The 72,089-nt window shown below is 34.1% G+C and overlaps 3 protein-coding genes across 4 annotated transcripts; all 3 read left to right on the plus strand.

Moving 5' to 3' along the window:
* Nucleotides 1-4,323: 4,323 nt before the first annotated feature.
* Nucleotides 4,324-15,264, plus strand: LOC117317262. Of its 2 annotated transcripts, XM_033871998.1 has the most exons (4): nt 4,324-5,154; nt 8,984-9,056; nt 9,363-9,578; nt 15,040-15,264. In XM_033871998.1, exons 2-4 carry the CDS (start codon nt 9,002-9,004, stop codon nt 15,189-15,191), a joined length of 423 nt encoding a protein of 140 aa, XP_033727889.1. In that variant the 5' UTR covers nt 4,324-5,154; nt 8,984-9,001; the 3' UTR covers nt 15,192-15,264. The 2 variants fall into 2 exon arrangements, with proteins under 2 accessions (XP_033727889.1, XP_033727888.1); XM_033871997.1 differs by lacking the exon at nt 4,324-5,154 and having other exon boundaries at nt 7,665-9,056.
* Nucleotides 15,265-24,952: 9,688 nt separating this feature from the next.
* Nucleotides 24,953-35,024, plus strand: LOC117318015. The gene is made up of 4 exons (XM_033872993.1): nt 24,953-25,084; nt 26,832-26,904; nt 33,739-33,945; nt 34,802-35,024. The coding sequence occupies exons 2-4, from the start codon at nt 26,850-26,852 to the stop codon at nt 34,948-34,950; spliced, it is 411 nt and encodes a 136-aa protein (XP_033728884.1). The 5' UTR covers nt 24,953-25,084; nt 26,832-26,849; the 3' UTR covers nt 34,951-35,024.
* Nucleotides 35,025-59,762: 24,738 nt separating this feature from the next.
* On the plus strand, nt 59,763-66,833 carry LOC117317275. The gene is made up of 4 exons (XM_033872022.1): nt 59,763-59,876; nt 64,904-64,975; nt 65,720-65,929; nt 66,594-66,833. Exons 2-4 carry the CDS (start codon nt 64,921-64,923, stop codon nt 66,740-66,742), a joined length of 414 nt encoding a protein of 137 aa, XP_033727913.1. The 5' UTR covers nt 59,763-59,876; nt 64,904-64,920; the 3' UTR covers nt 66,743-66,833.
* Nucleotides 66,834-72,089: the final 5,256 nt, after the last annotated feature.

The following is a 72,089-nucleotide window of genomic DNA, read 5'->3' on the forward strand; positions in this document are numbered from 1 at the left end:
CACATTCACATACTGCTATTGAGAAATCCGTTTGAATAATGTATTTGACTATCACCAGGCTGTGTTTGTATAATAAAGATACTTAATACAATATAACCTGTATCATAGTGTTGTATTTGTTAATGGTATATTTACAAAGCTAATGTGATTATATGTAGACCGCAGCAAGTAACATACTTTCAATCATGATATCTGTTAATTAGAATAATACAAACTATATAAATTACAATAAGTGCTTTAAATTCCACAAGGAGTTTAATGAGTATCTATTACACAATTAACGTAAAGGGGGTTATTGTCCTCGGCATTTCAATATTCATACTTAGCATAGGCAAACTGACAAGCCATGAGGACTGCTGAGGGAAAGGAAGGGAAGTAACTCTGATAGATCAGAGCGTACATGATGGAACGTTTGTAACAACTTTATAAACATGCTACTATATGGGTCACATAAATATGTAAGTATACCGCGCGTTCTTATCCATTGTGTTTGTACCAGTCCTCGTGGTTTAGTGCTTCACCGTGTAATAAGTCATACTCCCTCTGCTTATATACAGTACCTCATAAATATAGTGATTGATTACGTATTGCCAAGTTTCAAAAATGGTGTCTTTTTATCCTAAATAGTCCTATTAAGATGCAGGAATTTTGAATAATTAGCAACATATGCCTGTTAGGATTAATCATCGAACTAATAGGTATATAAATTTGCTTTTGATACATCGTTTTCTGGTTAATTGTATGTGGACCTGACACTGGAACAAATACAAAAATGAAACTTAATTATTTCCTGTTCAACTCATTTCCTGATATAACTTTGATATTTTTACAAGGGAAACTATCATAAAATACTTACTCGAGTGAAGTATTTAATATTCAACAGTCAATCATTAAAAAAATTATTTATTACATTATTAAGATGTAAAATCGAACATAAGATAATGTTATCTTTAGTGACATAGTGTAACGACGTTGAATTTAACGTCAAGTCAGCGGCTTTTTTGTTGTGTTATTCAGAGCGATGTTAGGATCAGGTAAGAAACGCTTTACAAACTGTTCACAATGGTTTTCCTTCAAATTACAATCGTAGTTTATACCGCAAATATGCACAAATGGCCACTTATAATACCATTGTCATTTCTATTTTACCAGAAGAGTCTATGGAGTTCGGCCCATAGGTAACACTTCTTGATAAGTAAGTACGGAAACAATAATTCATTGTTTATGGGAGTGTCAAGAGGTGCAACATTTATTTCAGAGATTTGAAACTCTGCTTGAACTATTACTTATTCCATTTGCTTATAACAAGGAATCATCTCTTTTTGGAGTAGTAACACAAAACTGTCATCATGAAATTTTGATTCCCATCAAACATTGCATCTATAAAACGAGATGCTTCAGCAAGTCCTTAAACCTTAATGCACTCATCAATGTTATCAAAGATCACTTCCTGGTTCAAAAATTTGCAAACAATAGTAACAGTGAGCGTGTTAAGAAGGATTTTGAAAACGGTTGGAGAAAATGGAAACCTCTTTTGGAATTATAGTGATATATTTGTATTTGTATCAATATTAAAAATATATAGCTCTAATTTATCATTTTGGTACCAGTTGGCAACGTTCTGCATTTATTAATGTCCATTTCAACCCTTGGTTCGCTGAATTAGCTCAGTTTCCCCTCAACTTTAGATTTATATATATGTATATTGTGAAACCTTGCCTCTCTGTCTTTTTTCTCTGTACCCTTCTCTCTCTCTTCCTTTTACTTTACCTGCCTTTTTTCTCTCCTTCTTCAATGTGTGTACATGCATTTATGATATTCGTGTGTGCGTGTGTGTGTGAATGTTTTCTTGTTTTATTATGAGTGACAAATATTGATATTATGAATGGGCTAAATCTTGTATACATATGATTACATATCAGTGCGACAGTGGTTTTTTTTCTTTTTCTTTTTGTGTGTGTGTGTTGCTTGTGACGATGATGATGATGATGAAATCAATTGTTTCATTGGGATTTTTAATTATGAATGCATTGGTAATCATATTTTCATAATAATAATTATAATGATGTGGAATATACTGATGACAGATTGTGTGAAAGGTACTAATGATGGTGATGTGAAATATACTGATGATGATGGTGGTGGTGGTGGTGGTGGTGTATGGTGGTGTATGGTACCCCTCACTGACGAGTCCGAAAGGAAGACACAGCTGTATGATGTCCCTAACGTCACTGACGAGTCCTAGAAGGACGAAACAGCCGTATTAAGATGTCTCTAACATCACTGATAAGTCCTAGAAGGACGAAACAGCCGTATGATGTCTCTAACACCATTTACGAGTCCTAGAAGAACGAAACAGCCGTATTATATCACTAACATCACTGACAAGTCCTGAAAGGTTGAAACAGCTGCTTGATGTCTCAAACATTACTGATGACTCCTAAAAGGACAAAGCATCTGTTTGATGTTCCTTACATCACTGACGAGTTCTAGAAGGACGAAACAGCTGTATGATGTCCCTTACATTACTGACCAGTCCTAAAAGGACAAAGCATCTGTATGATGTCCCTAACATTACTAACGAGTCCTAGAAGGAGAAAACAGCTGTATGATGTCCCTATCATCACTGACGAGTCCTAGAACGGGAAAACAGCTGTATGATGTCCCTAACATTACTGACAGTCCTAGAAGGAGAAAACTGTTCTTACAGTTCAATCTCTGATGCACCTTATTACATTATTAACAATTGGTTATTCTACTTTGTGTTTTGTTTATAAGGCAAGCTTCCGTCACGTGCACGCCATGGTAAACTAGTTGTCAGAACGGCTGCTAAGTCTCTTTTAAAGCCGAAAATGCTACTCTCTGAATGGATACTTTAATGTCGATCAGCCAGTCTTGACATGAAGCTAGGCTTTGGTAGTTAATTGCATATACTCATCATACCAGGAAAAAGAGGCCCTAACTGAATTGCTGGGATGAATCAACTATAACTTTGAGTTTTTCACTCAGAATATTGAGGAGAATAGTGTCAAATGGCTTCGTCATATATGATCATTTTGATTTTGGAAGAACCGTAACTTTCACCGTTTCATATCTTCTGCTAACACGCCTCCGGACAGGCATGCTATTGTTATCATGACCAGTGTTTTTTTTTTTAAATGTTCAGGTTGAGCAGTTTGAAAACAAATTCTTCAGACACATTTCTGATATGAAGCCTTTGGTGTGGATTTTCCCTTGGAATAAAGTTCATACAGATAAATACGTTTGCAATGGAGGCGATCTTCGACCATTTTTGATGAAATGGTTGCTTTTTGTTTCCTTTTTTGCTTTTCTTTTGAAATTAAATTGGTTGGCAATGGTATGCCTTTCATGCCAGAGATTTCCGTCGATTTTCAGATAAAAGTTTACATTAAATTTCTTTTCGTTTTGAATTTTTTTATTTCATTTAAATTTATTCTTCAAACTTTTGAATTATTCTTTTGAAGTACTGCTTAGTTTTTTAAGTTATTTTGTTCACACTGTTTGTTACAGTTATGTGATCGCACAACGTTCCACGATGTGCGATATGTGCGATACGGATCGTGCAGGAAAATGTGCGCACGATGGGCGATTGGAACGGTACATGTGCGATAGGTATCGTGGTAGATATGAAATGAGGAATGCAATATCTATTTTATTTTAAACGTGTGGAACGATTGTAAAAGATATACTACGATTTACATTTTACGAGGCAGCTAATTACCATATTTTTGTTGAAATATATGCAATAATTATTAGGAATGAAACTAAATACCGATGTATAATTAAATAAGTTATCTAAATTATTTTTAAAGAACTTTATATAATTTGCTCGGACGTTGTCGAGGACACCTCTAGGCATAGGAAAGTCGAAGAAATGTGTATTCGGCGAGATTATATACAGGCTATTTAATACATGTAGAACTAAACAACAGATAAAACGACTTATTTTGAACAGAAACATTTCTTTTTTGTTTGAAAATACATATTATATGTAATTTATGTATTAAGTAAGATAAATATCACCAGGCCGTCGAAAACATCACGAATACTTGCGAGACAAAATGAAGGTACTTAAATGGCAAGATTAACATTGTTGGTCATACATGTTCCATGAATGAAAACAATTGTTATGCAGCACGTATATATAATAGCGACCATCTTATATCATAATTTTAATTTTTTTCGTATATATTTCCCTATAACTAGTTATTTCGTAATATTTATAAACCTATCGTTAGTTGTGCGGTTTGTATCGCACATCGCACATTTGTGCGCACGATGTTTTTGGAACGTTGTGCGATCACACAACTGTAGTTTGCAAAACTTTTTCTTTTCGGGGAATATTTGTAAACATTTTTATCCAGGTCTCCAGGTGTTCCCCGCTTATCTCGAATGATCTTTACTGGTGCCACACTGTCTAAAACAATTCTGAAGTAGTCTTCCACAATTCCTTCCACGATTCGTAGACATCTTAAGCATATGCACATTGTTTCAATGACGCCTCAGCTGGGTTAAAATACAAATATCCTTGTTTAAGGTTTTGTTCACTTTAGTTGTCATCGTGTTAATTGATTCCTTGGGACTTTCTGAAAAAAAATTAAAAAAAACGGTCTCAAAGACAAGGTATAACTCCTAATCGACTGATGTTTAAATTGTCATGAGTTGGCGATTTATGACTTTAGTAAATTGTAAGTTCGACCCAGTCAAGGATAAAGAAAATTTTCCTTCGTAATTTGTTTATTTTTGTTCTATGTTATATTTCTGATTAAAAAACAGTGTTACGTGTAAGTTTTTTTTTATCAAAAGGTTTTAAACATTTATATGTCGAATTAAATCTTTTCGTAAAGTATTTCTCCCGGTAAAATTATAATATTTTATTGATAGCTTCGATTAACAGGACTCAGACATATAGATTAGGTAATCTGTGGTGATTTACGGATAGATAATACATTAGATAAAATATAGTGCTGACCTGACATGACATGTGATACATAATAAGTATTATGATTTATATCTTAGTAACTAAATGGTATCTACAGCCAGGTATAAGTACCGATGGGATACTCCGTGTTCAAATCAAGGAGCAACAGCGAGGCGTGGAAATTGTCTGGGAAAGGTACAACAACTGAACAGGTAGGTCTTTGGCAGAACAGTATGATGTGTTTGAATATTGAATATAAGCTGTTGGGGTTATGCAGGTGAGGTGTGGTACTACCCATGTTAGGATGTAAGAAATACAAATAAGGGAATATAGGTAGGATGTAATAATTATACAATTCAATTTCAATTCAAATTTATTTCTTAAGTTTTACAACTTATTGGATAACATAATATAATTTGTACATACATTTAAGGACAAAGGCACCGACTTAATTCATCATTCATTCTACAAAATTCTTCTTACTCTCTTCACATACATCTACAGTCAACAACAATAAATCTTACAACAATTTTAAAGAACAAAACAAAAATATATCATTAATCAAATAAGTTGAAAATGAACATATTTTAATTAAGATTTGATAACAAATCTTTCCTGCGTTTATTTGCTAGTGATAGGTATTTTCCTAAATTGTTTAGTTCTTTTGTATTTTCTACTTTGAGTAATTGAATAAGTTTAAACATACTAGGGTTTTTGAAATAATATGGTTTAAACAAATTAAGACGAATGTCTGCGTAACACTTGCATTTAAAAATGAAATGGTATTCGTCTTCTATATCATTTTCATCACATAAAATGCATTTTCTTTCATGCCTTGGAATATTAATATATCTTCCACGTTCAATAGCTAGATCATGTGCAGACAAACGAATCTTTGAAATAAGTTTTTGGTAATTAGAATTAACTGGTTTATAAAGATACGACTGAAGTTAATATCAACAACTAGATTTTGGTATAAAATTCCTTTTGACGACAAATTTACTTTCATCAAACATTCTTGCCGGAAATTATCGAAGAGACGCTGTTTAAATACATTACTATAAAATTGATCTGAACCGTTACTGGTTTCTTCAAACATATACCCAAGACCGACAGAGAAAAGTTCCTGTTTTAAATTAAGAATCCATGGGTCATTATTTTCCAACATCTCATCATAACATGCTTTGAGTACACAATTATCTGAACGCTTTAATTTCAACCAATATTTAAAAATTCTTATTTTTCTTAATATATACAAGGGAAATCTTCCAAGTTCAATGTACAAAAAAACATTATTTGTTGATTTTCTGAGTCCAAGTAATGACTTGAGAAATGAAATATGAAGTTTCTCAATAGCAGGGGCTTTATGATGTCCCCAGATTTCAGAACCATACATCAAAATACTATTTACATAAGTGTCAAAAACAGAAAGGCGAGATTCAACATTAAAAAAGTTTTTTTTCTGCAAATATTATTAAAGGCATATAAAGCTTTTCGTCCTTGTTCTGCAAGTTTATTTTGAGCTTTTGTAAATTTACCGTTGAAATTTAATGTAAGACCAAGGTAATTAAATTCATCAACAATTTCAATTTCCTCATTCGCATAGACCCATTTCTCGTTATTACGTATTAATCCACCATTCCTGAAGATGATAATTTTCGTTTTACTAACATTAACAGTTAAGTTCCATTTTCTACTATACTCTTCTAATGAATTTAACGATTTCTGTAAATCTTCCGGTGTTTCAGATAGAATCACCATGTCATCTGCATACATAAGTAGGAAAAGATTAATAGTTTGAAGTTCTATCGACGAACAGTTACTTTTTATAAATTCAATTTCTAAATCATTAACGAAAAAGGTAAACAGAAGAGGTGACAAAATTTCACCTTGAAACAATCCACAATCACATTTGAAAAAATCACTGGTACCTTTGAATTTAACATAGCTTCTTACATTGTCATACAGACTTCTTATAATTTTTAAAAATTTCCCCTCAATCCATTCCTTAATCATTTTATACCACAAGTTTTGGCGATGAACAAAGTCAAAGGCTTTCTTGTAGTCGATAAAACAACAATATAGTCTGCGACGGTTTCTTAAAGTTCTATTAATCAAAGATTGCAAAACAAGAATAGCATCCACTGTCGAAAGGTCTTTTCTAAAACCAAACTGAGCATCTGTAATCATGGAGTAAGCTTTATCAATTTTAATTAATCTCTCATTAAGAATAGATGTGAAAATTTTCCCAAGACAACTTACCAGTGTAATTCCCCTATAATTATCCGTTATATTTACATCTCCCTTTTTAAATAATGGTAAAATGGTTCCAATATTCCAATTATCCGGAAAGAAACCAGAGCTAAAAACCCCGTTAGATAGCTCTTTTAAACAAGGAGCCAAAGTATCTTTGCATGCTACAAATAATTCATTTAATAAACCATCGATACCACACGCCTTATTGCGTTTTATATTACTTATTACATGTAAAACCTCTCTCTCGCTGATATCTTCATCTAATTCTTCGTAAGGGTTTATATTATCACCTGAATTATCGTATTGTTCCATGAATCTATTAACATTTTCGTTTGAATAAGAGTAAATAGACGTCAACTTTTTGAAATGTTCAAAAAAATCTTCATTTTCCAAATTATTATCCTTGACTTTTGTCTTATTAAAAGAATCTTTTAGGATTATGCTTTCTCATGCAGTTCATTAAGTTTCCTTCATGGGTCTTATATTCCCTTTTCAGCTTGAATTCAAGCTTTTTATACATCTTTTTCTTATCAATCAAGCATCTATGATTTGCCCTAGACTTATCTTTATTAAAAACTGAGAGAACGGCTTTATATTATAGATAAGGTGTTGGTGTTATACAGGTAGACTGTAATAATTATACAGGTAAGGTGTTGTTGTTATACAGGTAAGTCGTAATGATTATACAGGTAAGGTGTTACATGAACCCAGGTATCATATCGGGATTATATAGGTAATATAGTGTCATTCCACAGGTAACATGTAGGTAATATACTGATTAGGTATTAGTTTTAAAAGGTAAAACGTCTAAAATAAACAAAATTCAAATTAGTCTAGAAGACAAAACGCTACCAATAGCATTGAAAATTGAATTTTCTTTTACTTGGGTATTTCTCAATTTAGATAAGAAGGGAATAGCTGTGTAATATAGAATGAGAACTTACAAAGGGAAAATATCACATTTTTCTTTGAGAAATGAAGCTATCTGACTTATACATATATAATTACATTCAGTATGCTTGAGATCATTGGTATTCGTTCTTCATAACAACTTTAGCCTAATCACAGTGTGTAATAATATCTGGGACCGCGTTACCCCGGGTAGTACTCCGCCGTCAAGTCGTCGGACTTTTTCTTGTTGTATTCTTTTAGTAAGCATCATGTGATTGATAAGCGGTATAAAAATGTACATGATTTCAGCGGGACGCGGACTAACAAGGAGGACAATGTCAGGATATTCCAGAGAGAAATATTATTGTGTGACGATATAATTATGATATATGACGGTTTATTGTACATGGTCACTAACCGTGTTATTACTGCTGTAAAACTCAAGGCGGTGCAAAATTGTCTCCTTTGACGTAATCGAAAACATTGTATCTAAAATATTTCAGTGGCGTTATTTAATAATAAAGATGTCATTGCAAAAGCAAACAAAGTATAAATCAAATGCGATGTAATTCATAAATCATTTAAATCATGTTGACACATTCTCATTTTTCACTTACGGTCCGCTAACATGGCAATTTTCTTTTGTTTGTTATTATGCATAAGTATACATATTTTGTATAGCTAAAATTGTTTCTTATTTTACAAATGTCGCCTTTAGTAAACACATTAATGTCAAAACAGACATCTTCCGGTGTTACAAGAGACAATAAAATAAAATAATATTCAATATTTATTTAGTTATCCAGACTGCATCCATCAGACAGTGTCATGCACAACAATCCCGATTCAAAATGGCATTTTAAAATCTTTGAATATCATTGTGTCTTTTGACAGGAGAAGTAAGCTAGCATTATGCCGACAGCACGTTACAACCTGTTATTGTGGATCAGTTTCCTGGGCATTTCTGGTGAGTAATTATATAAAACAAATATATGAATTATAATAAAAAAGATAACTTTTACAGCATACCATTGTATTAACTGACTGCTGATTTACTGCTCCTGACCAGCTTTAGCTCAAACGACACTCTTCTTATAATATTCACTGGGCTGTTTAAGTCATACAAATTCAGTATAAACAATATTTTGATAAATTAATTAAAAACTAAATCTAATTGTTTAATAAAAAGTTTTGTTTGCTTTTAGACTTTGAATGAAAATCATGACATTGTTAACATGTTGATACGGATATCTATTGTTTTCCGTTATTTTAGTCGCTTTTGCTTTTCCGGAACAATATGGAGATTGTATAAAGTTCTGTAATGCGGATCAGGTTCTGAAATCGTCCGATTTAGAGACGATCTGTATAGAGGACAAGGCTTGGAACTGTACGTACTGTATGTACTATCCCAAAACCTGCCCGGAACCTGTCGCGTGTGACTACGCTCCTCCCGTCCGAACACCTGACGGCCGATGTATCGTCTGTCCAGGTAAGTGTATCGATATGGATTTTAAACCACTTTAATTAAATGTTATTTAATTTTTCCAAATAGAATATAACATAATTCAGTATCTACCTCATCTATATACATATATGTATGGCAAATGTGTTCGTATACTATTCATATCATAATCTTCTCAGACAAAATGCTAATTATTCTGCGACTCTTTGAAGGCTTGGTACTTTTTGTTATCGATACCTACCAAAATACCCGCGTTCAAACCTCGATGTTATCACAAATGTACATTCCAACACAGTAATCAGAGTTGGCGTCATTTGAAAAAGAGGGATAAACACGTCACACGATGTTTATTTGTATGCTTCCAACAATGGCTAGACTAAAAAAAAAAAAAAAAAATATCTTTAAGCCATTGACAAAAGTATTTAAAAAGATTTTCTTGCGCCAACTTAGCTCTTACTTTGACCTAAATTGGTATGACCTGTGTTGTCAATCAACCAGAAGAAGGCTACCCTTGAGGGTATTCATGGGGTAATATATTCATACATTTTCGTCTGTATCTTACATCATCAGTCAATCAGTCAACGTGTATAATATGTATCTACATCCAACCTTGTCGTTGTTATATAACACTGTTAGTCCGCGTGTATATCTACATCCGACCTTGTCGTTGTTATATAACACTGTTAGTCCGTGTGTATATATCTAAATCCGACCTTGTCGTTGTTATATAACACTGTTAGTCCGCGTGTGTATATATCTACATCCGACCTTGTCGTTATATAACACTGTTAGTCCGTGTGTGTATATCTACATCCGACCTTGTCGTTGTTATATAACACTGTTAGTCCGTGTGTGTATATCTACATCCGACCTTGTGGTTGTTATATAACACTGTTAGTCCGTGTGTATATCTACATCTGACCTTGTCGTTGTTATATAACACTGTTAGTCCGTGTGTGTATATCTACATCCGACCTTGTCGTTGTTATATAACACTGTTAGTCCGTGTGTATATCTACATCCGACCTTGTCGTTGTTATATAACACTGTTAGTCCGTGTGTATATCTACATCCGACCTTGTCGTTGTTATATAACACTGTTAGTCCGTGTGTATATATCTACATCCGACCTTGTCGTTGTTATATAACACTGTTAGTCCGTGTGTGTATATCTATATCCGACCTTGTCGTTGTTATATAACACTGTTAGTCCGTGTGTATATATCTACATCCGACCTTGTCGTTGTTATATAACACTGTTATTCCGTGTGTATATATCTACACCCGACCTTGTCGTTGTTATATAACACTGTTAGTCCGTGTGTATATATCTACACCCGACCTTGTCGTTGTTATATAACACTGTTAGTCCGTGTGTATATCTACATCCGACCTTGTCGTTGTTATATAACACTGTTAGTCCGTGTGTGTATATCTACATCCGACCTTGTCGTTGTTATATAACACTGTTAGTCCGTGTGTATATCTACATCCGACCTTGTCGTTGTTATATAACACTGTTATTCCGTGTGTATATATCTACACCCGACCTTGTCGTTGTTATATAACACTGTTAGTCCGTGTGTATATATCTACACCCGACCTTGTCGTTGTTATATAACACTGTTAGCCCGTGTGTATATATCTACATCCGACCTTGTCGTTGTTATATAGCACTGTTAGTCCGTGTGTATATATCTACATCCGACCTTGTCGTTGTTATATAACACTGTTAGTCCGTGTGTATATATCTACACCCGACCTTGTCGTTGTTATATAACACTGTTAGTCCGTGTGTGTATATCTACATCCGACCTTGTCGTTGTTATATAACACTGTTAGTCCGTGTGTATATATCTACATCCGACCTTGTCGTTGTTATATAACACTGTTAGTCCGTGTGTATATATCTACATCCGACCTTGTCGTTGTTATATAACACTGTTAGTCCGTGTGTGTATATCTACATCCGACCTTGTCGTTGTTATATAACACTGTTAGTCCGTGTGTATATATCTACATCCGACCTTGTCGTTGTTATATAACACTGTTAGTCCGTGTGTATATATCTACACCCGACCTTGTCGTTGTTATATAACACTGTTAGTCCGTGTGTGTATATCTACATCCGACCTTGTCGTTGTTATATAACACTGTTAGTCCATGTGTATATCTACATCCGACCTTGTCGTTGTTATATAACACTGTTAGTCCATGTGTATATCTACATCCGACCTTGTCGTTGTTATATAACACTGTTAGTCCATGTGTATATCTACATCCGACCTTGTCGTTGTTATATAACACTGTTAGTCCATGTGTATATCTGCATCCGACCTTGTCGTTGTTATATAACACTGTTAGTCCATGTGTATATCTACATCCGACCTTGTCGTTGTTATATAACACTGTTAGTCCGTGTGTATATCTACATCCGACCTTGTCGTTGTTATATAACACTGTTAGTCCGTGTGTGTATATCTACATCCGACCTTGTCGTTGTTATATAACACTGTTAGTCCGTGTGTGTATATCTACATCCGACCTTGTCGTTGTTATATAACACTGTTAGTCCGTGTGTGTATATCTACATCCGACCTTGTCGTTGTTATATAACACTGTTAGTCTGTGTGTATATCTACATCCGACCTTGTCGTTGTTATATAACACTGTTAGTCCGTGTGTATATATCTACACCCGACCTTGTCGTTGTTATACAACACTGTTAGTCCGTGTGTGTATATCTACATCCGACCTTGTCGTTGTTATATAACACTGTTAGTCCGTGTGTATATATCTACACCCGACCTTGTCGTTGTTATACAACACTGTTAGTCCGTGTGTGTATATCTACATCCGACCTTGACGTTGTTATATAACACTGTTCGTCCGTGTGTATATATCTACATCCGACCTTGTCGTTGTTATATAACACTGTTAGTCCGTGTGTATATCTACATCCGACCTTGTCGTTGTTATATAACACTGTTAGTCCGTGTGTATATCTACATCCGACCTTGTCGTTGTTATATAACACTGTTAGTCCGTGTGTATATCTACATCCGACCTTGTCGTTGTTATATAACACTGTTAGTCCGTGTGTGTATATCTACATCCGACCTTGTCGTTGTTATATAACACTGTTAGTCCGTGTGTATATCTACATCCGACCTTGTCGTTGTTATATAACACTGTTAGTCCGTGTGTATATCTACATCCGACCTTGTCGTTGTTATATAACACTGTTAGTCCATGTGTATATCTACATCCGACCTTGTCGTTGTTATATAACACTGTTAGTCCATGTGTATATCTACATCCGACCTTGTCGTTGTTATATAACACTGTTAGTCCATGTGTATATCTACATCCGACCTTGTCGTTGTTATATAACACTGTTAGTCCGTGTGTGTATATCTACATCCGACCTTGTCGTTGTTATATAACACTGTTAGTCCGTGTGTATATATCTACACCCGACCTTGTCGTTGTTATATAACACTGTTAGTCCATGTGTATATCTACATCCGACCTTGTCGTTGTTATATAACACTGTTAGTCCGTGTGTATATCTACATCTGACCTTGTCGTTGTTATATAACACTGTTAGTCCGTGTGTATATATCTACACCCGACCTTGTCGTTGTTATATAACACTGTTAGTCCGTGTGTATATCTACATCCGACCTTGTCGTTGTTATATAACACTGTTCGTCCGTGTGTATATATCTACATCCGACCTTGTCGTTGTTATATAACACTGTTAGTCCGTGTGTATATATCTACACCCGACCTTGTCATTGTTATATAACACTGTTAGTCCGTGTGTATATATCTACACCCGACCTTGTCGTTGTTATATAACACTGTTAGTCCGTGTGTATATATCTACATCCGACCTTGTCGTTGTTATATAACACTGTTAGTCCGTGTGTGTATATCTACATCCGACCTTGTCGTTGTTATATAACACTGTTAGTCCGTGTGTATATCTACATCCGACCTTGTCGTTGTTATATAACACTGTTAGTCCGTGTGTGTATATCTACATCCGACCTTGTCGTTGTTATATAACATTGTTAGTCCGTGTGTGTATATCTACACCCGACCTTGTCGTTGTTATATAACACTGTTAGTCCGTGTGTATATATCTACATCCGACCTTGTCGTTGTTATATAACACTGTTAGTCCGTGTGTGTATATCTACACCCGACCTTGTCGTTGTTATATAACACTGTTAGTCCGTGTGTATATCTACATCCGACCTTGTCGTTGTTATATAACACTGTTAGTCCATGTGTATATCTACATCCGACCTTGTCGTTGTTATATATGACACTGTTAGTCCATGTGTATATCTACATCCGACCTTGTCGTTGTTATATAACACTGTTAGTCCGTGTGTATATATCTACATCCGACCTTGTCGTTGTTATATAACACTGTTAGTCCGTGTGTGTATATCTACATCCGACCTTGTCGTTGTTATATAACACTGTTAGTCCGTGTGTATATATCTACACCCGACCTTGTCGTTGTTATATAACACTGTTAGTCCGTGTGTATATATCTACATCCGACCTTGTCGTTGTTATATAACACTGTTAGTCCGTGTGTGTATATCTACATCCGACCTTGTCGTTGTTATATAACACTGTTAGTCCATGTATATATCTACATCCGACCTTGTCGTTGCTATATAACACTGTTAGTCCATGTATATATCTACATCCGACCTTGTCGTTGTTATATAACATTGTTAGTCCGTGTGTGTATATCTACACCCGACCTTGTCGTTGTTATATAACACTGTTAGTCCGTGTGTGTATATCTACATCCGACCTTGTCGTTGTTATATAACACTGTTAGTCCGTGTGTGTATATCTACATCCGACCTTGTCGTTGTTATATAACACTGTTAGTCCGTGTGTGTATATCTACATCCGACCTTGTCGTTGTTATATAACACTGTTAGTCCGTGTGTGTATATCTACATCCGACCTTGCCGTTGTTATATAACACTGTTAGTCCGTGTGTGTATATCTACATCCGACCTTGTCGTTGTTATATAACACTGTTAGTCCGTGTGTGTATATCTACATCCGACCTTGTCGTTGTTATATAACACTGTTAGTCCGTGTGTGTATATCTACATCCGACTTGTCGTTGTTATATAACACTGTTAGTCCGTGTGTGTATATCTACATCCGACCTTGTCGTTGTTATATAACACTGTTAGTCCGTGTATATATCTACATCCGACCTTGTCGTTGTTATATAACACTGTTAGTCCATGTATATATCTACATCCGACCTTGTCGTTGTTATATAACACTGTTAGTCCGTGTGTATATATCTACATCCGACCTTGTCGTTGTTATATAACACTGTTAGTCCGTGTGTGTGAATGTATATCCATCTTGTCGTTGCTATGTAAGTGTCCATGTATTGTATTGCTATGGTAACCGAATATCCTTTGTTTGCCAGGTGAGGAATGCATCTACAATGGAGACGCCCACAAAGTTGGAGACACATTTAGTAGTCTTGACAATATCAACATGTGTTCCTGTAACGCTGATGGGCGGGTATCCTGTAGCAAATATCCAATACCACCACATCGAATTTTCTGCGGTATCTGATTGTTTCTGTTGAAGACCAAAATCGCTTCTTTATTTCGTCAAAATAAAAACCATTTGTATGTTATTATTGTCATTTTGTTGTTGTTATCATTATAATGTGTGTTTAATAAATACTATGTTCTGTTGGGTACCAAATTGTATATATAAAGTTCTCGTTGTGTAGTATAGTTCCACAAATGACGAAGGAAGACTAATTTAATCTTACATATGTCTGATTGTTAACAATTAATAGTGGATAGTTAATGGTTATTTCAAATAAAGTCAAACCTCTATGATTCGAACTTCGTTGATAAGATTTTCTCGGTAAAATACACACTTGACATTAGCTTTAATGCGCAGATTCTCCGAAATTCAGCAGGAAAGGCTTAAGTTGCGTTGATGAGACCTTTCAAATGGGCGCTATCAAGTTGACTCGGAGTAATGTCATAAAGAGACGACGACATGAATTTTGTTTCTGATTCCAACACTTTTAATTTTTAGCATAAGAATGCAATTAAAAGAATATCAAATGGTTTCCCGTTGAAAATATCTTTAATTGTCAAAAATGCAATAAAAATATATATGATATACTTTATTTGGGACAAAAAAGTAATTCCAATAGTGTGGACAATGAAAAATGTCAAATGTTCGAGGCAATCCACCCCTTTGAAGAATGCAAATACAGTCATATTATACAGTAAGAGTAATACATAGTAGTTGAAAAGACAACAATGAAGCCTTCGGCTTGCGTTGACCAAAGGTGGATGTTAGTGACACGTACAGAGCTATGTTCTATGATGGAACGCTATGCGATCAACGGAAAATACATTTGAAAATACCAGCGCGTGAAGATGCCGTAGTGGTTACAGACGTTTCGCCCCAAAATTATTATGTATGGATACAGCGTTAGTACCGCCCCCCCCCCCCCCCCCCCCCCCCGAAAAAAAATCTTAAGAATAAATGAGTGAGATAACCAAATGATTACATAAAACATTCATCAGAATTTAGTTGTAGGGACATGAATTACACGTGAAAATGTATAGCAACCAGTGGAAGACATTACCCTGAATACTTGTTTCTGCCATGATGCACTCCCGTCCATGAAATGGTTATCAATATAATTAATATTTTGGGTATAAAGTCTGGAAATTCTCAAAATATCCTGTTGAGAATCAAATGGGCAAACGTCCATGAGAAAAATGTTATATGAAAATTAAGATTGCACAATCCAAAAACTACGAGTGCTGAAATCCACGGGATACAGACTGTTGGAGACTGTCGAGATATCGTCGACGGCGGGAGGCGGTAGAAGTCAATATACTGCTCACCACCAAATCTCGTACATTTTTGGTCTACGATAGGCCAATAACGGTGGCCTGTGAATATCTGATGACCCAACGATGCGCCAATAGTTTTGTAGAAAGGATGAAAGTGGCGGCAAGTTAGGATGAAACGTGCCCACAAAATGCACCCTATGCCTCGGAGTTCTGACGTTACATTGGAGAAGTCTTGCTCTGCGATATAAACATGTCATGTTGATATACTTTATATGTATACTCTGACGAGTTAGACCACGCTTATATCTTTTACTTAAGAATGAAATATAGTCGGACTTGATGTAAAACATGTAGCATTAAAGATTTAAAGATTAAAGATTAAAGATGTTGGTGAGAAAATATGCGACATTCCAGACCAACAATTGAACAAATACCGTAAAGCCATCAACAAACAGTTGACACGTTGACCATAATCGACTGTTACGTCTCATGGAGTAAAGGTTAAAGAGCTTAGAAGCGAATTGCTGCTGACCATTATTGTGATAATGTATAAATGTTACCAGATTTGGGACTAAGGTGGACGTTATTGTGATAATGTTTGTAAATATTACCAAGTTTGGTACTGAGGTGGACGTTATTGTGATAATGTTTGTTAATGTTACCAAGTTTGGTACTGAGGTGGACGTTATTGTGATAATGTATAAATGTTACCAGATTTGGGACTAAGGTGGACGTTATTGTGATAATGTTTGTAAATATTACCAAGTTTGGTACTGAGGTGGACGTTATTGTGATAATGTTTGTAAATGTTACCAAGTTTGGTACTTAGGTGGACGTTATTGTGATAATGTTTGTTAATGTTACCAAGTTTGGTACTGAGGTGGACGTTATTTCGATAATGTATGTAAATGTACCAAGTTTGGTACTGAGGTGGACGTTATTGTGATAATGTATGTAAATATTACCAAGTTTGGTACTGAGGTGGACGTTATTGTGATAATAATTGTAAATGTTACCAAGTTTGGTACTGAGGTGGACGTTATTGTGATACAGTATGTAAATATTACCAAGTTTGGTACTGAGGTGGACGTTATTGTGATAATAATTGTAAATGTTACCAAGTTTGGTACTGAGGTGGACGTTATTGTGATAATAATTGTAAATGTTACCAAGTTTGGTACTGAGGTGGACGTTATTGTGATACAGTATGTAAATATTACCAAGTTTGGTACTGAGGTGGACGTTATTTTGATAATGTATGTAAATATTACCAAGTTTGGTACTGAGGTGGACGTTATTGTGATACAGTATGTAAATATTAATAAGTTTGGTTCTGAGGTGGACGTTATTTTGATAATGTATGTAAATATTACCAAGTTTGGTACTGAGGTGGACGTTATTGTGATACAGTATGTAAATATTAACAAGTTTGGTTCTGAGGTGGACGTTATTGTGATAATGTATGTAAATATTAACAAGTTTGGTACTGAGGTGGACGTTATTGTGATACAGTATGTAAATATTAACAAGTTTGGTACTGAGGTGGACGTTATTTCGATAATGTATGTAAATGTACCAAGTTTGGTACTGAGGTGGACGTTATTGTGATAATGTATGTAAATGTACCAAGTTTGGTACTGAGGTGGACGTTATTTCGATAATGTATGTAAATGTACCAAGTTTGGTACTGAGGTGGATTGTCATAGTGATAATATTGAATGAGTTTGGTGGTGAAATTACATTTTTTTACATTTTTAGTTATTTTATATTATTTTAAAAAATATTGTGAAATGAAAAGCTTAATTCACGAAATGAAATATATAAAAATTATCTGGCAAAATGACGTCACATTGGCCGATTATAGATATGCATTCTTTCAATAATTGTATTTGGAATACAAAGTTGATGAAGTAATGCACAATATAGGTGCTATTTCGATATTATATTTTAAATATTGTTTTAATTATACATTCTGTGAAGTTTAAGTTATGGCGATGTACAGTAATTGAGGACATTGAGGACATTGATGACATTGATAGAGCAACACGTTACAAGATGATTACTGAAGGTTATCATTTCAATTGATTTTGACAATAGATCATTGTAACACGATCCTGAAATTCGAAATCATATGAAATAAACAAGTTTTACCTTATTATATACATGTACTTATGAACGTTTATATAAAAATCCTAAAAAGTGTATTTTGGGTGATGAATCTATGTGCACTTAAAAGTATGGAAGTATAACAACAACTCCCTAGCTTGTTATTTGTCAGAAGTCATAGTGACTCAACATTAAACGGTGTTGAAGGGTTGGGGATACATTTGTAATCAAATGATTTAACGGTTAACGATATTTGAATTTAAGTCGGTTGACAAAAACGGTAAGCAGTATTTAATTTTTCATTAATTGTCTGAACAGTATTAGTACAAAATTGGCATCAAGTGTCTAAACTGTTAATGGTATTTAATTTGTCATCAATTGTCTAAACAGTTAACGGTATTTAAATTGTCAGTAAATGACTAAATAGTAAAAGAGACTTAAATTGTCAGAAAGTGACTAATCACTTAACGGCATTAATGTTTCATCAAATGAAGCACTATTTAGCCGTAAATAATAAATAATAGATATGCTGGTACATTGATGTAAGTATTGTTGGTATGATTTAACGTGTTGATGTGTTTTCGTGTTTTGTATTTTACAGAAGTAATAACTAACAATAACTTTATCAAGAAAGAAAAACGTGGTCTAGCGTTCGTATATTGATTTTACTATGTGAATACTACGTCTGTAAGTTAATTTGTTATAACAATGTTCGTAATTTAATTGAACTAAATTCTGGAAATAAGTGAATGAAATTGAAATAAATGTTTAGCATCCATTAGATCCCACAGGTGACAAGGGAACGGTGTATTCAACGATGACGAATCGTTTTCCTATTATATTAAATCAAATAGAGTCATTAATATCTATACAAATGAGATATGTGACACATGTTCAAAACTTCCATCATCCCATGACAGGATACATATAATAGACAAAACTATTTTCATTAACTTCTATCACAGGGACTAATAGAATTGATCGGCTTAATCACAGCATTATTTTTATCTGAATAGCATTAACTAAAATAGAACGTTCCTATGCTAATTTGAATGACTAGTGGAAAATCTGAATTTTATTGTCACGCTTCTAAGATATAACACTTTAGTTTTATTATAATGGTCATTCGTTTCCAATGATAACGTGTTGTGAAAAGTATTGTTTTGAAAGTGAAGCATGCTTCGCAAATTTTCTTTTTTCAGCACTCAAATTGTCAGTACAGTCAAATTTAATCCCATTAGTGTACTGATAAATTTGCACGCTAACATTGATTGTTGTAGAAAACGATATAAAGAAACTGTTATTAGCATAATCAGTATTTAGTGTATTTAGTTGAATGCATTCAGCGGCGTGGAAATCGATAAAACATCATAGTTAATTTGTAGCGGAACTGGACTAGGCTAAACGCCATTGTTCGCTTTATCAAGTTCAAATTGTTAAAACGTCCGTCTAGCTCTCTGAGTTACCGGGTTTGAGTCCCGGTCTGGGCGTTTCATTATCTATCGCTTGCACGTATTTTACGCCACACTTAATTACCCTCAGAAAGGCGAATTTGGTTTCGTGTGTTCCGTCGGCATAAAAGACTCTTGAAGTCGATGTTAACTTTCTATACAGATCTCTGTATACTTTAGTAGAAGGCGATGAGACTTATAACATTGATAGTTGATACAGATCTCTGTATACTTTAGTAGAAGACTTGTCATATTGATAGTTGATACAGATCTCTATATACTTAAGTAGAAGGCGATGAGACTTATAACATTGATAGTTGATACAGACCTGTGTGTACTTTAGTAGAAGACTTGTCATATTGATAGTTGATACAGATCTGTGTATACTGTAGTAGAAGGCGATGAGATTTATAACATTGATAGTTGATACAGATCTCTGTATACTGTAGTAGAAGGCGATGAGACTTGTAACATTGATAGTTGATACAGATCTCTGTATACTGTAGTAGAAGGCGATGATAGTTGTCATATTGATAGTTGATACAGATCTCTGTATACTGTAGTAGAAGGCGATGCGACTTGTCATATTGATAGTTGATACATATCTCTGTATACTTTAGTAGAAGGCGATGATAGTTGTCATATTGATAGTTGATACAGATCTCTGTATACTGTAGTAGAAGGCGATGATAGTTGTCATATTGATAGTTGATACAGATCTCTGTATACTGTAGTAGAAGGCGATGCGACTTGTCATATTGATAGTTGATGCATATCTCTGTATACTTTAGTAGGCGACTTGTCATATTGATAGTTGATACATATAGATGGCCACGACTTGTCGAACCTTTTTTCAACTTTTTTATATGTGACAAAATAAAGCTTTCTAACTGTATATGTATTTATGCATCTACACACTTACAAGAAACCACTCAACAACTGTATTTGAATGAATAAGGCCACCCTCATAGAGGGTGACAAAATATTTATTAATTATGAAAAAGTGATAATAGAAAATTATGAAATGAAATTACTCATATATACCAAATACATATATCAAATATCACTTTGATCAAACATAAAATAATAAGCCAATGTGGGGTTAACCAAATAAAAACCGCCAAAAGATTATGAGATAACATAATTCATATACCAAATACACCTAAAATATCACTTTGATAAAATATTAAATAATAAGACAAAGGGAGGCAGTGGGTAGGAGTTCAAAATTGAAGTCTTTTTTCTTGCTAAAAGTTGGACACTCAAAAGTTGATGCAGTGAATTTCAAAGATGGCTGCCTAATGATGAGGATGGCCGCGGGGTCTTGAAACCCTCTTAAAACAATTGACCAATCAGGGGTCCTTTGGTCCAACGGCGAGGGACATAACTCCCTATTCAATAAATGGACAATAAATTAATTATATCATTGGCATAACCCTCACAAAACCTAAAGGAATAAAATTGTAAATTATGAAATAATTCTTGTAGTGTTTCCTATGCATAAAAGCTAAATACTTAGCTGACTTTTATGCATCTACACACTTACAAGAAACAACTCAACAACTATATTTGAATGAATAAGGCCACCCTCTGTGTATTCAATACCGACTGCGTCTATACGCTCATAGATGCAACCCAGATTAGCATTGGAGTAATGGAAGATTATAACGCCAAATGTAAATATATGTTAATAATCTATCAAATATGTCTAAAGGTTCGGAATTCAATTGATTCTAAAGTATTCATAGAATCATTAATTGAAAATGTGTCCTTTATCAGGAGAACAAAGACCTTGAAAGTTTGTTATACCTAAAACATTAACATTTATTTGTTTTTTGACAAATCACTAGAAAATAAATGTACGTTATATATACAACATGTTTATTAACATCAAACATCACATCATAATACAGTTACAAGTTATTATACAAAAATAATAACCAATTATTTTGGCACAAGGGGCAAACTCAGTTCTAATCCCACTTATATATATCTTAGCTAGCCTCATTCCTCTTAACAAGTGTCATGATAAAATTTGATACAACAAGTACAATAAGGGCGAGTCATGACGTCATGGTTAAGATGAATAAGGTTGCACTGCAGAGGGTAAATTCAATTGTTCTCAACTCGGTGTAGGCACATGTATGTATGTCTAGACCATATATGGTAGTCTGGCTACTCGATTATATGGTGCTAGGCCCGCAAGAGCCGGAAGAGAATTATTGAATCTATACCCCTCAACTCGGTGTAGGCTACACGTGTTGCTACAAGAGCCGGAAGAGGGGTATGCCCACGAATGAATTAGATGGGTTATTCCTGCCATCCTCAACTCGGTGTAGCGGTGCTATCAAGAGCCGGAAGAGGAGGAGGACTGAAGTTACGTCCTCAACTCGGTGTAACATGATCGCTACAAGAGCCGGAAGAGGATCGGATATGTACCAGATTGGACTTGAAACAGCAATAGGTTAAAAAACCACTTAATTTGAATATTGAAATTTTGGGGAATTTAAGTATTAATTGTTTGTATATTCCCCCTGAACGAACAATCAATACTTAGGAAAGCCTTAAACATATTCACAGTTACACTAGAACCTAAACTCCAAGTTTGCCCATCCTAACTTAGTCATACATTGTGGTACCTTTGTAATACGGTATATTTTCATGTATAATATGTTGCCTGTCAGGTTACATAAACAAGACATTGCGTGCACAAGTACCATTAAATGATATAGTTCTTATCTTACTAACTATATCAGTGACTAATTGTATACTTAATAACTCAATATCTACTGCTTAGTAATTACTTCGCAACCTATGAGTAAGGATTGTGCAGTTACTTTTCTAGGTTGTGTGGAGGGGATGGTGGTGGTTATCTGTTGTTAATCCGAGTACGGAGGCTGCCCAGAACAATAATGACGCTTCAGCTGTAGCGCTTGACCAATCAGCGGCCTTTTCGCTCTGGCCCCTACTCTGGACTTCTTGACCAGGACCCTAAACTGACCAGGCCCCTATCAGCTGTACTGCATATCGTGTACTTAACCTGTATACATACTATGCACATATATGTTTATGGCTAACTGTGTTGTAATCAATACTGTACGGACTAGGTATAGTAGGGTAAACCTAGGGTTATGCTAATGGTGATTTGTCAACATAAACTTGGTTTATCTACATAAACCTTAATATGTTCTTGATTCAATTTAAGTATCGACCACGTTTTGTATTCCAATGTAACTGATATTTTTATTTCTGGATATATACACAACCTGTAACACTAAACGGCCTACAAGCAGGTTTCAGAATCATTCGAATTTACTTTGACTTTGACTATCAACGAGATGGGTCGTCACGGTTGGTCTGTCGTGACTGTACACAACGAGTCCAGTGTTGCCAACCACCCCCATCTCGTAATGGAATGGTCCAAAATTATTGTTAAACAAATGCAAAAGCCTTACTTACGTAATGTTTTCACAGCATGAATAAACTGTTCGCTAAACTTGCCTTCACGTTTTAAACTAAAAATAAATTGTTGCCAATAGCCCAAATATTTTCCAAAAGTGTATTTTGCACACTCATTTAAAAAAATCTGTATACGCTTTAATATCAATCGTGAGCTGGTTAACATGACTTTATTTTGTCAAAATTTCTTCCATGTATCCCATATAACACATAGTACTATACCTGTAAGATATCGGTTAATGTCAAGTAAGGTATGTACACTGTAACGTTTATCAGACAAATGACCAGTTAGATATCGGTTAATGTCCAGTACGGTATGTACACTGTAACCTTTATCAGACAAATGACCAGTTAGATATCGGTTAATGTCCAGTACGGTATGTACACTGTAACCTTTATCAGACAAATTACCAGGGCAGCATGTGTACACAAAATTGTTAAACGTGTAGGAGTTATCTTCGAAATTTGAATGCCAAAAGCAAAACTCATAGATAATCATGATACATACTAACAATTGGTCAAGTTTCTGTTTACATTTTGTAATTGCACCCGGATAGTGCTGTATAAGCTAAGCATGTACAATATCACTGCTATTTACACGAACTTTAAGGATAAAACCTTACTACACGGCTGTCATGATTGTGATGAAGAAACACATTTACATTTGTATTTATTACAATGAATATTGGGATATATAATTGAAACTGGCAGATTTGCTGAAACACATTGCTAAATGCATTGTTAAGCACATAACGGAATTGTTTTGAGAATTGTTTTTCCTGTATGACATGAGATCCTCGTGTGTTTCGTGGGTACAAACTTCAGTGGTTATAACAATAACACAACAATATATGCTGTATTTATAGTCGTTGTTCTATATAAACCACAAAAGCACTGACAGTTTATACACAGCGAACCTATCATGTAAGACAGAAGGTAACTGGGTTGATATATAACTGTATGCAATATTAAAACACATTCTGAAACGTCTGATTCATAATTCAAAAAACACATTCTGAAACGTCTGATTCATAATTCAAGGACAAGTCAGTGATGACTGGTGATAAACGTATGGGGACCGCGAAAGGACTTTAAAATGTCAAAAAATCACAACATGTCAAAAAACAACTGTTTTACTGAGAAGGAGGCGGTGATGACCATTAACGCATCCAGTACAGTTTATTTGGTTATCTAACCATCAGATATATTTTAAAATGGTGTCAATATTCGTAAGAATTTAGATGTGGTATGCAACAAAACTTACCAAAAACAATCTTAAATTAACAAGAGTAATCTCACAAGGACAATGAGGACTCTCGGCAATGACACATGTACAAACAAAAAGACACAAAAGGTGGCAATTGACAACCAATGCGTCACATCAATAACATATCACGATATTTGAAAGAATGCAGTATGAACATACAATATGCTATTGATATGCAAAGCCATGACTTACTTTTCTACATTCAACAGTGTGTGAAATACAAATGAACATTACGCCATACGTAAAATATGCTAGCTACATAAATCAAGATCCGGGCACTTTCATTGGTTTGTAAAGCATATAACAGGAATGGAATGACGAGATCTCGTATTGGATTGCTCAGGCCACAGCAAGGTATGTTCTCGCTCCTTCTAATCATTTTCTACTTATTTTTTTTTCATTTAAACAAAAACACTATTGCATCAAAGTATTAATTGCAAATATCATTAAACAAAACAACGGATGCGATTTTATAAGGCAACTTTAATCAAAAATAGAAATAACATAAATTACATGTACAAAGTATTTGTGATGTGACGATTATTTTTAGTAAATGATTTTGGAAATATTTTGATGGTATTTCATAAAGAAAGTTTCGACCAGAGACCGACAATCAACACCTGTTATACATATGTACATGGTAGGCATCGTATATGCTAATCATTTTGTTATGTTACGTATTCTCATTCTTATATTACTATTTATAATATTGCGATATCTATTGGAGATCTGTTTAGTTCAACGAAAACCTGAAATTTGCAGACGCCAGGAATCGTTTCGATATTACTTATACTGCCAGACATGCCCGGATGGAATCCATGCGGAAACTGATTATGTTTCTTGTTATTTCTACAGCATAATACCCAGTAATGCTATTAAAATATGATAATCCTTCTAAGTGTTTTGTGGTTGTGAAGATGTAGTAGTAGTTGTAGAGTTGAATAATGACGAAGTCGTAGATTGTTGGTTCCTCTGTTTATTGATGCAGGTAGGTATAGGTTGTGTCCGTTCGCAGATGGTAGGAGCGACATTAGTATAAACGGAAGGCTACTCTTTTATAACAATCATAATGTGCATCGGCCGGACAGATAGATTTCCCCCGACTTAATATGGTTATAAGGTTCATGACCTGAAGTCTACATGTAAATACCACATTAGTTAGTACTAGACGAAGATAATTGAATACAACCAGTATTACATGAACATGGTTTAGATAACATCCAAGTTGTTTAGAGAACCGAGGTCTATCTGATTACTGGCAAATTAACTAACATGTGTACATGTAGATATGATTATTTACAGGTTCTGTGTATAATTATATAAACTGCTACTGGACATATTACAGTGCACTATTGTCAATATTACTGCCTGCATCGCGTATTCATAATCATTGCATAAGTTGTCACCAGAATGAATTATACACTGTGTTTAAGGTCTCCATGACGATATAAAATTTAAAAGAGATATTTTCGACATATGACGGAAACCATTAAGTCTCCTCCTGAGTACTGCTTCTATTTACTTTTCTTCTTGTTAATGTGTAAACAGTGGATGATAACGATATATCTGGTAACATCTTACTAGCTCTATAAAACAAAGCTTGTAATTGTTACTTGTGTGTCTATTTTAACATCCTCTCCAGGTGGTAATCGCCAATGTCCAAGGCTACCTGCTTGTCACGTTTTATTTCATTTGAATTATGTCACGTTTTAGAATATACACATGTTCTTGGCGTTCTTTTAAGACCTAATTAGGAAAATTATGAAATTTAATGAAACCATGGGTCTTTTTGTACCTCCTCATCCATGTTTTCACATCTTTTTTCAACTATTTCAATTTTCTTTTTACGCCACATATAATCATATTAAGCCCGGTTATATTTGTTTAACGCCCTATTAACAGCTAGGCCCGGCCCCTCGCTGACGAGTCCTAGAAGGACGAAACAGATGTATGATGTTGCTTAATACATTGTTGCTCAAATTGTTTTGCTGAGAAGTATAATAGGCTCAGACATGCTAGATAATATCATACATTAGTTGGGTAAAGTATAATAAATTAATGGAACTTCTCAAAAAGATTATCATCAACCACTTTTTTGCAGGGATACCTAAAAAGCAGTATGACGACATATATCTATACCTGCGGGCTATGGATGATGCTCATAGGCTTTGTATGTAAGTAGTTAATGTAGAGTTTGTGTAGACATCAGGTAATGTAGGTAGATAATGTGGAGTTTGTGTAGACATCAGGTAATGTATGTAGTTAATGTGGAGTTTGTGTAGACATCAGGTAATGTATGTAGATAATGTGGAGTTTGTGTAGACATCAGGTAATGTATGTAGATAATGTGGAGTTTGTGTAGACATCAGGTAATGTATGTAGATAATGTGGAGTTTGTGTAGATATCAGGTAATGTATGTAGATAATGTGAAGTTTGTGTATATATCAGGTAATGTATGTAGATAATGTAGAGTTTGTGTAGACATCAGGTAATGTATGTAGATAATGTGGAGTTTGTGTAGACATCAGGTAATGTATGTAGATAATGTGAAGTTTGTGTAGACATCAGGTAATGTAGGTAGATAATGTAGAGTTTGTGTAGACATCAGGTAATGTATGTAGATAATGTGGAGTTTGTGTAGACATCAGGTAATGTATGTAGATAATGTGGAGTTTGTGTAGATATCAGGTAATGTATGTAGATAATGTGAAGTTTGTGTATATATCAGGTAATGTATGTAGTTAATGTGGAGTTTGTGTAGACATCAGGTAATGTATGTAGATAATGTGGAGTTTGTGTAGACATCAGGTAATGTATGTAGATAATGTGGAGTTTGTGTAGATATCAGGTAATGTATGTAGATAATGTGAAGTTTGTGTATATATCAGGTAATGTATGTAGTTAATGTGGAGTTTGTGTAGACATCAGGTAATGTATGTAGATAATGTGGAGTTTGTGTAGACATCAGGTAATGTATGTAGATAATGTGGAGTTTGTGTAGACATCAGGTAATGTATGTAGATAATGTAAAGTTTGTGTAGACATTAGGTAATGTATGTAGTTAATGTGGAGTTTGTGTAGACATCAGGAAATGTATGTAGATAATGTGGAGTTTGTGTAGATATCAGGTAATGTATGTAGATAATGTGAAGTTTGTGTATATATCAGGTAATGTATGTAGTTAATGTGGAGTTTGTGTAGACATCAGGTAATGTATGTAGATAATGTGGAGTTTGTGTAGACATCAGGTAATGTATGTAGATAATGTGGAGTTTGTGTAGATATCAGGTAATGTATGTAGATAATGTGAAGTTTGTGTATATATCAGGTAATGTATGTAGTTAATGTGGAGTTTGTGTAGACATCAGGTAATGTATGTAGATAATGTGGAGTTTGTGTAGACATCAGGTAATGTATGTAGATAATGTGGAGTTTGTGTAGACATCAGGTAATGTATGTAGATAATGTAAAGTTTGTGTAGACATTAGGTAATGTAAGTAGATAATGTGGAGTTTGTGTAGACATCAGGTAATGTATGTAGATAATGTAGAGTTTGTGTAGACATCAGGTAATGTATGTAGATAATGTGGAGTTTGTGTAGACATTAGGTAATGTATGTAGATAATGTGGAGTTTGTGTAGACATTAGGTAATGTATGTAGATAATGTAGAGTTTATGTAGACATTAGGTAATGTATGTAGTTAATGTGGAGTTTGTGTAGACATCAGGTAATGTATGTAGATAATGTGGAGTTTGTGTAGACATCAGGTAATGTATGTAGATAATGTGGAGTTTGTGTAGATATCAGGTAATGTATGTAGATAATGTGAAGTTTGTGTAGACATCAGGTAATGTATGTAGTTAATGTGGAGTTTGTGTAGACATCAGGTAATGTATGTAGATAATGTGGAGTTTGTGTAGACATCAGGTAATGTATGTAGATAATGTGGAGTTTGTGTAGACATCAGGTAATGTATGTAGATAATGTAAAGTTTGTGTAGACATTAGGTAATGTAAGTAGATAATGTGGAGTTTGTGTAGACATCAGGTAATGTATGTAGATAATGTAGAGTTTGTGTAGACATCAGGTAATGTATGTAGATAATGTGGAGTTTGTGTAGACATCAGGTAATGTATGTAGATAATGTGGAGTTTGTGTAGATATCAGGTAATGTATGTAGATAATGTGAAGTTTGTGTATATATCAGGTAATGTATGTAGTTAATGTGGAGTTTGTGTAGACATCAGGTAATGTATGTAGATAATGTGGAGTTTGTGTAGACATCAGGTAATGTATGTAGATAATGTGGAGTTTGTGTAGATATCAGGTAATGTATGTAGATAATGTGAAGTTTGTGTATATATCAGGTAATGTATGTAGTTAATGTGGAGTTTGTGTAGACATCAGGTAATGTATGTAGATAATGTGGAGTTTGTGTAGACATCAGGTAATGTATGTAGATAATGTGGAGTTTGTGTAGATATCAGGTAATGTATGTAGATAATGTGAAGTTTGTGTATATATCAGGTAATGTATGTAGTTAATGTGGAGTTTGTGTAGACATCAGGTAATGTATGTAGATAATGTGGAGTTTGTGTAGACATCAGGTAATGTATGTAGATAATGTGGAGTTTGTGTAGACATCAGGTAATGTATGTAGATAATGTAAAGTTTGTGTAGACATTAGGTAATGTAAGTAGATAATGTGGAGTTTGTGTAGACATCAGGTAATGTATGTAGATAATGTAGAGTTTGTGTAGACATCAGGTAATGTATGTAGATAATGTGGAGTTTGTGTAGACATTAGGTAATGTATGTAGATAATGTGGAGTTTGTGTAGACATCAGGTAATGTATGTAGATAATGTAGAGTTTGTGTAGACATCAGGTAATGTATGTAGATAATGTGGAGTTTGTGTAGACATTAGGTAATGTATGTAGATAATGTGGAGTTTGTGTAGACATTAGGTAATGTATGTAGATAATGTGGAGTTTGTGTAGACATTAGGTAATGTAAGTAGATAATGTAGAGTTTGTGTAGATATCAGGTAATGTAAGTAGATAATGTGGAGTTTGTGTAGACATCAGGTAATGTATGTAGATAATGTAGAGTTTGTGTAGACATCAGGTAATGTATGTAGATAATGTGGAGTTTGTGTAGACATTAGGTAATGTATGTAGATAATGTGGAGTTTGTGTAGACATTAGGTAATGTATGTAGATAATGTGGAGTTTGTGTAGACATTAGGTAATGTAAGTAGATAATGTCGAGTTTGTGTAGATATCAGGTAATGTATGTAGATAATGTAGAGTTTATGTAGACATTAGGTAATGTATGTAGATAATGTGGAGTTTGTGTAGACATTAGGTAATGTATGTAGTAATGTGGAGTTTGTGTAGATATCAGGTAATGTATGTAGTAATGTGGAGTTTGTGTAGATATCAGGTAATGTATGTAGTAATGTAGAGTTTGTGTAGATATCAGGTAATGTATGTAGATAATGTGGAGTTTGTGTAGACATTAGGTAATGTATGTAGATAATGTGGAGTTTGTGTAGACATTAGGTAATGTATGTAGATAATGTGTAGTTTGTGTAGACATTAGGTAATGTATGTAGATAATGTGGAGTTTGTGTAGATATCAGGTAATGTATGTAGTAATGTGGAGTTTGTGTAGATATCAGGTAATGTATGTAGTAATGTGGAGTTTGTGTAGATATCAGGTAATGTATGTAGTAATGTAGAGTTTGTGTAGATATCAGGTAATGTATGTAGATAATGTGGAGTTTGTGTAGACATTAGGTAATGTATGTAGATAATGTAGAGTTTATGTAGACATTAGGTAATGTATGTAGATAGTGTGGAGTTTGTGTAGACATTAGGTAATGTATGTAGATAATGTGGAGTTTGTGTAGACATTAGGTAATGTATGTAGATAATGTGGAGTTTGTGTAGACATTAGGTAATGTATGTAGATAATGTAGAGTTTGTGTAGACATTAGGTAATGTACGTAGATAATGTAGAGTTTGTGTAGATATCAGGTAATGTATGTAGATAATGTGGAGTTTGTGTAGACATTAGGTAATGTATGTAGATAATGTAGAGTTTATGTAGACATTAGGTAATGTATGTAGATAATGTGGAGTTTGTGTAGACATTAGGTAATGTATGTAGATAATGTGGAGTTTGTGTAGACATTAGGTAATGTATGTAGATAATGTGGAGTTTGTGTAGACATTAGGTAATGTATGTAGATAATGTAGAGTTTGTGTAGATATCAGGTAATGTATGTAGATAATGTGGAGTTTGTGTAGACATTAGGTAATGTATGTAGATAATGTAGAGTTTGTGTAGACATCAGGTAATGTATGTAGATAATGTGGAGTTTGTGTAGACATTAGGTAATGTATGTAGATAATGTAGAGTTTGTGTAGACATCAGGTAATGTAATTAGATAATGTAGAGTTTGTGTAGACATTAGGTAATGTATGTAGATAATGTAGAGTTTGTGTAGACATTAGGTAATGTATGTAGATAATGTGGAGTTTGTGTAGACATTAGGTAATGTAATTAGATAATGTAGAGTTTGTGTAGACATTAGGTAATGTATGTTGTTAATGTGGAGTTTGTGTAGACATTAGGTAATGTATGTAGATAATGTGGAGTTTGTGTAGACATCAGGTAATGTAATTAGATAATATAGAGTTTGTGTAGACATCAGGTAATGTATGTAGATAATGTGGAGTTTGTGTAGACATCAGGTAATACATGTAGATAATGTGGAGTTTGTGTAGACATTAGGTAATATAATTAGATAATGTAGAGTTTGTGTAGACATCAGGTAATGTATGTAGATAATGTGGAGCTTGTGTTGATATCAGGTAATGTATGTAGATAATGTGGAGTTTGTGTAGATATCAGGTAATGTATGTAGTTAATGTGGAGTTTGTGTAGACATCAGTTAATACATGTAGATAATGTGGAGTTTGTGTAGACATCAGGTAATACATGTAGATAATGTGGAGTTTGTGTAGACATTAGGTAATGTAATTAGATAATGTAGAGTTTGTGTAGACATTAGGTAATGTATGTAGATAATGTGGAGTTTGTGTAGACATTAGGTAATGTATGTAGATAATGTTGGAGTTTGTGTAGATATCAGGTAATGTATGTAGATAATGTGGAGTTTGTGTAGACATTAGGTAATGTATGTAGATAATGTAGAGTTTATGTAGACATTAGGTAATGTATGTAGATAATGTGGAGTTTGTGTAGACATTAGGTAATGTATGTAGATAATGTGGAGTTTGTGTAGACATTAGGTAATGTATGTAGATAATGTGGAGTTTGTGTAGATATCAGGTAATGTATGTAGATAATGTGGAGTTTGTGTAGACATTAGGTAATGTATGTAGATAATGTAGAGTTTGTGTAGACATCAGGTAATGTATGTAGATAATGTGGAGTTTGTGTAGACATTAGGTAATGTATGTAGATAATGTAGAGTTTGTGTAGACATCAGGTAATGTATGTAGATAATGTAGAGTTTGTGTAGACATTAGGTAATGTATGTAGATAATGTAGAGTTTGTGTAGACATTAGGTAATATATGTAGATAATGTGGAGTTTGTGTAGACATTAGGTAATGTAATTAGATAATGTAGAGTTTGTGTAGACATTAGGTAATGTATGTAGTTAATGTGGAGTTTGTGTAGACATCAGGTAATGTAATTAGATAATATAGAGTTTGTGTAGACATCAGGTAATGTATGTAGATAATGTGGAATTTGTGTAGACATCAGGTAATACATGTAGATAATGTGGAGTTTGTGTAGACATTAGGTAATGTAATTAGATAATGTAGAGTTTGTGTAGACATCAGGTAATGTATGTAGATAATGTGGAGCTTGTGTTGATATCAGGTAATGTATGTAGATAATGTGGAGTTTGTGTAGATATCAGGTAATGTATGTAGTTAATGTGGAGTTTGTGTAGACATCAGTTAATACATGTAGATAATGTGGAGTTTGTGTAGACATCAGGTAATACATGTAGATAATGTGGAGTTTGTGTAGACATTAGGTAATGTAATTAGATAATGTAGAGTTTGTGTAGACATTAGGTAATGTATGTAGATAATGTGGAGTTTGTGTAGACATCAGGTAATGTATATAGTTAATGTAGAGTTTGTGTAGACAGTAGGTAATGTAATTAGATAATATAGAGTTTGTGTAGATATCAGGTAATGTATGTAGATAATGTGGAGTTTGTGTAGACATCAGGTAATGTATATAGTTAATGTAGAGTTTGTGTAGACAGTAGGTAATGTAATTAGATAATATAGAGTTTGTGTAGATATCAGGTAATGTATGTAGATAATGTGGAGTTTGTGTAGACATCAGGTGATGTATGTAGTTAATAAATAGATAACGATTATGATAGTGAAAACAAAACATATGAGGTTTTTTAAGAAATCATTAATTCACCCGGAGAGTCGTTTCCTTGGATAAATAGATTAATACGAATACCGTAGATCTTATGACCTTAACAGATGGCGTATAAGACAATCAGGGGAATAAATCACGTTGGATAGATCGTAACTTTTTACATTGTATTTATATGTGTCTACCTATGTAGAGAGTCATACAATTTCTACATTTTACTGGTTCACATAATACGTTTATCATTGTGGCTCTACTTCAGAAAATTATCAATGTGACTGATTTTGTCTGCCTATGTATAAAGACATAGATTTTCTACATTAAACTGCTTCAGTTCAGAAATTTGTGATTGTGACTGATTTTGTCTGCCTATGTAGAGAGCCATACACTTTCTACACTGCTTCACTTTAGAAATTTATCATCGTGACTAACTGATCAAACTCAAAGGCTCACATAGTGTTATATATAATTTGAATACGTAATGTATAAAACATCACTACCTATCAATGTGCTTTGATTATCATAAACATATTCCTACCTCAAATATTTACATGTATTCTTCCAGGGGCTCAGCAACCCGACGTACCAAAACAATACGGGTCATGTACACAGTATTGTGGAACAGCTAAGCCGCCAGTAGCTACCGGGGTAATAAATGTCTGTATGGAAAGTAACAATTGTACCTATTGTAAGTTCGTCCCAAACTGCTGCCCGGAAGTGTCGTGTGAAAACCCCCAGAAGTCACCAGACGGACGCTGCCTCCTCTGTCCAGGTTAGTAAAGTTACTACCTTAGATGTAGGATATTTTTAGGTGGTAGACATTGACTTTAGTACCCGAGCTCTGCCTTAACCTGTATATCACACATTGATTGATTTGAATAGTGATACGATTCAGAGTATACACATATATTTTATTTCTTTTGGAATAGAAATGTTTATAATTATTGAAGTCATTTTCTTCCTCTCATAATATACGTCAGGAAACCATTAACAAATGCTATAGGGATATCTGACATGTCTACTTTGGTATCTAGCTTTCTGATTGGTCAAGTTGTATACTTAGTTCAACGCAATATGAGCTGCTAACAAATTTTGCAAATTGAAAAAAAGTGTTCAAATTTTTAGTACTGCATATATTACCCAAAACAAAATAATTGTTTATATCCAGCAGGGATGGCTCACACATTATGGGGACTAAGTTAGGTTATTGTCTGCTTGATATTACATACTACCGTAATAAATTCACTCCGAGATGGAAGTATCTCCATCTATGTTTATTTTTAGCTAGATTTCAACCTTGTGAAGCGCTAGTATTGTATATATAGTAAAATAAGTATACTTAGATAATTTAGTCTAGTAAAAATAACCCAAAAACCCATTGACTGTGTTATGAGTAAATGTTGATTATCTGTTTCGGATAAATCATGTTTTCATATAATGTAAAGGCTTTCGTTTGATGGTTGAATGAAAACCGGTATATGCTTATTATTTAAACTAATGAATATAGTTGTTTGAGATAAGTTTCAGTTTAATAATTTCAAATATTGAGAACACAGAATCTGAAATGTAGTTTTGTGTTGTTACTTTAAAACACAACTCTTGTGCTGATAATCTGCTTTTCTCCACAGGAAAGGAGTGTGCGTATGAAGAAATCGAGTACAGTGTTAACGATGTTTTCATGTCCGTAGACGAAGTGAATACTTGTAAATGTAGGAAAGGAGGGAAAGTGAAATGTAAAAAAAATCCTCTCCCGCCACTACCTGAATTTTGTTCCTAGAAGTTTAATGTAGCAAAATTGTGTTTTTTTCATTTTCTGAAAATAAAATCTTTTATAATTTGTAAAATTTGTAATGATTGTTGAGTACATGTGTATGTAAAATCAATAGATAATCAAAGCGATGGTTTTTCTGATGTTAGTTTCCTATATCCCAACTATATTGATGAACAGGCTTGACAAAAAGATATTCAGATTTAAGAAAGCCCGAAAATATTGATGGAAGGGTTTGACAAAAAAAAAACTTAAACACAATATATGCCGAATCTATTGATGAACAGGCTTGTCAGAAAATAACTCAAACACAATATAACCGGACGTTATTGATGGACGGGTTTGACCAACATAGCTCAAACATATTAAAGCCCGATTCTATTGATTGACGGGCTTGACAAATATAACACAAACACAATATGGCCCGAATCTATTGATGGACGGGATTGACAAAAATAACACAAACACAATGTGGCGAGAGACTATTGATGGACGTGATGGACAAAAATAACTCAAGCACAATATAGCCGAAATCTATTGATGGACGGCTTGACAAAAATAATTCCAATACAATATTTCCCGAATATATTGATGGACGAGCTGGACAAAAACAAAATAACTCAAACACAATGTAGCCGGAATGTATTGATGGACGGGATTGAAAAAAAAATCAAATACAATATAGCCCAAATATATTTATGGACGAGTTTGGTTTGGTTTTATTTGTTTAACGTCCTATTAACAGCTAAGGTCATTTAAGGATGGCCTCCCGTGTTTGCGATATGCATGCGTGTGGTGAGTGCGTATGCGTGTTTTGGGAGGCTGCGGTATGCCAACCAGTCGTCCCATTCCCAAAATGCTGAGCGCTAATCAGGAGTAGCAACTAGCATTTTCAATGACTCTGGTATGTCTCGACCAGGGGACAGAACCAAAAGCCTTCCTCACAGGGGCGAACGCTCAACCAAAGGCCAAAAGTGAGGCATTGTCAAGGGAGACATTAGGAAGAAGAAAGTTGTTCAGAAAGAAGAGAAAAGATCAGATCGCAAATTTAGTCGCCTCTTACGATCATGCAATGGGGGCAGCAGGTACAATTCTTACGCCCTACCTGCAGGGATTGATGGACAGGCTGAACAAAAGAAGAAATGACTATAGCTTAAATATGTTAACGGACGGGATTGAAAAAAATAACTCAAACACAATGTAGCCGGAATCTATTGATGGACGGGTTTGACAAAAAATAGCTTAAACACAATGTAGCCTAAAAACACTGATGGGCGGGCATGAAAAATTAACTTAAATACAATACATCTCGAATCTATTGACGGACGGATTTGACAACTCAAACACAATATTACCGGAAGCTATTGATGAACGACTTAATAAAAAAGTAATTCAAATATAAAATAGCCCGAAAATATTGATGGAAGGGTTAGAGTATGGCATTCAGGTCTCTTACACAAATTAAAAACATATGGAATTAAAGGTAAATTATTTGATTGGTTCAAAGCTTATCTATCTGACAGAAAACAAAGGGCTGTCTTTGCAGGTTATAAATCAAGAACTAGACTTATATCTGCAGGGGTCCCTCAAGGATCTGTCCTTGGTCTATTTCTTCTGTTCATTAATGACATCACCAATAATATAACTTCTAATATAAAACTATTTGCTGATGACACCTCCCTCTATGTTATAGTACACAATAATAATGACCTCTATACACCTACTAATATGATTAATGATGATCTAGCTTCAATTTCTGAATGGGCTGACCAATTGCAAATTCTCTTTAATCCTAATAAAACAATAGCTATGAATTTTACTCGTAGGTTGAATATTATTCATCTTCATCTTCTATTTAACATTAATCGTATTGCACAACACGAATATCACAATCACCTAGGCCTAACATGTAATAGTAAAGGAACATGGATGGAACATATCTCAAATATTTATCACAAAGCTAACTCTAGACTAAGTATACTTCGTGTTCTAAACAATTCAGTTGATAGGAAAACATTAAAAACTTTGTATACTTCATATATTGGACCAGTATTGGAATACTCTGATGTTGTGTGGGATAACTGTACCAAAACTGAATGTGACCTTCTCGAATCTGTACAACTTGAAGCTATGCGTGTAATGACGGGTCTCCGAAGAGGTAATCCTCATCACATTTTATATACTGAAACACAACTAGACTCATTAAGCTCAAGAAGACAAAATCATAAACTAATACTAATGTTTGAAATTATCAATAATTACACTCCAACTTATCTCTTCAATATCATACAGCCATTTTTATATGTAAACAATGTCTATACCTTCAGAAATAATAGAGTCGTCAATATACCACAATCACGAACTACTAGCTATATGAAAAGTTTCTTTCCTTCAACAATGACTATGTGGAATGCACTTGGCAGTACCATAAGAGAATCTACTTCAGTTTCTTCTTTTAAACGTAGTATAAAATCAACTATCAATTTGCCTGTATCTGAAATTTTCATCAATTCTCTTTCGAGGAATCTTAACATAATTTTATGTCAACTAAAGAATTTTAAAAGTTATTTAAATAGTGATAGATTCCAAGATCACCTGGTTGATAACGCTTCCTGTGTGTGTGGTGCACCTAGAGAGGATATTGTGCATTTTTTTCTTTCAATGTCCCCTATATTCCAACTTCAGACGCCATATTACATCCATTTATAATTTATTAGGTTATATAAATCTTCATTGTTTATTATACGGTAGTCTCAATGGATCTGATCATTTAAATAATTTTATACTTAATCATGTTAACCTATATATTAAAGCATCTAAACGTTTCTCTATGTAACATGATGTTGGTAGCAAACATACTATATAATATATACAGATATATATTTCTATCTCTAGCAATTTTTGTTGTTGTATATTGTAACAACATTCTAGTATGAATATGTGAATGAATGTGTGAGTGAATCCTTGTTGATTATTTTATTTCATACAAGTCATCATTTATAGGCCTGACAGAAAGATGTTGTGTTTTTACTTCACTGAAGATTAATGCTACTTTTATGAATCTTAGCAATGCCATTGGTCTATTTAATAAATTATACCTTCTGTTTATGTATTAATTGGAAGGACATATGTGGTTCCTCTCACCGTCTTACTCTTGTATAAATACATTTAACTTCCATACTTTACAATTATACTTTAGCATCAAAAGAGGGAGTGTAACATCTTTCTGTCAGGTCTAACCTGAAGTTTTTCTGGAAGAATACTTATATAGGCTTAGCCTGTTGTCTGATTCTTTTAACAATGCTGTATTTGCATGCATAAATATTTGTATGTATTATATATGTATTGTTAATAAAATATTTTGAAATTGAAAGCTTAAACACAATATAGCCCGAATCTATTGATTGACGGGCTTGACAAAAATACCCAAAAATCAACATAGTCCGAACCTATTGAGGGACGGGGTTGACAAAAACAATTCCAATAAAATATTTCCCGAAAAAATAACTCAAACACAATTTAGCCCGAATCTATTGATTGAGGGGCTTGATAAAAATACCCAAAAATCAACATAGTCCGAACCTATTGAGGGACGGGGTTGACAAAAACAATTCCAATAAAATATTTCCCGAAAAAATAACTCAAACACAATTTAGCCCGAATCTATTGATTGAGGGGCTTGATAAAAATACCCAAAAATCAACATAGTCCGAACCTATTGAGGGACGGGGTTGACAAAAACAATTCCAATAAAATATTTCCCGAAAAAATAACTCAAACACAATTTAGCCGGAATCTATTGATTGAGGGGCTTGATAAAAATACCCAAAAATCAACATAGTCCGAACCTATTGAGGGACGGGGTTGACAAAAACAATTCCAATAAAATATTTCCCGAAAAAATAACTCAAACACAATTTAGCCGGAATCTATTGATGGACGGGCTTGACAAAGATAACACAAACACAATGCAGCCCGAATCGATTTATGGACCGGATAGAATAAAAAACAAACAAACTCAAACACAAGGCAGGCCGAGTAAACTGATGGACAGGCGTGACAAAAAATAACTCAAACACAATGTAGCCCGAATATATAGATAGCTTGAAATGAAATAACACCAATACAATATCACCATAAAATGCATATGCATGAGTTAGAAACAATGCCATACCTTAAACTTATTATCACTAATCTAATATAGCCCGAATAAGTTGAAGAACGTGCTTAAACCTCAGATTCAATACAGCCCAAAGCTATCGGTGGCAGATAAACACCTGCCCTAATATGAGGAGTGGAAACAATCAAATTATAAAGAAAGTTGAGTTCACGAGAGATTAATGGCGTGTTTCAGAAGACTTCAGAATAGTATCTGTATCTGACGCCGTATGTGTCACCATTTGTTACCTTATACCTACCAATATCCATATTGTTTTACCATAAATGACACACGAGGATAAGTGACGAGAAATGTTTTCTATCAGGTCTCACTTAAGTGGCATTTATAGGGAGGAAAGTGGGGCGGTAGATATACTTCGTCTTCATTGCGCATGCGTCACATAATGATATGTAGAGGAATAAAGGTCTTTCGTTCATTTTAGTTGTTCAGATATTTTTTTGACCCATCGGCCATCAGTTTCGTTAAGTATATGCTTAAATGTGCATATAATTGTTTATAGACTATATGCACTACCAGTATCGCCAGTGGTTGGCGATCAGGATGACAGGTCGCCTAAAACTGTTCTACACACGACTGATCTAATTAAAATAATATTCTAATTTACCGACGACACGCTGAGTTTTATGTAAATCTGGATATTTTGTTTGTATGATTTTAATTTCATTTATATCTACTGATGGTAATTATTATCAAGCATCTGAATAATAAACAAGGTTTTAATGGCCTGGCTAGCTTTTCCTTTGTGTATGTATAATTCAATATTTTATATTTTATTTCTTTTTACCAATGAGGCAAATATTTCTGAGACAAGTTTTAGCCATTACCTACATACCAGTGACATGTAATTGATATGTAAATACCGAATATGATATATATAGCTTTATGTTGTTTTGCATGTGAATATTTAAACTTTATTTATTTTACACCAATTAAGAAACAAGTTTTATAAACGTATATCAATCACTCTTGTTGGGTCAGAATGAAGCGCGAAAGGTCTTATTTTGTGTGCAAACCGGAGAACCCAGTGAAAACCCACGTGGTTGGGCAGGTGACCTCATACCTTTTCACATCCTTACCACTGTGAAACCCGGTCTCCATTCATGTATGTTAGTCAACTTACATCAAATAGTACCAGATACATGTAGTTTGGAAAAGACTATTAAAAGATTAATTTCGGAATGAACATTCATTTACATTTCGCATGTACTATTTCCATCACCAATTTTTGTCTTTCTGTCTCCTGACTTCTTGACAGATTCTGGTTCTAGACATGATTATTGATTGAGTGATGATGTAACATATAAATGATGTAAATACTAGTTTTATCAGCTGAAATGTGAACATGATGACTTTCGAATCCTCTCAGATCAGCCCGTCAGAATATAAGCAATGTGAGGCGATTCTTCTAGAGGTCTTTGAAGTATTAATCATCTGTTAATTATACAAGTTGTTAATATATAATGTACTCAATAGAGAACAAACTGCTACTCTTACTTGTGTAAATATATGTATTGTTAATACATGTTTTTAGTATTATACACCTCTGAACGAACTATCAACACCGAAAGTCATTTGGAGCAATTAATTGTGAGTAAAATATGCAAATAAGAAACATCAAAGAAGTAAAATAAAGATGTCGACGTACTTGAACAATATCAGACAAACGTTGAAGAATGATATCAACACGCTCACATATAGTTTTAAAACCAGTGACAATGGTTAACTAGATCTTGTTGAGTAGGCCGACTGCTTTCAAGTAATCCAAAATTCTGTTCTAACAGTAACAAATGTTATTGATATAATTTATCCCTTCAGGTATGATGTACATTATGAAACAATCTGTACCCATTACCCACATTGCATACATTATAAGAGTCGTCAAAATTTGGGATATTTGTTTTCTTTCTTACGTCACCATTGACATTATTTCACTAACGGTATTTCAGTTGCGCGATTGCACCTGTTAGGAAAGCATTGGGACCTGTTCGCTGACCGAGGCTTTGATACATTGTAGTTCACTCCTCGACTTAACTTAAGACTTTTGGGAGAAGATTGGTTATCAAAACAAAGCTGTAATGTAATCCATTGTTATATGTGGCTTATCTAATGTAGAAATCATAGGCGTCACCTGTAATTCAACAACAGATAATATCCTTGTATTGCATTCTTTAATTTCCATGTATTTCTCATTAGGAAAAAAAATCTGTTGTACTTTCATTGATTGTAAAAAGGCATTCCATGCAATGAGTTGGTCTCTGGAAAAAGCTACTACAAAGCAATATCACAGGACTAATTTTGATGTTATTTTCATGTTATATGAAGATACCCAATCATGTGTTAAAAACGGATGTGATCAGTCAGATTTATTCAATTGTCAGATCGGATTAAAACAATGGGAACATTTGTCGGCTTTTTGTTTTCAATTTATCTAAATGATATAAAAACTTATCTTGTTGAAAAAATGTTAACTGTCTTAAAACTTAAGACAAATTATGTATAATATCGGAATGCATCTAAAACTTTTTATCATTTTATACGCTGATGACAGTTTCGTTATCAAAAACACCAGATAGTTTACAACAATTATTAAAGGAATTTGAACAATATTGTAATACATACAACTAAACATAAGAAAAACAAAAAATGTTATCTTCTCGAAACAGAAATGTGTACAAATTCACCATTTTACATTGTGTAATACAGAGTTAGACAAAGTTGAAGGGTATATGTATCTAGGTATATTCTTTAACTTTAATGGTAGTTTTTTAAGCAAAGAAAACAGTTGCTTTGCAAGAACAAAAGTCAGTTTTTGCTATAAACAAGAAACTTAGGAACATATCACTTCCTGTAGATCTCCAATTGAAAATATTCGATTCACTTGTCATGCCAGTTTTATTGTACTCGTTTGAAATATGGGGATTTGAAAATATAAATATTAAAGAAAAACAATCATTTGCAATTTTGTAAAAATCATACTTAAAATCAGGAAGTGTACAGCTAATTTTATGGTTTATGGCGAACTAGAAAAAACCCTCTTGACATTGAAATAAAATAGGAAATGATCACGTTTTGTCATAGTTTGATAACCTTAAATAAACTGTCAAGAAATATTTATAGATTAATGTATACTTTACAGGAGACTGGACCTGTGTCGTGTAAATGGCTGTCATACGTTAAAGATATTTTATCTAAACTGGCTTAAACTATGTTTGGATCTATCAACCAATATGATCTTTTTCAAAAGATGAAATAAAGAGTTAAGTTGAAAGTAGATTGAAGGATCAGTTCATACAGAAATGGTTTCATGATATTAATAATTCTTCAAAAGGACAAACATATTCTATATTTAAGACAAAATTTGGCAAAGAAAAGTATTTATTAAAGCTAAATAGAAAAGGTATGGGTAAATTTCAATCTTCTAATATTAAACTACCAATATAATCAGGACGATGGCTTGGTATACCTCGTCATAAGAGAATTTGTAATTGGTGTAAATTATATATTAATAATTAATTTCAATACATATTAAAATGTGATATAAATCTGTAATTTGTTTGAGGAAGAAATGTATTCAAAAATATAACTTTACTTATCCGAGTCGAGACAAAATGTAAGGGATGTTCGATAGGTTTAATCTTAAAGTTTATACAAAAAACTATGGAGAAAGACGTAAATTGATTCTAAATTAATTGTGTATCAAGTAGTGCTCCTCCTTACGGTAAGATTGTTAAATATAAATGTGAGTGACCTATACATTCTAAGTATAAATGTGAGTGACCTTTAAATATCAATGTAATTGACCTATAAGTATAAATGTGAGTGACCTATAAGTATAATTGTGAATGAACTTTGGTAGATCCCACATCCAGTGTATGCTTTGAGTGTGACGTTCTGGTAACTACCCTGTCACCTTCATCAGACAAATTACCAGTTAGCAGTACACGTTTATGCTATGTATAGGAGATTGTAATCAAATCAGCGGGTCTGCCCGTCTACACCATGTCTACACCTTGTCTGATGAAGGTGACAAAGTCATCACCGAAACGTCACGCTCAGATTGTTCACAGTTGTGATATAACGATCGTTTTTCAATGATTTAACTAGATTCTGTATTTGTATTTGACGTTGTCGTCTCCAGATGAACCTGATAACATCCCCACTGTTCTATCATCACCATATACATAGTAGATCACACACTGTCTTGTAGCTTTATTAATGTTACGCCACGCTATTACACAACAGCTCAGACATTGTATCCAATATCATTAATCGTGTAGATTTTTCTGTTTTGGTATGTTTTCTACAAGTAAAATAACGAAGAAATTATAGCTTTGATATAAATTGATAAAAAATATAAATGATAGAATAATGAATTAATCCATCAAGCTGATCTTGTAGTGACACATACATTACACATTATAATTTTAATCCCAATTAATTGAATTCTCACTGAAAATAAAGACAATGTATGACAACAGGAACAATTGTGATACCATTATATTATACATAACGTATTCGATATACGTATTGGGGTCAGTCTGAGAGGATTCGAAAGTCATCATGTTCAAAGTTCAGCTGACAAAATGAATTGCAAAATGAAAATGAATGTTCATACCTAAATAAATATTTTAATAATCTTTTCAAGCTGCATGTATCTGCTATTTTATATAACTTGAGCAGCATGCAGATGTCAAAGTGGTAACGCACTTACCTTTCATTTAGGCTATGATAGAAGGGAAATAACTTCTCATGAACAATTTAACAATATGTATGCATTATTTTCTGGCAAATGAAATTATAAATAGAATGAAGCTATCTAGGTTGATGGGGGAGCATATGTTTATATACTGTCATTACAGATATGTCGAGTCGTTTACTATTTCAGCATTCTTCTTTAGAAAATTGATTGTTTGATAGGAGGACAATCATATCATAACCACATACACTGCTGTCATTCAGGGCGTGGTATGTTAAATAAATTAAAAAAAAATTAATGTTGAGTTAGGGACAGACATGGGGTTTGACATGATTCAGGCTCTTGACTTAGATGTCAGTTTTGTTCCTTAAATCATGCAAAAAAATATAAAAAAATATATAGGTTATTGAATGTGTTCTTTTCCTTGCATTTAATATGCTTTGAAACTAAATTAAAAACATTTGAAAATTAATAGTGTCAAAAAGTTCGGGAATCAGTAACATAATTCATGACGTAATCTCTCTGTGACGTTACTCCACGTCAACTTGACGGCGCCGTTTTAAAAGGACTGACCAACGCAATTTAAGCGTTTTCAGGGGTAGTTTTCGGAGAATCTGGCATGAAGAGTTTACGTCAACGTCGAGTATTTTGTCAAAAACTAGTCTGAATATTTCAGAAATACAGCAAAATAACAAATTTATCTATCTTCGCTTCAATTAGAAAAGTTGGCACATTTCAATCAGGTGAATACAAAGGTTCGCTCTGATTGGTCAAAAACGAAAAAAAAATATTCACTGTAAAATCTTATATTTTCATTTCTCATCGCTGCAGTGAAAATATAAGTTTTATTATTTTGATAAATTTCTTTATTGCATTTTTGCCAGTGACATAGAGAAATTTATCATCCTAATAAAACTTATTTTTATGAGCAGTGAAATTATAAGATTTTGCAGTGAAAATATAGTTTTTCCGTTTTTGACTAATCAGAGCTAACCTTTGTATTTACCTTATTGAAACTTGCTGATTTTTCCAGTCGAAGCGGAGATAGATAGATAATTGGTTATTTTGCTATATTTCTGAAATACTCCGACTAGTTTTTGACAAAATACTCACTTGACGTTAGCAATTCATGCACAGATTCTCCGATAACAGCAAAAAACGCTAAAATTGCGCTGATCAGTTCTTTCAAAATGGCGCCGTCAAGTTGACGTTGAGTAACGTCACAAAGAGATGACGACATTAATGATTCCCGCACTTTTTGACACTATTAATTTTTCGATGTTTTCAATTTTGGTTTTAAGTATATGAAATGGAAGGACAAACAATGAATTGTTTCCTATTTAATATAAATATATTTCACTCGTTTGACAGAAAATATCGATATTCTATCATGCTCGTTAAATTGATGTTATATTAAAATGAAAACCATTCAATATCTTCTATATATTTCACTAGCAAAAATGCAATAAAAGCATATACAGTGTACATACATAATTAATTTCTAGTCGTCAATAGCTACCGTTACCATGTTATAAGCATGGTTGCTATCGGAACTCTACTTGTATGTGACTTATAAAGACTTTTAAAAGTACATCGTGCAGTGCGAGTTATTTGAAATATACGATTGTACGTTCGTACCAAAACACAATATGCAGATAGACTGAACAGAAGATTAATTATCTAAATGTACGTTTAGGTAGAGCGTACAGAAGATTAATTATATAAATGTACGTTTAGGTAGAGCGTACAGAAGATTAATCATATAAATGTACGTTTTGGTAGAGCATACAGAAGATTAATTATATAAATGTACGTTTTGGTAGAGCGTACAGAGGATTAATTATATACATGTACGTTTAGGTAGAGCGTACAGAAGATTTATTATATGAATGTACGTTTAGGTAGAGTGTACAGAGGATTAAATATATAAATGTACGTTTAGGTAGAGCGTACAGAATATTAATTATATACATGTACGTTTAGGTAGAGCGTACAGAAGATTAATTATATACATGTACGTTTAGGTAGAGCGTACAGAAGATTAATTGTATACATGTACGTTTAGGTAGAGCGTACAGAATATTAATCATATACATGTACGTTTTGGTAGAGCGTACAGAAGATTAATTATATACATGTACGTTTAGGTAGCGCGTACAGAAGATTAATTATATAAATATACGTTTAGGTAGAGCGTACAGAAGATTAATTATACAAATGTACGTTTAGGTAGAGCGTACAGAAGATTAATTATATAAATGTACGTTTAGGTAGAGTGTACAGAAGATTAATCATATAAATATACGTTTTGGTAGAGCGTACAGAAGATTAATTATATAAATGTACGTTTTGGTAGAGCGTACAGAGGATTAATTATATACATGTACGTTTAGGTAGAGCGTACAGAAGATTAATTATATGAATGTACGTTTAGGTAGAGTGTACAGAGGATTAAATATATAAATGTACGTTTAGGTAGAGCGTACAGAATATTAATTATATACATGTACGTTTAGGTAGAGCGTACAGAAGATTAATTATATACATGTACGTTTAGGTAGAGCGTACAGAAGATTAATTGTATACATGTACGTTTAGGTAAAGCGTACAGAATATTAATCATATACATGTACGTTTTGGTAGAGCGTACAGAAGATTAATTATATACATAATGTACATGTACGTTTAGGTAGCGCGTACAGAAGATTAATTATATAAATATACGTTTAGGTAGAGCGTACAGAAGATTAATTATACAAATGTACGTTTAGGTAGAGCGTACATAGGATTCATTATATACATGTACGTTTAGGTAGAGCGTACAGAAGATTAATTATATAAATGTACGTTTAGGTAGAGCGTCCAGAAGATTAATTATATAAATGTACGTTTAGGTAGAGCGTACAGAAGATTAATTATATAAATATACGTTTTGGTAGAGCGTACAGAAGATTAATTATATACATGTACGTTTAGGTAGCGCGTACAGAAGATTAATTATATAAATATACGTTTAGGTAGAGCGTACAGAAGATTAATTATGCAAATGTACGTTTAGGTAGAGCGTTATTGAGGTATACCTGCTGCCCCTTGCATGGTTTGATACTGGCGGCTATAATTGGTAAATAATTAGTGTCCTCTCTTCTGACGTTCTTTATTATCTTTATTATTACATTCTTAACGGCCCATTAACACTCGTCATTAGAGCCAACATAATGTGATTAAAAGGTTATTAAAGAACACAACACCAAACAAAAGAAATATCTTCCATGATAGTCAATAAATATGTCGCAAATGACAGGTGGTCTCTTAATCCAGCATAAACGAAAATGACCCGAGAAGGAAAGTTCATAATGATTCTGCCACATATGTCAAATTCATAAGATACAACTACAAATATGCAAATGGAATTTCCTCACTTATCAAATAAATTGATAATAATTTACGAACAACGTGCAAAATTATCCCCAAATTGTACAAATAAGGTTACATTGTAAATGATTTATTTTGAAAAATTAAGTTTCTGTTTAACCCTAAGTGATCATTTGGTAATCCCGATGTAAGAGCTATTTACCCGAGGCGCAGTCATTCGGGGGACAAACTAGTGGCTGTGTATCCTAATTCTACTCATAAGTTAAGACAGAGTTAGTTTCAAGATCATCGCTTAAAAACTCTGCACTTTGTGTATTATGACCATTATGATATTTTAATTTTCACGCTACTTCTCAATACCCAATCTAATTGAGTTTGACATTACACAGAAACAACATGTCGTGCATAAATGAAGGATATACATGTAGGAAGGTAAGCAAAGCAACCTGTCAACTTGTCATTTCATTTCAACACATTTTATTGACGTTCGATGGTATAAGTCAAAAGGATCGAATAACAGGCCAAGCGTATCTGAATTATCTTCTTAGGTGGCAAGTGGGTCGTATGATTATCAATATCAAATGTACTTAGAAATGAAAAATTACATGTATAATAAATAACTTGTCATCTTTGATAACATAGAAGCCAATGCTAACTTGAAACGTTTTGACAGTTATTTAAATCACTATTAAACCAACATTTCACAATGTCTTGTAAGAATGGTACAAAAGGCATATATGGCATTAGCAAAAACGGAGAGTTAGATACAGTAGAGAGTTAGATACAGTAGAGAGTTAGATATAGTAGAGAGTTAGATACAGTAGATAGTTAGATACAGTAGAGAGTTAGATACAATAGAGAGTTAGATACAGTAGAGAGTTAGATACAGTAGAGAGTTAGATACAGCAGAAAATAAGATACAGTAGAGAGTTAGATACAGTAGAGAGTTAGATAGAGAGTATAGTAAGATAGAGTAGAGTTATATATAGTAGATAGTTAGATACAGTAGAGAGTTATATACAATAGAGAGTTAGATACAGTAGAGAGTTAGATACAGTAGAGAGTTAGATAAAGTAGAGAGTTAGATACAGCAGAAAATAAGATACAGTAGAGAGTTAGATAAAGTAGAGAGTAAGATACAGTAGAAAATAAGATACAGTAGAGAGTTAGATACAGTAGAGAGTTAGATACAGTAGAGTTAGATATAGTAGAGAGTTATATACAGTAGGGAGTTAGATACAGCAGAAAATAAGATACAGTAGAGAGTTAGATACAGTAGAGAGTTATATACAGTAGAGAGTTATATACAGTAGAGAGTTATATACAGTAGGGAGTTAGATACAGTAGAAAGTTAGATAGAGTAGAGATTTAGATGCAGTAGCCAGTTGGAAACAGTAAAGAGTTAGATACAGTAGAGAGTTAGATACTGTAGAGAGTTAGATACAGTAGAGGGTTATATACTGTATAGAGTTAGATACAGTAGAGAGCTAGATACAGTAGAGAGTTAGATACAGTAGAGAGTTAGATACAGTAGAGGGTTATATACTGTATAGAGTTAGATACAGTAGAGAGCTAGATACAGTAGAGAGTTAGATACAGTAGAGAGTTAGATACAGTAGACAGTTAGATACAGTGGAGAGTTAGATATAGTAGCCAGTTGGAAACAGTAAAGAGTTAGATAAGTAGAGAGGTAGATACAGTAGAGAGATATAATATATACAGTAGAGAGTTAGATACAGTGGAGAGTCAGATACATTAGAGAATAAGATAAGTAGAGAGTTAGATACAGTAGAGAGTTAGATACAGTAAAGAGTTAGATAAAGTAGAAAGTTAGATACAGTAGAGAGTTAGATACAGTAAAGAGTTAGATACAGTAGAGAGTTAGATATAGTAGAGAGTTAGATACAGTGGAGGGTAAAATACAGTTTAGAGAAAGATACAGTATAGAGTTAGATACAGTAGAGTTAGATACAGCAGAGTTAGATACAGTAAAGAGTTAGATACAGCAAAGAGTTAGATACAGTAGAGAGTTAGATACAGTAGAGTTAGATACAGTAGAGAGTTAGATACAGTAGAGAGTTAGATACAGGAAATAATTAGATAAGTAGAGAGTTAGATACAGTAGAGAGAGATATACAGTAGAGAGATATATACAGTAGAGAGTTATATACACTGGAGAGTCAGATACAGTAGAGAATTAGATAAGTAGAGAGTTAGATACAGTAGAAAGTTAGATACATTAGAGATTCAGATACAGTAGATAGTTATATACAGTAGAGGGTAAGATACAGTAGAGAGTTAGATACAGTAGAGTGTTAGATACAGTAGAGAGTCAGATACAGTAAAAAGTTAGATAAGTAGAAAGTTAGCTACAGAAGAGAGTTAGATACAGTAGAGAGTTAGATACAGTAGAGTTAGATACAGTAGAGAGTTAGATACAGTAGAGAGTTAGATACAGTAGACAGTTAGATACAGTAGACAGTTAGATACAGTAGAGAGTTAGATATAGTAGAGAGTTAGATACAGTAGAGAGTTAGATACAGTAGAGAGTTAGATACAGTGGAGAGTTAGATATAGTAGAGAGTTAGATACAGTAGACAGTTAGATACAGTGGAGAGTTAGATACAGTAGACAGTTAGATACAGTAGAGAGTTAGATACAGTAGACAGTTAGATACAGTAGAGTTAGATACAGTAGAGAGTTAGATACAGTAGAGAGTTAGATACAGCAGAGAGTCAGATACAGTAGAGAATTAGATACAGTAGAGTTAGATACAGTAGAGAGTTAGATACAGTAGAGTTAGATACAGTAGAGAGTTAGATACAGTAGACAGTTAGATACAGTAGAGAGTTAGATAAGTAGAGAGTTATATACTGTATAGAGTTAGATACAGTGGAGAGTTAGATACAGTAGAGAGTTAGATACAGCAGAGAGTCAGATACAGTAGAGAGTTAGATACAGTGGAGAGTTAGATACAGTAGAGAGTTAGATACAGCAGAGAGTCAGATACAGTATATAGTTATATACAGTAGAGGGGTAGATACAGTAGAGAGTTAGATACAGTAGAGAGTCAGATACAGTAGAGAGTTAGATACATTAGAACCAAAAAGGAAAAACACATTCTTATAGGATCATCAAAGCTGAAAGGGTAATTATGGCCTATAAATGACGATTTGAAATTGGTATTTAATTAAACAACACCAAACAAATGGATTATGTAAATGTTTATTGGTACACTCTCTAGTTTACAATTATCAATTTGGCCCCGGTAAGCTATGTCTTATTGTATAAACCGACGGTTTACAGATAGCTCAATAGTTTACAATGATCAATTTGGCCCCGGTAAGCTATGTCTTATTGTATAAACCGACGGTTTACAGATAGCTCAATAGTTTACAATGATCAATATGGCCCCGGTAAGCTATGCCTTATTGTATAAACCGACGGTTTACAGATAGCTCAAAGCATGTGAAGTATACAGTTAGGATAGGTACTCCCTGTATATTTGGTGTGGTCATCTATAAATAATGATCCATAACTTTATTAAAATAAGGCATCACCATTCACGTATTCGTCAATAAATATCAATAATACAATGTATAACTGATTTAATACATACTAATATCTCCAGGTATCGCTAGGTTTAGATTGAGAGTTCCAAATTTACCCTCTGGGCGTATACAAAAAAAAAAAAAAAAACAGTCACATGCATAAATAAGTTTTTATTTTGAATAAAATGTTACAGAAACTTTGATACAAAGGTAATCGTTTATCATCAGCGTCAACTGCTGTCAACTTTATCTTAATTAAAAAGTAATCAATTTAAATGTGGTCTGCTTTAGAGACGTATTGAATATTTAACTGCAAAAATCACAACCGGTCGAAATATGTGTCTTCTTTGACTTTATCTTATCTTAATGTCACAAAATCTACAAGAAAAAAACTGGAACTTTTTTTAATACGTGAAAGATAGTGTATTTCAACACGTTGGTAGTTAGTATAGAGTTGCAAAGGCAATATACCTGAACATAAGTACTGCCTGGAGGAACAATACAGAATACCTTCGAATGCCATATTGTTATATTCTGCTTTTAAATATGACTTGCACAGCCTAATGAGTGGTAATAGGTGGCATGGTTTTATTTTCATCTTTAGCTTCAAAGTTTTATTTTCTAACCAATTTCAGGAATATGATAAGCAACTTTATAGCGTGACTATAAATCCTGACGTCCGACAATGCACGACTCAAGTACTGGACATTAACAACGCGCGATAACATTAGTACATGTTAGTACATACCGGGTATATTAAAATCAAAATCAAAAATCATAATAAAATACTGGCAAATTTGATTAAAAACCCCCGTCGCGCTTTGATTTAAAGAACCTCTTTAATCCGGGATATTAGTGGAGTCCCTAAGGGAATCCCGTGGGCATTTTTTGAAGGAAGCTGGAGGTAATGATTTTATGAAAGTATATGATGTCCTTAATCAAAAAATTTTTGTTGTCATTCTGACTTCCGCGTCTAGTCGATTTAATGACGTCATCAAAATGGCGGCCATAGCAACCAGATTTTTACAATAAAGGTCTGGTTTAGCGAATGAGTTTCAGACAGACATATCACAAAATACGTTTTATTAAAATATCAATTGGCGATTACATGATAGGAACTTAATTATTTGAGAGTTTTCGTCACCGGAAGTGAATTCAATTAAGAAATGGACAAAATGGCGGCCATAGCAACCGATTTTTTAATCCCAATAATGACAAAAATGATACATTATGTGTTCATGCATACGGTTTTTTGCCGAAATATCTCCATAAATAGGTTGCTGTCAAATCAGGTTCAATGTAAATCCTGCAGTTTATCAGTTTTTTTTTATTCCAACGGAAGCTGTTAAAGTTTAGAATAAGTTAAAATAGCTGCCATAGCAACCAGCGGTACCAAAAGAACAACAAATACAAATACACAGATGTTTCGTAGAATTTGTTGATAAATGTCATATTGTGGCTTTGTGATGCAACTTATTTGAAATCATATAGCTTTCCTTCATAATTTACAAAAGTAGCAAAGATTCATATTTAGGGCAAAATGGCGTCAATTCCAAAAAAAAAAAAAAAAAGCTAACAAAAAGGCATGACAAACACATTACCTCAATGTCCGTCTCTATTCACAACGTTATTTCTTCCATATCATTGTTTTCATACAACAAATGGCCCAATGGTGTGTTTTCACATGCCTCATCATCTGCTTCACACGCGCAAAGTTCTGTACAAACCAAATTGTTTGTTTTGCATTTGCACTTATTTGACGAGCATTGTGTTGTTTTGCACTTACAAAAATAAGTTCAAGCATTGCAGTTGGTTCAGGAGGTAGGGATGTCATGACTGGGACATATATATCGTGTTCCTCTTTCCATCCAAACAAAGTAGGAGATGGAAGCACGGGACAGGCAACGTCATCGTTGAACCAAATTATTACCTGAAGCTGGGTTCGCAGGATTGACTGTTTGAGTGCTGCCCTTGTAGGCGGAAGCTTTTCAGCTTCAGCTTGCTTTTGTTTAAACATCCACCAGCGTAGATGACCAATATCCGTCAGGGATGTTTTCGGACAATATAGAGAGCATGTGAAATGTTCGATCTTCTTTTCCATGTCTTCTGTTAGTTCCAGTTTTCCAAGGTCTGCGTAAACACGCCTTATTGATTCGTCTGCAATTTGAAACACCTTCCAAAATGAGAGTTTACCTTTACCGGAAAACGTCCCAGTATTATCGGCTCCTGAAAACGCATGGAATCCAGGTAGGGCCTCTATTTCCAAAGACGAAAGACTGTGATATACTTGAACCAAATCTATTTCCCGTTGCCTATTTCCTGTTCCAGTGCAAAGCTTGGTACATTTTGGAAGTCGTGGGTACCTTCTCAGAAAAAGGATGAACACGTCGGTGTCGAGGGAGTGGATGGCTAGGGTAGATGTTCCTCTTTGAGTTGCGTCAAGAGCATGCAGGACGAGTTTTGTGTCCGCTTCTTCTTGAGTACTTGCCAAATGTTCAGCATCAAAAAAAGTTGACCTTACTTGATCTCTCCATGCACATACCAGGTGCAAGTTCCTTTCAGTTGCATACGCAAGTGATTTTATTGACAGGTATGTTGACAATTCATCCTTTGTAGATGAATATGAAAGGAACTTTGCCATGGATATATTGGTGATATTGGTTTGGTCAGTCACGTGGTAAGCCACCGATTCCTTTTTACCGAGTCTTCTTTGTCTTGTGCCATCCTTCAGAGATTTCGTAACATCATACCTATCGAAAACCAGATGTACTTCGTTATATCTAAGTAGATATTTTCTTGAAATAACTTGTATGAAGTGCTCTGCTAGGTCACTGCAATCTTTTACCCAATGCGGTTTTCCATCGCTTGTACCTCCACCATACCATCTACAATCGCTGTAGCATTGTCTCCTGCGAATGGTTCGTCTGTGTTGTTAATGGCGCTATCAGTTGCTGTGTTTTCTAGGATGTTCATTAGCTGACTCTTCACTGAGCAATGCAATAAGTGACCGTCTGATGAAAATAAGGCCCTGGGAATCACAGACAATTCGTAGGTGGCAATGATGTCCTGAGCGTTCATCTCTGGTCGGGATCTTGCAGCAATGATAATCCGAGCGAACAATCCCCGATCTTCGCGGAGTTCTAATACGGTTTTATTTGCTGTAAATTCTCACTTTCTTGCAGCTTTCTTTCCATGTTTTGAGTTTGTTCTTTTTCAATACAGCCCATAAACCAACTTCGTTTGTCCTGATGCGTTCATTCAAAAATTGCTGATGCAGATGGTGTCCTTTCTCTGAAAGTGTCATCAAATCTGTCTTCACCCCTTCTGTCATAACCTCCTTGGTGACGATGTTGATGACATCTTCTCCTTCATAGGTAAACGGATTGGTAAATGTCCTCATGACTTCAGTGACAGCCGCAACATTTTTTTCCTGTCTCGAAAGGCATGGTCTATTGTCCTGGTGATGACGAGTCAGTGTTATACCAACGATGCCACCGGAAACATTAATCCATCTGTTAATATACTGGTCTGGTCTAAAATGCTATTTGCCTGATAACTGACACTGTAAAATTCAATTGAACTTGAAGAGGAGCGTATTATGCATTTAGAAAATATTGTTTTTGAATCAAAATGGAATAAAAACAAGAATTACGCGTAATCATATGTCTCGCCTTTCCCGCTTTGTTAATATTTTTCTCCAAATCATGGATAGGTGTTCAGTATGATGGTATCAGTAGCCTTACCAAGTTTCAAATCAATCCGATTGCAATAACACTGTTTAAAGTGGACTTTAACGCAAATTCTCAAAATTCACTGTTTTTTCCCCAAAAATAGGTGAACCTGATAATAAATCACTTCCAAACCTTGCATAGGTGTTTAGTAGGTTAGTATCAGTCACCCCTCATCAAGTTTCAATTCAATCGGATAACATTAACACTGTCAAAAGTGGACTTTAACGTAAATGTTGACGCCGCCTTCGCCGTCGGAAAAGCAACACCTTAGTCTCGCCTACCTCGACTATCGTCGAAGGCGAGACAAAAACAACCACTGTTTCATGGATTTCAAAGCAAATATAGCGATTAAGGCTGTATGCAGCATTGATTAGACCCGTTTATTAATTAACCTTTTTGTCCGGTGATTTTAACAATTTAATGAAAAAAATCATCAATATAAGAACATTCATAATATATACCTGATGAAGAGGGAATCGCTTTGTTCCACATTTTTGACAGAAGATGCATACATCTTTATCATATGGTTTTGTTGAAGATCTTGTGAAACTTTTGTCGAGATCATTGTCCTCATCAAACACCACTCCTTGTCTTTTAGAAATGTCTTTTTTTATATCGTTCTTTCGCTCTGTTGATTAGTGTTTTATTCACAGTGTTCTGATAGCACGAACGATGCCATGTTGCGTTGTTATCACATAGAGAATATGGAGTTTCTGATGACAGCCTGGAATATACTTCGGGGTATATACAATCAGAGTATCCAGCTCTTTCTCTGATAACATCCAAAACTTTCTCGTGGTTTTTTGGTGCTTCTATCAAGGGCTCTTCTGTATCACTTTGACATATTATGCAAGATGTATAGTCAACTAATCGTTGCTGTTTAGAAATGACCAGATTGTCTTCAAATAGTCGTCTTTTTGACTAAAACAAAAAAAAAATATTTAAAAAAACCCGTTATCATACGTTTTTATACTACGTTGATTACAAATGAATATACAGCTACAATCCCGATAATTTCTTTAAAACATTTAAAGAAATCCGGAATTTTATCATCTCTGACCGTAATTGGCTTTAATTTTACAATATCCCGGAAAATTTATTATGTGGCGCAAAGCGACATTGTAACATATGTATATTCTGTAAATCAAGCAAAATAATGCTTTTATGTAAAACAAATAAGTAAACTACATCCATGCAGACTTAATTTACTGAATTTATTCACAATCATATGATATTTGAGGACGTATAAAATCAAGATAGTGAGTAAACACACGGTAACATTATGGGACTGTTTCAAGTGTTATAAGCTGTACTTAATAAGAATTTTTAGAAGAAAACATAGAAAATGCATTACCATTATGTCTGCTGAGATGATCAAACTGAAGAATAGAAGTAGAAAAAGCATTCCTGGTCTGGATTTTCATATTTTCCCCGCTGAAAAACTTTTATCGGAAGTTATACTAATAAAATTTCTCGGTTGAAAAACGGTACCCGCAGTTCCGGAATTTAAATCGAAATGATTTTGTCCTTTTGATTAATTACCAATTTATATCGACAAACTCTATTTAATATGTGACATATTGATATAAATAAATAATAGATCTTTTCCTGTCCACATTTTATTGATTTAACTTGTGAATACGCCGTTTGTTTCATATTTAATCGTGCGTTTTTACAGAAATTTTAGTCCTTAAAATGTTAAAATAACCATAAACTTACACAAATAATTTTTTTTAAGAGCAAAATATATTTTACAGTGTGCAAATACATATTTATTAACATTAATTCGTCTTTAATGTTTGTTACAACAATCAAACTAATGATATAACCCAGAAAAATAGGTGAGTTTATACATGGACAGAACATTTTGACCGCCATTTTGATGACGTCATAAAAACGATATGACGCGCATGCGCGACTGACAACAAACATTTTATTGAAGTATACTATCTATACTATCAATTTATCATGGTCTCTTGCTTCCTTCATGAAGTGCCCACGGGAGTAAAATTTCTGCCCTTGGGGACTCCACTATTATTGTGACACACTTTGATCTCCTTTACTTTTCTGTCGTCTTTCCTCTTATTGTGACACCTTAATCCACTTTACCTTTCTGTTGTCTTTCCTCTTATTGTGACACATCTTGCTCCATTTTACTTTTCTGTTGTCTTTCCTCTTATTGTGTCACACCCTGACCCCATTAGCTTTTCTGTTGTCTTTCCTCTTATTGTGACACCTTGATCCCCTTTACTTTTCTGTTGTTTTCCTCTTATTGTGACACACAAGATCCCCTATACTTTTCTGTTGTCTTTCCTCTTATTGTGTCACACCCTGACCCCATTAGCTTTTCTGTTGTCTTTCCTCTTATTGTGACACCTTGATCCCCTTTACTTTTCTGTTGTCTTTCCTCTTATTGTGACACACCTTGACCCCCTTTACTTTTCTGTTGTTTTCCTCTTATTGTGACACACCTTGATCCCCTTTACTTTTCTGTTGTCTTTCCTCTTATTGTGACACATCTTGATCCCCTTTACTTTTCTGTCGTCTTTCCTCTTATTGTCACACACCTTGATCCCCTTTACTTTTCTGTTGTCTGTCCTCTTATTGTGACACACCGTGATCCCCTATACTTTTCTGTTGTCTTTCCTCTTATTGTGACACACCGTGATCCCCTTTACTTTTCTGTCGTCTGTCCTCTTATTGTGACACACCGTGATCCCCTATACTTTTCTGTTGTCTTTCCTCTTATTGTGACACACCTTGATCCCCTTTACTTTTCTGTTGTCTTTCCTCTTATTGTGTCACACCTTGATCCCTTTTACTTTTCTGTTGTCTTTCCTCTTATTGTGACACTTTGATCTCCTTTACTTTTCTGTTGTCTTTCCTCTTATTGTGACACCTTGATCTCCTTTACTTTTCTGTTGTCTTTCCTCTTATTGTGACACCTTGATCTCCTTTACTTTTCTGTTGTTTTCCTCTTATTGTGACACCTTGATCTCCTTTACTTTTCTGTTGTCTTTCCTCTTATTGTGACACCTTGATCTCCTTTACTTTTCTGTTGTCTTTCCTCTTATTGTGACACCTTGATCTCCTTTACTTTTCTGTTGTCTTTCCTCTTATTGTGACACCTTGATCTCCTTTACTTTTCTGTCGTCTTTCCTCTTATTGTGACACACCTTGATCCCCTTTACTTTTCTCTTATTGTGACACCTTGATCTCCTTTACTTTTCTGTTGTTTTCCTCTTATTGTGACACCTTGATCTCCTTTACTTTTCTGTTGTCTTTCCTCTTATTGTGACACACCTTGATCCCCTTTACCTTTCTGTCGTCTTTCCTCTTATTGTGACACCTTGATCCCCTTTGTTTTTCTTTTGAAACACTTCTCCTTGTTTGGTTTCTACCAGAATATCCTTAGTTTCTTTCTTCTTTCGTTTTATTTGTTTATCGGCTTTATTCGTTTTCCTCTTCACTTCCTTATTTCGGCACCCCTCCGCCTTTTATTTTGGTACTCCTCGGCTCCTATTGGTTTTTATCGGTTACTAATTGTAATTGGCGTTTGTTGAGGTATTTTCCTTGTTTCCCCAGAGACAGTATCCTGTCGTCTAAGCTGCCGTCCTTTGTCCTGTAGTAGCCGATATCTTAAAAGTTGTGGCCCCTTTCATGAATGTTTCACAATCTGCTACCAACGACAACCATTGTCTAATTTCAAAACGCGTCTGTTTTCGTTAGTATCCAAAATATTTATTCGTAAAGATCAGCGGCCTATAAAATGTATGTTTAAGATGAAGTATTTTCATGTGCATTGTATAGACAGGACCCGATTTGTATGGCTGCTACAGTGTTACAGTGTCTTTCACCTAGACGGCCGGGTTCGATTTCCCGATCGGAAGTGAAAAAGTATGGGGTCACCTGCACGACCATATGGGCTATCTTCCATTACTCCGTTTGTTCACACAGTAAAACCCCTTGCACTTCAATCCACGCCAGCAAAAGTTATTAATATGACTAAGTACAGCTTGTTCTGATGCTCTGTATATATCTTAAAATCTCTTTTATTGATATTATAATTAATTGTGACATTATGATTGGCACTGGTAAATTGGAAAGGGAACTGGCCATCTGCATTGTATCCAGTACAAAAATTTGCATCGTATGCCCTGTCTTATCATGGGAATAAGGATTGGAAAGATCAAGATTGATGTTTCCCAGAAATTTATCAAAATCATTAAAAATAAATGACAGCACTTCATCAAGACTTTAATTTCATTTTTTTTCAAAGTCGGTTGGGATTTCGCTGTCCAGTAAATATGATGGAAAACGTTGACGGCTGTTTTGGTAGCTTTAAAGGTGGTAGCAGTAATAGAATCGTCCATTTATTTTTAGATTTCTTCTTCCGACAACGTTGGAAAACGATTACCATCTACCGGTGCCACCATGATAAAACGGATGTGGAAGCAAAGGCACATTTAAACGAGTTCCCCCCCCCCCCCCCCCCCCCCCCCCGCGCTTAAAGTTTATATCAATATTTATAAACCGACACGTGATGTACTTCTGACCAATTAAAAGAGAGATTACACACCATAAAAATGATATATCTATATTTATTTATATACATTCATATATACTTTTGCACGTTGTGTACCACTAAAACGATCATTATACATGCATTTTTAGAGCAATAATAAATTAGATAGTGCACTATGTAATGTTGTATATTATTATCATCATTTTTATTTATGGCAATATATTGTTACCTGTTATAATGTCATCTACCATGACTGTATACATACATATTCATACAAGACACTCTATCTTTGTCAGCAGAATATACTGGTATTTATCATGGTGTCTATATTTCTTTTTTGAATGCGCTGCATTGCATGTAGAGGCTCTCTTCTAAATTACAACCATAAGCGAAGTTCGAGTTTTCGGAATAGTTTTTTCAAAATATTTTGCTTAGTTAATTGTTAAGAGTATTTTCATGTAGTTTTCCTCATTTTTACGACTTACTTAAGAAAGATTTATGAGTAATATTAAAATATCCATTTTCTTTTTCGACATTATGGCAGAATTGTTGACCTAAAGAAGGAAAGGTTAAACGAATTTCGATTAAAAGTACAAACTTTTTACATTGTGATTATTGTCGTGTCAAACCTTATAGATCATTAACGTCACAGTATCTAGAAAATAAATACAGAGACAGGACACGGTATTTTTAATGGATCGTGGAAACAGGGGACGACATTTTGATTAATTCCTTGAAATTATAATAAAGGTCGACTGGGGGCGTACATATGTCGTATATATGTTTGGAACAGAGTAAAATTACGTTGATGCTCTGGATATCGAAATGGATTAAGGGCACAAAGGATAGGAAGCTTTACATACGCCGTACCAGGATTGAGGTAACACACAGTAATCCGTACTAATAGTGTACAATGCGACGAGCTCATTTAATTGACGATATTTCCAGAAATATTGAAAAATACGATTGGAAATTTTCATTATGATATCCGTTGTAGGTTAACAGTTTTCTAAAGGATAAAACATACGTAATACCATTGCATTAGTATAATTGACTCGATATTGTGTCGGTGGTTCAACTAACATGAAAGTCGTTTATTAATTCAACTGACTCGATTTAAGTTAAACTTTCCCGATACAAGCGCATTAGTCAAACTGACTCGATATTATTTTAGTGAAGAAACTAACATGATACTCATGCATTAGTTTAACTGACTCAAACATTGTTGTATTATTTAGTTGGTAAAGTAACATCATACTCGTGAATTAGTTTGACTGACATGATATTGTTATAGTGAAGAAACTCACATGCTACTCGTACATTAGTTTAACTTACTCGATATAATTTTAATGGAGAAAATAACGTGATCCTCGTGCATAAGTTTACCTGACTTGTAATAGTTTTAAATGATATTAACTTTATACTCTTGCATAAGTTTAGCTTACTTATAATTGTTTTAAATGATATTAACTTTATACTCTTGCATTAGTTTAACTTTCTTATAATTGTTTTAAATGATATTAACTTTATACTCTTGCATTCGTTTAACTGAATCGATATTGGTTTAGGTTATAAAATTGATGTGATACTAGTACTTTTTTGTATCTGACTCGATATTGTAAAGTATAGTTTTCTTAATTTATTTAGTTTCATTTATAAGCTTTTATTGGTTCTTCATAAACACTCAGTATTGATCATATTTACAAAAAGTGCTTCTTAACGCATACTAAGCTTATACTGTATGATGTAAGTTATGAAACCTGTTTATTTATTTGATACTGCCTTTGCTAAAGAGTAGAACTATAAAATTGTTGAATTGCCATTGGCACATGTGTAATATCCTCAAATGTAATATCTAAAAGATTAGCAAAGTGAAGAAATTGATTTTAACTGCCAAGTCTGAATCTGCACTCTTTGTTGCCTGAAATCACTTAATACAAGATGGACACAATTGTTGCATGACGCAGTTTAAAGTACCGCATCTATTACTACATATCAACATTTTAGTATTATGCTACTACGTAACACTGCTAGCATTAATTTATTCAATTTTTTTTTTTTTTAATCTGAAATATTACCAATTTTGTTAAATATTACTAAATTGTAAAGATATAGGAATCGTTGCTACAAAGGTGCTGAATAGGTGTATTAGAATAGTATTATTTTAGCGTAAAATTCATCGGTACGACGTTTTTTTTTATTTATTACTTAAGCCTGTTTAAAAGCTTTGAACAATATGATATCAATACTTTTCTATAATATATATAGTCCATCTACCGTACTGATGGTGTGATTGTTCTATGATAGATAATAAAGGAAAAATAACACAGTTTTGAGAACTTGCAAGAAAACTATCCTTTCGCTACTAATTCGCCGTCTCTCGATTTATATAAATGCTATAGTAACGAATGTTTGTCGTTCGACTCCATTTTTATTTTGACAAAAATAGAAATTTATTATTTAAATGACCTTAACTGTTGTAAGGACGTTGAACAATACAAACCAAACGTACCTGTTCGGCCGTAGGAATTTACTGCCCCCGGCACCTAATATCCACGCTGTTGCAACACCGTTGCCTAATAAAAGTTTTTTTTTCATATCTTTAGGGTTAACAGCATGATATGAAGGTGGTCAGCGACAATTCTTCATCGTTCAGGATAATTCATGTATACACTGTTGGAAACATCATGTTACATAATTCATAAGCTTGTATGTATGTTTTATAGATGTGCGCATGAAAACATCACAGTCATTTATCTAATCAGAAAAAGAACGCAATATTCGATAGCTCTTATCAAATTCTCTCGCCTAAATGATATAAACCAGTCAGTACGGTAGCAGTTTCTTTTTAGAAATTTACAACAGCCGGAAAGGCTTGTGTTTATGTTTGAAATGTTTGTTTATTTATTGGGTAAATAGCATTGCAGTTAATTACTTTTTAACGGGTTTACGTCCGTTATTACGGCCTTTTAGCTGACAAGTATCTTTGCAATATATTAGAGGTCACAGTCCTTCTACTACGGCCCTCTGTATTATTACACTGGCTGCGATAAGTATATGCTATAAACACAGGTGATATATTATCTTTGCGCCATTTGATTGGCTGAGAAGTTGAACTTTGACCGAAATTTCCTGCGTACTTTGCGCCAAGTGCTCGTTTGTTTACGCCGTCTACTGTCAACCTATGTCAACATGACTGATGTGGACAGGCTGGGGGTTAAACTATTTGCGACTTGTGAGGTTATACGTTTGGGAAAGGGGGTGATCAATGCCTTACCGAAAACCAGGTAATAATTTGTATCAGTTTAAGATTTCAAATTGAATCATGTAAAAACTGCCAAAAATGCCATACATCTTTTCGGCGTCACACCGACGTTCCTGGGCGCGATTTGCATTGCTAGAATTTAGTACGGATACGTAATTGTCACCTTCTCCCTTCACACAGAATACATTTCGTCACTATTTATTATTTTTCAAGAAAAATTACAAACAGGCCAGTCTCTAAACGTCCTAGGGTGCTGTACCCCGAGACTGCCAGTAAATATACTGGAACCTTTGGCGAAATGGTCCAAATGGTTTTGTAAGCGTATTGAGAAAAAGTAAAAAGACTTTCAAATATCATGTATTTGTCATAGATATTTGATATGATAGAATAAATATGAAGAATCGAAAAACATTACTAAAATAGTACGTTTGAATTAGCTATCTTTATATGATATTACCATGCTTTATTTGCATATATGAGCAATCGACGTGTGGTACTCTCGCCTCAAGTCAGTATTGTAGAAACAAGTCACACGACTCGCGGTTGTTGAATACTGTATTAATTAGGGTTTTTTTAGTTTCTGAGTCGAGTTTACTTTATCTCGAGTGAAATGAATACCATCTCCAAAAACCACTCGCTGTGTCACGTTTAGTCATACATTATTGCATAAGACTACTCTTATCATTGCTTGAAGCTTTTATAAATATATTGTTGCGTAAAGAATTTTTTAATGAAATAGAAGTAAGCGTTCGTTTTCGACATAAAAAATGTAATGTCACGCTGGTAAGCATAGGTTTACGACCACAATGTTAACACATGCTAACACCTCTATACAATGTGTATTGCGTTTGGCCATGTTTACGTTATAATTATAGTTATATGTATTTAACGCTTCAATACAAACAATTCTTTTTGTTTAAAAAGAAAAACAATTTAAAGAGGCTTACCCGCAGACGGACCGGTAAACGGCACATCTCCGATCACGAAATAAACTTCAGTACACGTTTCTATGTGACAAAATTAGAGGCTTTCCGACTTTATTTCTTGGAAACAATTACAGAATATGTATTTAAAAGACGTTTTAAAACTCAACCTGAGATGGAAATGTATGGAATATAACGGCAAATCGCCTTTGTAAATCGCCGCTGCCTTTGAAGTTATCACTGTGCGGCACTGTGCACGTGCTTGTTTCTTTGATGTGTCAATCAAATTAGACTCCACTTTATAGCGGGGACTTATATGCGGGTTGCGATTAAATAAACAATATTTAAAAAATGAGGTTTAATATCACTTTTCAGCGTTTCATAAGGAAAATAAAATGAAAAACTCAACAATTCCAACAATCTGTCATGTGTAAAAAATCTTTTTCTATTAGCCAATTTTTCTGATCTCTCTGCGGGCAAGCCTCTTTAACATTTAATTTGCCAATTGATAATATAAAGCCACGCACAATTTACGTGGAAAGAGTGATAACTCAAACCACAGCGGCAGATCTGTTTTACGGCAGACATTGATATTGAATATTCAGTAGATTTCATTTTAAATTGGTGTGACACATTCGTTAATGAGTACTTATGCATGTAAGACACCATGTTACCTGCCCAAACCCGACATAAGTAATAATATCAACATCAACCTTATCATATGTTTACGACAGGAAAGGTCAGTGAGGTTGACTTATGTTACCTTGATGTCATTAAGAAGAATAATGCAAATGCTTTGTTATAATAAAAACATTACATTCAGTGTTAAGTTAATGCCAACACGACATAATGGCCGATTTATAGTTGTTGACAAATCAGTCATGCATGTTGGCATTACCAACAGCAGCAAGGGTTATTTATATGGCTTTGTATTAAAGGTCCTCCAAGAACTTAATTATTTTATAGGTGTTAATTAGGCCTAAACAGTGGGGTATTGTTCCTATATGACCACGTGGTCGGGCAGGTGACCCCATATCTTGACATGGAAATGTTAAGAGAAATGCTACTATATGATTACTTTGTCCGTCAGTTCGGTACCAAGGATTCTCTCTATTCAAAACACAATATGACGTATCACCGACATGCATTAATTTGGGTATTGTTCTACCTTTTTGTCCACGTGATACGTGATTAATTTTTGTCGGATTTTCACACTATCAATATATATAATTATGTATCTTTCCTCCAAAATAGTTTGATTATATCGTTCCTTGTTTCAGGGGGCTACGGCGGTCTTGAAAAAACATCTGCAGTCCCCCCTTTACAACACACGAAATCTTAAGGGCCATCCATATTGGCAAATAATGTTGAATTAAAAAAGGAAAAAATATCTACAAATTTTCACAAATCTAGTCACAAACATAATATAACAAAGTGTTTGTCAAAGCATAGTTTAAAAAACCCATCAAATAACGTGTCAACAGCAAGGTCCACGGTTAGCAATGAGACAAACTAAAATTGATAAAATCATTGCCGTTATACAATATTACTGATACACATGTATATTGATATTTTGATGACCCTTAACAGTTCTGTCTGTAATTTCGTTGATTTCTTCAGTTGCGTCGGTATTTCATAGACACTTGTCCTCATTTTAGCAAGTGAGGAATAAAAACAAATCTACGTTTTACATTTGTTTTTTTATTTTCTGTTTTGTAGAAAAGACACCATATAGCATGTCGTCACTCCTGTATTTGCGTTTGTGGATGCTCGGAAGCATAGGAGTTGTTTGTAAGTTGATTGCAGTTAATCAATATGTCATTATCTGTATAAATGCATAGGTTTAACGAAATTGTGCAGGTATGTTAACTAAAGGTTAGTACGAAAGATAGTAAAATTTTACTCTATTGTAAATTCTTCAAATTAACAAGCAATGAATAATATCTCAATCAGAAGCCGTTTTCTGATCTCACCTTATTCCTTTTACATGTAGCAAGAAACATTTTGCATGGTTTACAATGTCTAATTGCATTTATTTCGATAAACTCCGATAAAACGATCCATTTTCACAGTATCACCCCATCAACAATAGTCAATAGAAAACTGTAACAAAATGAGGGTTGTGGTAAGACCATTCTTTATCATACCACGTGATATGTAAGCACTCTATGTACAGATACGATAATTTGGACTGAACATTGTTTACAATCTTTGATGTTATTGAGGTCGAGACCACAGGTCAATCGGAGGTTATATAAATACTTTTCTATTTTCTAAACAATGAAACTATAACAAATTACTTATGTAACAGTTGAACAGACCAAGCTACGATGTTAAATTATGTACAGTTCTGTATATTTTACTAAAATTGATACTCTATTCGACAGGGAAGCATGATCCCATAAAACGAATTGAAATTGATGTTTTTGATTTACATTTTTTATTTAGAAATCGCATTATGATTTTTACTTGTTTTTTCCACGTAATGTTTGTGATGCCTTTTATATACATCATTTGTATCATGTCAATGCACAGCGGCTGTTTATGGACGTATGCACGAGAAATGCGTGAGATACTGTCAAAATGAGCCACCTGAGATCAGCGGAGCTTTTAGTGTCTGTATCAAAGGATGGGACAACTGTACCTACTGTAAATTCTATAACAACAACTGCCCAGATATCCAGGAATGTCCTAACAAGGTTGCGCCTATTCCATCGAGAGGAAATCGCTGCATGATTTGTCCAGGTATTTATAATCGGCCATGATATCGGATGTGGTATTTATTAACGTCCCATCAACAGCTAAGGTAATTTAATTCCCCCTTTATGTGAGTTACATGCGTGTTGTGTATGCATGTGTATTTTGGTAGGCTTTGGTATGTTTGTGTTTGTCTCCTTGTGATAGCGTGAACCTGATGTCGACTTTATAGTGCTATCTCACTGAAGTGTACTGCCTAAGGCACCCAGAGAGACAACCCATCATGTCAAATTATACTGACTCACACGGACGAACGCTAGGAAGAAGAAAGTTATTCAGAGAGAAAAGATAAGGTCGCCTCTTACAATCATGAAATAGGTGTAGTGGGTACAACAAAATAACAAATAAAATCAGATCAAAGCGCTAACTAATACCAGTAGTATTTATTATTCAGTCTATGTAGGCAATTTTGCTACTTCCTTAAGGCGAGTCGGTTTCATTTCATGTAATTGATTCCATAACCAATGTCCTCCACCTAAAAAAGGGACCATGACCCTACACAACAAATGTTTATCATTGCAAATATATCTTCGTTCATTTGTGTCACATGAAAATTAAACAAAGGTTCAGATAGAATAGTTTTCAACAATTAAAAAAATCAAATCATAAAGTTGAAATTTTGTGTCTAATTGTATTTTTTATTGACGTACAGGTGAAGATTGTATCTACAACGGGCAAATTTACTATACAGACGAAACGTTCGACTCGGTGGATGGAATAAACACATGTATTTGTATGAGGAGCGGGGAGATAAAATGTGAGGAGCATTATCTTGGATCACCGATGACATTTTGTAACTGATTTCCCTACGATTATCTATATCATTATATACACTCACTCATATACATATATATATACATATATACTTGTAATAAAATAATTAAATAGACTGCTATATTGTGAGAGTAATTGATCAGTTATGAGCATTGAACTGCTCAGGAAATTGCATTTTGATATATAGAACATGTCAGTATTCACCATCCAGACTTTCACTATTACAACGGTCAGAAAAAGCAATGACTATTTATTTGGTTTGGTTTAGTTTGTTTATTATAGTCCTTTACACGTGAAATTTGCTCCAAAACCCCCCAAGGAATGAAGCTCTAGGGCGTTGACAATGCGTTTTTTTTTGTTTTTGAAAAGTTGCGTTTAGTGCGTAAGGAAGCAGCGACGACTGGTTACAATCACAAAAATCACTTTAAAAGAAAATATCAAATCTGCAATACAATAAGAGGTCCAGGGGTCACCTGATATGTACGCTGATAGATGATGCTTTGCCTTTAAACCAACATTAAACTCATTTCAGTCCCGTGACAGTATCATGACCAAGGGCTAATTGGTTAATGAGAAGAAGTCGTTAAAAGATTTTAGTATAAATGACCACGGAAATAGGTCAAGGTAATTGATTTGAACAACTTTGTTATCCTTCATTTTGGCATGTTACTGGCCCAATATCATTGACCCGGGCCTCTTTGTAATTGAGAAGATGTCGTTTGAAAATTATTTAGTACATTTGACTCCTGTGAACTTGAAAGTAGGTTGGGGTCATTGATTTAAACAAACATTGAAGCCCTTTATAACAGCATGCTACTGGCCCAAAAAATCGTGACCCTAGGCCTCTTGGTTTTCGAGAATATAAATCGTTTACTATGCAGGTCGCACGACGGACGAAGAATGAGGGACAACGCACAACGCAGGACAAAAGAAGATCGCAAAAGGCCACGACTTCGTCCCAGAGTGACCTATAAATGGTCGAAATATTTTTTGCATGATTTCCTACATTTTTCTGATGCATATGCGTATAAGAAAAATTGATTTTTTAATTAGTTAATTAGCTTTTTACATTATTTCTAAAAATGCATATTCAAAATGGCCGTCTACGGCAAAATTATCAACGCGACTGACCTGATCGATAGCAACACTTTTATCCAGCACGTAACTGAACAGACCTACAAGACTTCATTGGAATGAAAATGAGTCTGATTTTGAAATGAACAACACTTGGTCAGGGCCAGGTTTTAAGCATTCCTGTTCCATTGAAATCCCTTCAGTAGTGTGTGTGTTAAAATTCGATTTGGAAAAATTGACGGACGACGGATTTTGGATGACAAATGACGAACGAAGACGGATAGAAATAGTAACAGTCTTCGTCTCAGGTGGCCTAAAATAAAAACTGGGACATTTTCCTTTAAAAATGTCATCTGTACAACTATAACGTCATGACACTTATCGGGCATCTACCGAAGCCGAATAAGACCAATGAAAAAAATTAAACTTAGTTGGTATCATTAAACAATAAAAAAAAAAATATCGTATATACGAGTTTACTTCTCGTATATACGAGTTCATTTCTCGTATATACGGGATTCTTTCTCGTATATACGAGAAATAATCTCGTCCAGATATTTCAGGTTTTTGCGGACCACTTTGATGCCTACGGAAGCCGAAAAGGACCAATGGAGAAATAATCTCGTATATACGAGAAATAATCTCGTATATACGAGAAAGAAACTCGTTATCTCGTATATACGAGATTTTTTATTTATTTTTTAATGATACCAACCAAGTTTATTATTTCCATTGATCCTTTTCGGAAAAAAATTAAACTTAGTTGGTATCATTAAACAATAAAAAAAAAAATATCGTATATACGAGTTTACTTCTCGTATATACGAGTTCATTTCTCGTATATACGGGATTCTTTCTCGTATATACGAGAAATAATCTCGTCCAGATATTTCAGGTTTTTGCGGACCACTTTGATGCCTACGGAAGCCGAAAAGGACCAATGGAGAAATAATCTCGTATATACGAGAAATAATCTCGTATATACGAGAAAGAAACTCGTTATCTCGTATATACGAGATTTTTTATTTATTTTTTAATGATACCAACCAAGTTTATTATTTCCATTGATCCTTTTCGGATCGCAAAAACCTGAAATTTCTGGACGAGACATAACACTGCAATGTTCAAAGGGAAGTAACTTGTTCAAAATCGAATAAAACTCATTCCTACTTACTATTGCTCCAATTATTTTTGGATTTCTCTGTTATACTTATCTGACTCTAAGTCGTCAAGTTCTGCTTTCTCTTCTCAGATAGGTTTTATTATTCATATTCGCGCAGCGTGACCAAACCCAGGAAGTAGCTTTTTACCTACAATCCATGGGACACCAGAAGCTAGGTTAGCCAGGGGGACGCAAAGTGATATCTCAAAGTTATGTGTTCGTTAGGCTCAGTAAAAAATACAAGCATAAAACCTTATTTACATTCAACAGGACAGTTCTTGAAAATAATTTTTCCTTTTTGACATAATTTAAAAGATGAATACAGAAGAACCTAGCCAAGCAAAATGCTGAATCACGCCTAGCCACATACACATTTCGACACGAAATGAATTGTGCGGTTTGAGAAGGACACACGCATGAGGTTTTTACTACCACCTGTGACTTTTCATGTACCATCAGCGGAATGACACAATAATAAATCAAACAACCGACCAGGCCTAAGATAGACACACACGTACAGACAATATAAAAAATATCACTAATCTGACAAAGACAAGATAGACACACACGTACAGACAATATAAAAAAATCACTAATCTGACAAAGACAAGATAGACACACACGTACAGACAATATAAAAACATCACTAATCTGACAAAGACAAGATAGACACACACGTACAGACAATATAAAAAATCACTAATCTGACAAAGACAAGATAGACACACACGTACAGACAATATAAAAACATCACTAATCTGACAAAGACAAGATAGACACACACGTACAGACAATATAAAAACATCACTAATCTGACAAAGACAAGATAGACACACACGTACAGACAATATAAAAAAATCACTAATCTGACAAAGACAAGATAGACACACACGTACAGACAATATAAAAAATCACTAATCTGACAAAGACAAGATAGACACACACGTACAGACAATATAAAAAAATCACTAATCTGACAAAGACAAGATAGACACACACGTACAGACAATATAAACAAATCACTAATCTGACAAAGACAAGATAGACACACACGTACAGACAATATAAAAAATCACTAATCTGACAAAGACAAGATAGACACACACGTACAGACAATATAAAAACATCACTAATCTGACAAAGACAAGATAGACACACACGTACAGACAATATAAAAACATCACTAATCTGACAAAGACAAGATAGACACACACGTACAGACAATATAAAAAATCACTAATCTGACAAAGACAAGATAGACACACACGTACAGACAATATAAAAAATCACTAATCTGACAAAGACAAGATAGACACACACGTACAGACAATATAAACAAATCACTAATCTGACAAAGACAAGATAGACACACACGTACAGACAATATAAACAAATCACTAATCTGACAAAGACAAGATAGACACACACGTACAGACAATATAAACAAATCACTAATCTGACAAAGACAAGATAGACACACACGTACAGACAATATAAAACAAATCACTAATCTGACAAAGACAAGATAGACACACACGTACAGACAATATAAAAAATCACTAATCTGACAAAGACAAGATAGACACACACGTACAGACAATATAAACAAATCACTAATCTGACAAAGACAAGATAGACACACACGTACAGACAATATAAACAAATCACTAATCTGACAAAGACAAGATAGACACACACGTACAGACAATATAAAAAATCACTAATCTGACAAAGACAAGATAGACACACACGTACAGACAATATAAAAAATCACTAATCTGACAAAGACAAGATATTTTCTTAAAATTGCAATATGCCTGTAATGTTCTACGCAATGTCCGTGTAGATTGCGAACGTCTGTGGGTTAGAGGGTACTTTACTTACACGTCTACATTGATGTTTGTCTGTAACTTTGTCTACTCTGACCTCTGCACAAGTGAAAATTTGTCCAAGAAGGAAGCCTAGGACCAGGTATAGATTCATTCACCTAACCTAACTGTTCGACCTTACCAGCAAATTGAATCAAACCTAAGGATGACAATATTTTAGGATAATCATACCCCAACGGAACTGCCATTGGATTTTTTGTAAAGTCTTGTTGTAATCTGGTTTCAACTCCAATTGACTATAACTTCAAGGCTGTCGGGATATAGAACCCTCTCTGTTGATAAAGTCGGGCACAAAATAATCGATTTCGTTATACCAGAAGACAAAATCCAAATTCGATAGTGTATCATTTATTTACGTATATAAACAAAAACGATTCAGACAATTGTCTTCTATGGCGCCTGAAACAATGGCGCCTGAAACAACAGTCATGGATGCCAAGTTGTTGAACAGAACTAAAATTGTTTGTATTTCGATATTTTCAAACAAAAAATAAGAGCAGTCATGCTTCCAAAGAATAGGTAAGTGTAGTAAATAATACGTTTCTCTTTGTTGAAACACTCGTTTGTTTGTGTATTCAGATAGGACAATATTTAGTTATGTCAGTTCTTTGTTGTCCAGAACATCAGCTGACTATTAGACCCCTCCCTCGGCGTCATTATCACGAGTAATACGGACGAGTCTTTCATCGGTTAATGCGTCTGGTATATATTACCCAAAGGATATATTGTTTTTCCATTCAAGGTCTTCAATTCCACGTAAGCAATTAAGGATTGTACCTCATTTTGACCGCGAATGCGTTAGCGCTAGATAGGATATGTTCGTTGCAAACTGCGGGAATACTACCTTATACACTGTCAAAATGAGGTACAATCCTTATATTTACATCAAACTAATCGTTAAGATAAAATGCGAAGAAAATAAAATCCAGGGTCTGTTGCGACGTTTGTAAATACGGCAGCCGTGGTTGCTAAGATGATAAATTTCAAGTGAATCTACGAAAAACCATCAGTATTGTTAACAAAATTAAAAGAAACAACTTAAAATTTTACTTTTTTGATTAATTGATACGCTAATTTATTCGCAATCAGAGTTTACTTAGAAGGAGGAGGGAAAGATAGCATAACGTAACAAAATAGAGGTATTGATTCAACATAAGATATCGGTATTATCATCTGTAATGTTTTCGCCGACTGCTTAAATTAATTTATTCTTGATTGAATGAAACTGTTTCAACTCTTAACATGTCCA

This window comes from Pecten maximus, chromosome 19 (genome assembly GCF_902652985.1).
Source record: "Pecten maximus chromosome 19, xPecMax1.1, whole genome shotgun sequence".
Taxonomy (NCBI): Eukaryota; Metazoa; Mollusca; class Bivalvia; order Pectinida; family Pectinidae; genus Pecten; species Pecten maximus.

Excerpts from the sequence above, each read along its gene's own strand:
- LOC117317262 (XM_033871998.1), top strand. The coding sequence starts at position 9,002 with ATGCCGACAGCACGTTACAACCTGTTATTGTGGATCAGTTTCCTGGGC. Across the intron at positions 9,057-9,362 it reads CAGTTTCCTGGGCATTTCTG|TCGCTTTTGCTTTTCCGGAA; the intron begins GTGAGTAATTAT and ends CCGTTATTTTAG. Across the intron at positions 9,579-15,039 it reads CCGATGTATCGTCTGTCCAG|GTGAGGAATGCATCTACAAT; the intron begins GTAAGTGTATCG and ends TTTGTTTGCCAG.
- LOC117318015 (XM_033872993.1), top strand. The coding sequence starts at position 26,850 with ATGACGACATATATCTATACCTGCGGGCTATGGATGATGCTCATAGGC. Across the intron at positions 26,905-33,738 it reads GATGCTCATAGGCTTTGTAT|GGGCTCAGCAACCCGACGTA; the intron begins GTAAGTAGTTAA and ends GTATTCTTCCAG. Across the intron at positions 33,946-34,801 it reads ACGCTGCCTCCTCTGTCCAG|GAAAGGAGTGTGCGTATGAA; the intron begins GTTAGTAAAGTT and ends TTTTCTCCACAG.
- LOC117317275 (XM_033872022.1), top strand. The coding sequence starts at position 64,921 with ATGTCGTCACTCCTGTATTTGCGTTTGTGGATGCTCGGAAGCATAGGA. Across the intron at positions 64,976-65,719 it reads CGGAAGCATAGGAGTTGTTT|CGGCTGTTTATGGACGTATG; the intron begins GTAAGTTGATTG and ends GTCAATGCACAG. Across the intron at positions 65,930-66,593 it reads TCGCTGCATGATTTGTCCAG|GTGAAGATTGTATCTACAAC; the intron begins GTATTTATAATC and ends ATTGACGTACAG.